Below are 72,089 nucleotides of genomic sequence, written 5' to 3'. Positions count from 1 at the left end.
CTGTTCCAAAAAATAGAAATGGAAGGAAACTTCCAAACTCATTTTATGAGGCCACCATTACCTTGATCCCAAAACCAGACAAAGACCCCATCAAAAAGGAGAATTCCAGACTAATATCCTTGATGAACATGGATGCAAAAATTCTCACCAAAATACTAGCCAATAGGATCCAACAGTACATTAAGAGGATTATTCACCATGACCAAGTGGGATTTATCCCTGAGCTGCAAGGTTGGTTCAACATCCGCAAATCAATCAACGTGATACAATACATTAACAAAAGAAAGAACAAGAATCATATGATCCCCTCAATAGATGCAGAGAAAGCATTTGACAAAGTACAGCATCCTTTCTTGATCAAAACTCTTCACAGTATAGGGATAGAGGGTACATACCTCAACATCATAAAAGCCATCTGTGAAAAACCTACATCGAATATCATTCTCAATGTGGAAAAGCTGAGAGCTTTTCCCCTAAGGTCAGGAACGCAGCAGGGATGTCCCCATCAAAATACCATCCACTCTTTTCAAAGAAATGGAACAAATAATCCTAAAATTTGTATGGAACCAGAAGAGACCCAGAATAGCCAGAGGAATATTGAAAAAGAAAAGCAAAGCTGGCGGCATCACAATTCCAGACTTCCAGCTCTTTTACAAAACTGTCATCATCAAGACAGTATGGTACTGGCACAGAAACAGACACATCGATCAATGGAACAGAATTGAGAGCCCAGAAATGGACCCTCAACTCTATGGTCAACTCATCTTTGACAAAGCAGGAAAGAATGTCCAATGGAAAAAAGACAATCTCTTCAACAAATGGTGTTGGGAAAATTGGACAGCCACATGCAGAAGAATGAAACTGGACAATTTCCTTACACCACACACAAAAATAGACACTAAATGGTTGAAAGACCTAAATGTGAGACAGGAGTCCATCAAAATACTAAAGGAGAACACAGGCAGCAACCTCTTCGACCTCAGCCACAGCAACTTCTTCCTAGAAACATCGCCAAAGGCAAGGGAAGCAAGGGCAAAAATAAACTATTGGGATTTCATCAAGATAAAAACCTTTTGCACAGCAAAAGAGACAGTCCACAAAACCAAAAGACAACCGACAGAATGGGAGAAAATATTTGCAAATGACATATCAGATAAAGGGCTAATATCCAAAATCTATGAAGAACTTATCAAAGTCAACACCCAAAGAACAAATAATCCAATCAAGAAATGGGCAGAAGACATGAACAGACATTTTTCCAAAGAAGACATCCAAATGGCCAACAGACCCATGAAAAAGTGCTTAACATCACTCGGCATCGGGAAATCCAAATTCAAACCTCAATGTGATACCACCTCACACCCGTCAGAATGGCTAAAATTAACAAGTCAGGAAACGACAGATGTTGGCGGGGATGCGGAGAAAGGGGAACCCTCGTACACTGTTGGTGGGAATGCAAGCTGGTGCAACCCCTCTGGAAAATGGTATGGAGGTTCCTCAAAAAGTTGAAAATAGAGCAACCATACGATCCAGGAATTGCACTATTGGGTATTTACCCCAAAGGGGTAAATAGGGATCCAAAAGGGTATGTGCACCCCAATGTTTATAGCAGCAATGTCCACAATAGCCAAACTGTGGAAAGAGCCAAGATGTCCATTGACAGATGAAAGGATAAAGAAAGTGTGGTATATATACACAATGGATTATGCAGCCATCAAAAGGAATGAGATCTTGCCATTTGCAATGACGTGGATGGAACTGGAGGGTGTTATGCTGAGTGAAATAAGTCAATCAGAGAAAGACATGTATCATATGACCTCACTGATATGAGGAATTCTTAATCTCAGGAAACAAACTGAGTGTTTCTGGAGTGGTGGGGGGTGGGAGGGATGGGGTGGCTGGGTGATAGACCGTGGGTAGGGTATGTGCTATGGTGAGCATTGTGAATTGTGCAAGACTGTTGAATCATAGATCTGTACTTCTGAAACAAATAATGCAACATATGTTTAGAAAAAAGAAAAAGAAGAAAATAGCAGGAGGGGAAGAAAAAAGGAGAGTAAGTCAGAGGGGGAGAAGAACCATGAGAGAAGATGGACTCTCAAAAACAAACTGAGGGTTCTAGAGGGGAAGAGGGTGGGGGAATGGTTTACCTTGGTGATGGGTATTAAAGAGGGCACATTCTGCGTGGAGCACTGGGTGTTATGCACAAACAATGAATCATGGAAGACTACATGAAAATCTAATGATGTAATGTATGGTGATTTACATAGCAATAAAAAAATACAAAAAAAGAGCATGTGCATTTTAAAATGGTTGAATCCTTACTTTCCACTTTACCAGTCAAATGATCTTGGGAAATTATTTAACTGTTTAGGTCTTGCTGTTAAGAACAGGCCTTATGATACTTCTAATCATAGGTTTTTATTTTTTATTTATTTTATTTTATCTTTTTATTTTCTTTAAAATTTTTATTGTTATGTTAATCACCATACATTACATCATTAGTTTTTGATGTAGCGTTCCATGATTCATTGTTTGTGCATAACACCCAGTGCTCCACGCAGAACATGCCCTCTTTAATACCCAACACCAGGCTAACCCATCCCCTCACCCCCTCCCCTCTAAAACCCCCAGTTTGTTTTTCAGAGTCCATCGTCTCTCATGGTTCATCTCCCCCTCTGATTTCCTCCCCTTCATTCTTCTCCTCCTGCTATCTTCTTTTTTTAATCATAGGTTTTTAAATAAAATCCCTCTCTAACTTTGTCTATGAATCTATTTGCATTTACTAATGTTTGGGCTTTTTTTTTTTCCTTTCCTAAAAGAATAGTTAGGACATGTTTTTGATTGGAACAGAGAGAGACGAGCTGCTTCCCAAAAGAAAAAAAGTGCCAAAATTATGCAATGATTAAAACATATAGATTTTATTCTTTACTCTGTTGAAGTCCAAACACATATTTCACATCAAAGGAAGCACCTCTCATCTTCTTGAGATAATTCAAGGATCCAGCCTGCTTCTTTCCTTTGATTGTACCAAATAGTGGTTCTCATAGTTGCCTAAGGTGCTAGTGTCTGACTGGAAGATGAGAGAAAAAAATGTGCAAAAGCCTTAACTTTGTTTCAACTGCCTCATCAAAAAGGTGATGAACAACATTTTTATTCACATACTATTTGTGAAAACTTCCATAGGCTCACTTAAAAGCAACTGGGGGGAGCACCTGGGTGGCTCAGTTGGTTAAGTGGCTGCCTTCAGCTCAGCTCATGATCCGGGGCCCTGGGATTGAGTCCTGCATGGGGCTCCCTGCATATCGGGGAGTCTGCTTCTCCCTCTCCTTCTTCCCCTCCATCCTGCTTGTGTGCTCGCTCTCTGTCTCTCAAATAAATAAATAAAATCTTAAAAAAAAAAAGCAACTGGGATTGGGTAATATAGTCCTTAGCTAGACAGCAACAACCCTACAACATAAAAAGCTATTTTTGATGGCCAAAAGCAATATTTGATTGCCAGCCATGCGTCTCTGACACAAGAAAATTCAAACAATGATGTCTGCTGCTTTATATCAGTACTTATGGATGGGAAACATATCTTAACTAATAAATAATATATTCTACATAATTCAATTTATATAAAATTTATACACAGACAAATTAATTTCTCATTATAGTAGTTTAGTGTAATGGTTTCTTTTGGGGCGGTAATATCTGAGCATGAAAGGAAACTTTTAGTGTCTCGGCAATATTCTTATTATTCTATTTTTTCAATCATGACATCGTTTAAATGTCTGTGATCTCTATAAAATTTATCTAGCTATATATTTCAGATTGTGTGTTTAATGTATAAGATCATCAACATATTTTATTTTAAGATTAAACACTTTTTTTATAAATTAAAAAAATATTGTAAGCATTCTAATCCTGATTACAGAACCAAAATACATACAGTGTTAACACATATTATCCAAGGCTTGGTAGGTCCAAGCTACTCACTCAAAGGCGTTTGCAATAGCATTTTTAGTTGAGTGGGAGAAGAATTCAAGTAGCTTGGAAAAGAAACATTCTAATCTGGAGCATGGTTAAGAGGGTCATTAATTAGTCCTGGGAAAGAATAAATTTTGAAAGAACGTTGAAAGCTAGTAAAATGAGAGGGGTTGATTAACTCTTAGTAGGAGAAAATATTTTTAGCGTGACCTCTGTCTTTAGCCTCATTTTTTTACTATATTTAATATATGCTATAAAGTTAAAACCTATAATTTAGTGAAATGATGTGCATGTCAGATGTCACAACACTATGTTGTCTATCTCATGTATTTGAATAGAAGAATTTCAATTTTTATTATATCTTTTGTAAATTCTTTTTTTTTTTACTTTATTTACTCATTTGAGAGAGAGAGAGCATGAGTGGGGAGAAGCAGAGGGAGAAAGAATCCAAAGCAGATGTCACGCTGAGAATGTAGCCCAACACAGGGCTCCATCCCACGACTAGCAGATCATGACCTGAGCGGAAACCAAGACTCAGACACTCAACGGACTGAGCCATCCAGGCACCTCAATTCTTAAACAGTTTTTATTCATAGGCATTATCAATTATGTGCTAGAAATAACACTTATTGGACAATAAAATTTTGATTTATAGTCCATAAATTTTATATTCACACTTATTGAGAAATACATTTTAAAAACCCAAATTTGGACAGAGTATGAACCTAAAATTATTTGGCCACATATTCCTTTTGAAAAGAAAGTTTTACATGGATGTTTATATTGATTTAGAATTCCAAACGATACGTCGTTTTTAATCCTTACAATTTTAAAATAAATAATTTATATTTTACCTTTCTCCCTAAGACAAAAATACATGCAAAGATGAATACATTGGAAATCAAGAAATCAAATGAGTGTTAGATAGGGTACCCAATTACATGTTAGCTGTTGAGTACTGAAGTAATAAACTTACGGTCACTAGAAACACTACAATAACAGATACACTTCTGCGCAATGTGAAATGTGAATAATGAGAAGTTAGTTTTGCTTCTAAGGACCTGTGTTTCCACTTTTCAAATGAAAATACCTATCTATTGGGGCACCTGGGTGGTCAGTCGTTAAGCATCTGCCTTAGGCTCAGGTCATGATCCCAGAGATCTGGGATCGAGCCACGCATCAGGCTCCCTGCTCAGCGGGAAGCCTACTTCTCCCTCTCCCACTCCCTCTGTGTCTCTCTCTGTCAAGTAAATAAATAAAATCTTAAAAAAAATACCTATCTATTTCCTACATATTCTTCCAGCAATACCTCATGTGTATATAAATGTACATTTATGTGGTAGGAGCTTACTTTACTCAACTGTTGTGCATCCCAATTTTTTCTGCTCTTTCTTGAATTTATTTCCCTATCTGGCTTAATACACTTTGAGATTCTTGCATTTGTGTTTTAAACTTCATTTAGTTAAGAAAAAATAAAAAACCTTTCTATTTTTATTTTTTATTTCTTCTTTGATCTATGGGCTATTTTGAAGTGTATTATTTAGTTTCCAAACATTGGGGGATTTTCTAGAGAGCTTTTTCTTGTTTCTAATTTAATTTCATTAGTGCTAAGAATATATTTTTTATGACTTTTAACTGCTTAAATTTATTGAATTATATTTTATGACCCAGAAATGTTCTGTATGCACCCAAGAAGGTATATTTTGCTATCAATAGGTGCAGTGGTCTATAAATGTCAATCAGGTCAAGTTGTTTGGTAGTGTTCTTCAAGATATCTATAACCTGCTGAATTTGTCTACCTGTTACATAAATTACTGAGACAGAGATTAAAATCTCCAAATATAATTGTTGAAAAGTCTATTTCTCCTTGCACTCTTGCCAGTTTTTGCTTCATGTATTTTGTAGCTTTTTTAGTAGGTACATTAATACTAATACAGTTATTGACTTTTTTTTTTACTAGTGTTAACATGGTATATATTTCCTCATCCTATCATTTTAACTTATTTGTGCCATTATACTTAACATATATATCTTGTGGCTGCACAATGTTGGGTTTTGCTCTTTGATCAAGATAAAACCTGTCTTTTAATTGTGGTGCTTAAACAATATGCATTTAAATTGATAACTAACTTTACCTTTAAATCTATCATTTGGTGTTTGTTTTCTTTTTGTCCCATCTGTTTTTTTATTTCCTTTTCTTTTTTTCTACCTTCTTTTAGATTTATTGAGTAATTTTTTAACGGTTCCATCTTGTCTATCAACTTTTTGGTTATAACACTGTTTTACTACTTCAGTAGTTGTGTTAGATTTTATAGTATAAAGTTTTGCCTTATTTATTTAAAAATCTGCCTCAAGCAATTTTATACCACTTCAGATATAGAATAAGACTCTTGCAATGGACCTCCATTTCTTGTTTCCTAGTCTTTATGGTTTCATACCTTTTACTTTTACATATGTTATAAACCCACAGTGCATTGTTTAATAGTTTATTATTGCTTAAACCATAAATTACCTTTTTCATAAGATTTTTTGAGATAAAAATCACATAAAATATAATCTATCTAAAACATTCAATTCAGTATTTTTGGGGTAACCACAAGTTTGTACAACCATAACTACAATCTAATTTTATAATATTTTTGATACCCCCGAAAAGAAACTCCATACCTAAGTAGTTATTCCTCACTTCCTACCCCCTACCTACTATTTCTTTGGATTCTAGACATTTCATATAGGTGGAATAGTATATATTCTAGAAGGTTCATATAAATGAAATTATATAATATATGGTATATTGTGAGTGGCCTTTTTCACTTATCATAACAAATGCTTTTTCTGCATCTATTGAAACGATCACATGTTTTTTGTCCTTTCTCTTGTTGATGTAATGTATTGTTGATTGATTTGTGAAAATTGAACCACCTTGCATCCCCTGAATAAATCCCACTTAATCATGGTGAATGATTTTTTTCAATGTATTTTTGGATTTGGTTTGCTAATATTTTGTTGAGGATTTTTGCATCTATGTTTATCAGAGGTATTGGCTTATAATCCTCTTTTTTGTAGTCTTGGTCTGGTTTTGGCATGAGGGTGATACTGGGTAATGAATTTGGAAGCTTTACTTCCTCTTCTATTTTTTTTTTTTTTGGAATAGTTAGAGAAGAATAGATATTAGCTCTCCTGTAAATGGTTGATAGAATTCACCTGTGAAGCTGTGTGATCTTAAACTTTTGTTTGTTGGGAGTTTTTTGATTACTGACTCAATTTCTCTGCTAGCAATCAGTGTGTTCAAATTTTCTCTCTTCCTGGTTCAGTTTTGGGAGGTTATGTGTTTCTGGGAATTTATCCATTTCTTCTAGATTGTATAATTTGCTGCCATATAATTTTTCATATTTTCTTATTTTTTTAAGATTTTATTTATTTGACAGAAAGAAAGAGCATGCACACAAGCAGGGAGAGCAGCAAAGGGAGAGGGAGAGGCAGGCTCTTCCCTCTAAGCAGAGAGCCTGATTTGGGGCTCGATCCCAGGACACTGGGATCGGACCTGAGCCAAAGGCAGTCCTTTAATGACTGAGCCACCCAGGCAACCCCCATAATATTTTGTTATAATCCTTTGCATTTTTATGGTGTCAGTTGTTATTTCTCCTCATTTTATTTGACTTGCATCGTCTCATTTTCTCTCTCCTTTTTTATTTTTTGGTTTTTTTTTTGGTATGAGTCTAGCTAAAGATTTATCAATTGTATTGATCTTTTCAAAGAACCAGCTCCTGGTTTCATTTAATCTGTTCTATTGCTCTTTTTAGTTTCAATTTGATTATTTTTCTCCAATCTTTATTTCCTTTCTTCTACATTTTGGATTATGTTCATTCTTCTTTATCTAGCTCCTGTAGGTGTAAGGTTAGGTTGTTTATTTGAGATTTTTATTGCTTTTTGAGGTAAACTTGTACTGCTTTAAACTTTCCTTTTAGACCAGCTTTTGTGGTATTTCAAAGTTGCACTGTTGTGTTTTCATTTTCATTTGTCTCCACGTATTTTGTTTGTTTTTTTCTTTGATTTCTTGATTGACCCATTCATTGTTGAATAGAATATTATTTAACCTCCATGTATTTGTGTTCTTTTCAGATTTTTTTCTTGTGGTTCATTTCTAGTTTCATAGCATTGTGATTGAAAGAGATGCATGGCATGACTTCAGTCTTTTTGAATTTGTTGAGATGAGTCTTGTGGCCTAGTATGTGATCTATTCTGGAGAATGTTCCAAGTGCCCTTGAAAAGAATGTGTATTCTGTTGTTTTAGGCTGTTAAGGGTGTAAAATTCCCTACTATTATTGTATTACTATCGATTAGTTCTTTTATGTTTGTTACTAGTTGCTTTATATATTTGGGTGCTCCAGTGTTGGATACATACATATTTACAATTATTATATGTTCCTAAAAGAACATATAATGCTCTTTATTATTATATAGGGTCCTTCTTTGTCTCTTGTAATCTTTATTTTAAAGTCTATTTTATCTGATATAAGTATTTTTTACCCCAGGTTTCTTTTCACTTCCATTTGTGTGACAGATGCTTCTCCATCCTTCATTTTCAATCTGCATGTGCCTTTAGGTCTGAAATGAGTCTCTTACAGCATTACAGATGGCTCTTGCTTTTTTATCCATTCCATTACTATATGTCTTTTGATTGGAGTCCATTTACATTCAAAGTAATTATTGATAGATATGTATGTACTTATTGCCATTTTGTTACTTGCTTTATGGTTGTTTTTGTAGTTCTTCTCTGTTCTTTCTTTTCTTGCTCTCTACTCTCAGTTTTCTTGCTTTCTTTAGTGATATACTTGAATTTTTTTCTCTTTATTTTTTGCATATCTATTACTAAGGTTTTGATTTGTAGTTACCATTAGGTTTGTATATAATGTCTTATACATACAGCAGTCTATATTAATTTGATGGTCACTTAGTTTGAACCTATTCTTTACTCCTCTTCCAACTCCATCTCTACATTTTAGGTATATGGTGTCATATTTTACATTCTTTTATTTTGTGAATCCCTTGACCAATTTTTATAGATATAGTTATTTTTTACTGCTTTTGTGCATCCTACATTTTTTTTTTTTTTACTTTTACTTATGGGTCATTCCGTTCCACCCAGAGAGTCCAGTTTAACATTTCTTGTAGGACTAGTTTAGTGGTCACGAATTTCTTTAATTTTTGTTTGAATGAGAAACTTTCTCTTTCCTTCTATTCTGAATGATAGCTTTGCTGGATAGAGTATTCTTGACTGTGGGTCTTTTTCTCTTTCAGCACTTTTAATATATCATGCTACCCTCTCTGGCCTGCAAAAGTTCTGCTGGAAAATCCTCTAATAGTCTTCTGGGGATTCCTTTGTATGTAATCATTTTCTTTTCTCTTGCAACCTTTAAAATTCTCTCTTTATTACTACTTTTTTGCCTTTGTAATTACTGTGTGTCTTAGTGTGGACTTTCTTGGGTTGATTATGTTGGGGGCTCTATGTGCCTCCTGGATCTAGATTTTTGTCTCTTTCCCCAGCTATTATTTTTTTCAAATAAATTTTCTACTCCCTTTTCTCTTTTTTCTCCTTTTAGGATCCCTATAATGCAAATGTTATCACAGGTGATGGAGTCATTGAGTTCCCTTAACATATTCTCATTTTTTAAATTATTTTTCTCTCTCCTGTTCAGCTTGATTACTTTCCATTATTCTGTCCTTCATGTCACTGATCTGTTTTTCTGCTTCCTCTAGTCTATTATTTATTCTCTTTCATGTACTTTTAATTTCAGTTATTGGGTTTTTCATCTCTGATAGCTGCTTTTTTGTGTTTTCTATCACTTTGTTGAGGGTCTTCCTGAGGTCCTCCATTCTTTTCTCATCTTCTGTGAGTATCTTTATTACCTTACTGTAAATTTTCTATCAGATATATTATCTACCTCTGTTTCATTTAAGTCTCTTGCTGATTTTGTCCCATTCTTTCATTTGGGACATATTCCTCTGTCCTCTCATTTTGTCTAACTCCCTTTTCCTATTTTTATGTGATAGGAAACTCAGCCATGTTTCCTGTTCTTGAAAGTAGTGGCTTTATGAAGAAGAGGTCCTGTGGTACCCTGGGCAGGATTTGGTCCCTGTGTTGTTAGTTAGCTACTCTGGGGCCAGCTTGAGTTGAGTCAGACCAGGCATTTGCCAGAGATACAGTAGCACTGAACTGCAGGGCACTTTCTCTGTGTTGTGCCTTAAGAAGCTTTCTCTGGTGGGTGGGGTCTACAGTCAGACCAGATGTCTGCCTTCAGCCTTTTGCTGGGACTGCAGTTGGACTGGTGTATGTAGTTATTTTCCTCTCTCCCTGGGATAAGAGTCATTTTGGAGTGGTGCTGGCCCCTGTTGGGGCTATTTTCACAGTGCCAAGCTTGTGACACCATTTTGGATGGCTCTGGCTAAGGTCATATTGGAGGGGACAAGTCCGCTGGAAACCGTGGGGGCGAGGCATGTGGTGTTAGCAAGGTTTGTTCAGGTCAGCTGTGGTAGGGGACCTGGACCCATTTTTGAAAACTCTTGCTGCAGGGTTGGAGGGGGTGGATCCACTAGAGCATGTGGACATAGGGCCACAAGAGAATGCAGGAGTGGGGTGCTCAGTGCCAGCAAGGTCCACACTAGTCAGCTGTTTGAGGGGACTTGCTGTCACACAAAACTCCTGCTAAGGTCATCTGGGTTGGAGGAGTTTGATCTGCCAAAGTGTGTGGAGGTGGAGTGCACCATTAACAAGTTTTATAGCCAGTGTTAGTACTGGACTGGTTCCTGTGGGTATCTCTGTGTCTGGGCTGGGGGCTGGGGAAGGGAAGTTGTCCCCATCAGCTCCTTTTTTCCTGGAGATGTTTCCCAATGAACCCTGCCCATCCAGCACATGCATTGAGATTAGTAGACACCTCCTGTAAACCCCAGGTGTTTTTCACACTGCTGCTTCTCTGCTGTATCTATGTGGGGTTTGTGTGTGTGTGTGTGTGTGTGTGTGCGCATCTCTTTAAGGTTGGGGACTCAGTTTCCTCTCACTTTCCTGGCTTTCCCAGATTTGAGCCCACTGATTTTTAAAATTCCAAGCGTTAAGCCCCATTGATTGTAAGAACTCTTGAAATTATGCCCTTCTGGTTTTGATGTGAGTTCCCTGTGCCTGGAATGCTTGGTGTGAGGGTCTGGGCCTCTCCCCTTTCCATGCCCACAGTGTCTTTCTTTCCCACAGACAGTTCTGTAAGTCTGTTTTGCTCCCATCCACATCTCTACCATTCCTATTCTCTTCAGTGTGTCCTCTTCTCTAAATTTCTCTGTGAAGAGTCTGTTTTGACAAACTTTGAATCATTTTCTGAGTTATTTATACTGATGTGGATGTCAGAGGAAAAGCTAACAGGGACAAGGGGCCCTCACCCTAAGAGGAAATGAACCTTAAATGTATTTTACACCATATTAGAAGGAGCCTTCCATCCTTTCCCACGCAATAAGTAGATGACAAAACCTGATTGGGTGACAGGCACATGGAGGGTTAATCAGATTAAAAAAGCCCACCAAACCCATAAAAATGCCTAAACTTAGAAACTCCAGTGGCAACCCTCTCAGGTTCCCTCTGTCTTTGGGCGATTTGTACTATCACTCGATCAACTTTGCTTTGCTGCCTACCACTCTTTGTCTGGTCTACCTCTTCATTCTTCAAAATGGTGTGACCAAGAATCTTGGGCACTAAAGAAAAAGAAATTCTGTAACTCTCTCATTACATGTATACTGGTCTTTTAATGGTACCCTAAATTTCTCTGAGTCTTTGTTAATTTTTCATTTTCTCCCCTCTGTTCTTTGACTTGCATAATCTCTATCCATGTATCCTCAAGTTCCTAATTTTTTTCTTCTGCCAGTTCAAATCTACTGTTGAGCCTCTCTAATGAATTTTTGTTTACTTTTCAACTCCACAATTTCCTTTTGAATCTTTTTTATAACTTCTATCTTGTATTGATATTCTCTATTTGAAGCACTGTTGCTATCATACCTTCCTTTATTTTCTATGCATGCTTTCCTTCTGTGTCATGAACATATTCATAATGGCTACTTTGAGATCTTTTTCTGTTAAATCTGACATTTGCTCATTCTCACAGGCAGTTTCTTTTGAATCTTGTTTTTTTTTTCTATTGTATGGTTCATACTTTTTTTTCATATCCCTTAATTTTGTTATTGAAAACTAAACATTTTATCTAATATATTATAGCAACTCTTGGTTATTCTCCCATCTATGGGGCTTGCTATTGTTTTCTTTTTATATCTGTTTGTTCTGTTTTGGTTGCTTATTTGTTTAATGCATGACTGGACTATGTTATTGAAGTCTATCTTTCATCCGCAACCGAGTTAAATCTGTTGTTATTCTGGGAGGAGCAGTCTTAGGTATGTCATGGTTACTTTGGGATGAGTGTGATACTGATTAGGGGTATTTTCCACTGTTTCTCTGATCATGTCCAGCTGTTAAACTCCACTAATTACCAGCAGACTGCTCTATTATTTTCAACAAGGTCTACAAACTAATTCAATCAAAGTGTGTATTCTCTGAAGGAATAGTTTCTGAGGTCATTGTTTGATGTTTGTTCTGATGCCAGGAAGTTTTCTCCCAGCTATCTTATTTTCAGCTGTCTCCTACAAACTATCCATCCTATACTCTAAGCTCTGTCTTTATTAGAGCTGCGGATCTTTTCCCAATTACTTTTCACCACAGTCTCCACTGTTCTTGAGAATACCCTTAGGGTTAAACATATCCAAGCTCTACTACAAATAAAATCGGTTCCTTTGGAATGAGATTAAGAGCTTCCTGTTTCATGACCTGCTTCTCTCTTGCCCTCTTCCTGCACCCAAAATTTCTGAGTCAGAGATTAAGAGCTGAAGGTGGGGATAATGGCATACTTCTCTTCAGTGACTTGTGGAGCTGAATACTTGGTGGAGGGTCAAAAGACCTTGTTTCCCCTGGCATTGAACCACCCCCTCCTGAGTCAAGCAAGTGTTATTGGGACCCCAGTATTCTGTGTGTTATGTTCAAGGTAGAGACATTGTTCTAAGAGTGAGGTTTAATTAGAAGGAAGCCCTTACCTCTTAGTTGTACTTGTCAGGAACATAGACTCAGCAACAGGCCAATGAGGCCCTAATGAAAAGTGCTGAAATCTTGTTCCCCTGAGGAAGAAAGCCCAAGGAGAGAACTGAGGGGAAAAGACTAGGTGTATTTTTACTGGCAGCATTTGGAGTGGAGTCTCCAACTCAATGAACTGAGAGGATGAGAGGGAGCAGTATTGGTTCAGTACCACAGATTTGCGTCTCTTACTGAATTTTTATAGATTTTCTTACATATATATTCCTTCATTTACTAATTGCCCTTCGGAACATTTGCAGAGGCTTTGAATTTCCTTTTTTTTTAAAATCATTTTCACTAATTTCCCTGGGAAGCAGGTCAGCAGAAGTCCTCATACTGTTATTCCTGAAATGAATCTCTAGTAATGATCATTTCCTAACAATATTTAACACAATTAAATATTTATGTTGTCCTTCAATATACATTTTATAGTTACAAAATAGAAAAACTAGTCTTAAAAATAAGAATAAAATTACTAGATACAGTATATTATACATTTGCAACTTATTTTTTATTCTTAAATTATCACATCATAGATGTGCTATCAAAATATTATCCTTTAAAAATGTTTGAAGTAATTGTGAATTTAGGCCTTCAAATTGATATGCGGTTAAATTTGCTTCATTTAATGAATTTTTTCTTTTAGTGCTATTTTGTATTATAATTTTTGTTCTTTAATTATGTAAAATATTTACAAAAGCCAAAAATTTAAGTTATATAAAAATGCACATTCACATTATTTTGATTCCTGCCTCTTTTTTCTTAAGCACTTATTTATATTATAAATGTGTATTTTTTAGTTTTGAATTTAAATATATGCATATATGTTCATATTCTTTGTCCTTCATGTCACATAAGAAAATAGGAGATAAATACTCTTTGAACACAGCTTCTTTTTTTTTAATTCAACAATATACAAAGGTCACTTGTTATAAAGATTTTTTTTTAAATTCACAAAAGATTGTTTTTATTTCTTTTTATAATGCTATATCACAGTGTTAGAAATACTATAACATTTTCAAACAGTACTCTATTTATGTATATTTATGAATATTTGGGTCATAATAGTCTTAAATGTTATAAATAATACTACAGTGAATAGCCATGTGCCTATAGTATTTCCTTTTTTACTTCCTTTCCTTTTTTCTTTCATTTTCCTTCTTTCCTTCTTTCCTTCTTTCTTTCTTTCTTTCTTTCTTTCTTTCTTTCTTTCTCTTTCTTCTTTCTTTCTTTCTTTCTTTCTTCTTTTTCTTTCTTTTCTTTCTTTCTTTCTTTCTTCTTCTTTCTTTTCTTCCTTCTTCTTTCTTTCTTTCTTCTTTCTCTTCCTTCCTTCCTTCTTTCTCTTTTCTTGTCTTCCTTTGTGCCTTTTTTTCTCTCTTTATCTTCATTCCTCCTACCCTTCTTCCCCATTTCTCTCTTCCCTTCCCCCCGTTTTTTGTAATATCAAAGTCAGATATCATTCCTAGTTCCTTAAAATATAATCTAAAACAATGTTAGCTCTCCCAAAGTGCTCACTTTGAAGTACTTATCTTTGGTCTTGAATTTTGACAGATTGTTAAAGGTAAGTGATTATTTTGATATACCACTAGAGGATGTTAGGGTAAATGAAATGTCAGGACAAGAAAGACAAATACCATATGATTTCACTCAAATGTGGAATCTAAAAAAAAAAAGTGAATAAACAAATGAACAACAACAACAAAAAAAACCAGAATCAGGCCTATAAGTACAAAGAACAAACTGATGGTTGCCAGAGGGGCGGGAGTTTGGGGGGAATGAGTAAAATGGGTGAAGGAGAGTAGTAGATACAGGCTTCTAGTTAGGCAATGAATAAGTTATGGGAATAAAATGCACAGCATAAAGAAATTAGTCAATGATAGTGTTACGTGCTGTGTGACACAGCTCCACTTATGACAAACATAGTATAATGTATAAACCTGTGGAATCACTATGTTGTACACCTGAAACTAATGTAACATTGTGCATCAACTATGCTTAAATAAATAAATAAATAAGTAAATATTTGAACTTAAAGGTTGCATTGCCTATACTAGCAAAGGGCAGACTGCATAAGTGGTAATTACCAGGTGACAGGAGAAAAAAGGAATTGTTAAAATATTAAATTTAAAAAATATCAGGATTAAGAAGGCTGTGAGAAAGCAAGAAGGAACCAGATAACAAGAACAACAAAAATTTGGAAAGAAGAGAACCACGTGGATAAAAGCCCAAATTATGTAACCAGTGGTATGCAAAATATTTTGAGCAGTGGGCTGAATAATCAAAGATCTGGTTACCTTATCTCAGTCTCTTTTTTTTATATTGTGATGTTTAAAAAATATTTTTGTGTTTCTGCTTTCTTGACTGAATTTATGTTGGGCCAGACACCCTACACTCTGGAGCCACCCAAATTTTCCATGGCAGATCCCAGGGATTTTTTTTTTTTTTGTAATGTTCATGATATTAGATAGGTAGACTATGAAAATTATATATTTATATATATTTAATATTTTATATATACATATATATTTTTACTTTGAAACTTGGAAAATATATTAAATTGAGATGATTGGTCACCTGTATCCATTTGAAGGAGAGGTTCTATCCAACATACCATTAAGGGCTACTTGTATTTTCCTTCACAGTCTATTCATCTTACTTCCAAATATGTGGAAGGGTATCATGGAGATTTTTTTTTTCTGATTGCATTTATATACTTTTCTGTGTCCTTACAATTTCCTAGCTATACTTTGTATTCACTTTCTTTGTAGAATTTCTTTCTTCTTTTATTCTTAAAATTTAGCAATATATAGGTTGAATATATAGTTAGTTGGAGTGGAGTGTTCTGGGTACTAATTTTCATCCTTGGGTGTGTTATTTCTGTGGAATATTCCCAGAGGTGCATTATGGTTCTTTACAAAACATTTCCCTGCTTGTTACCTTTTTTCAACAACCTCATCTCAGCTATGCAACTGTGGGAACATATGGGCTTCAATGCTCTTTTCTTATATCAAATAGAGTAAAAAGTGACTGAAAAAATCATTCTGAACAGACAAGCACACAATGCGCTGGGTTAAATGAGTTTAGTGATTTTTAATGCCATTTCTATTATATCGAAATAGGCTTGGCACCAGGGACATTCTTTGCTTAGAAAAGCCTGAAAGAATGGGGATTTCTGTGCATTTTCATCTGAGCTGAAGGAGCCATGCTGAATGCAGAACAGAGTCAGAGGGAACTGTTAACTGGAGATTAAGCTCTGACAATCAAGCTGCTTGCCAATAAATTTCAAACCCATCTATGCAAGTCATTCAATAACAGCAGACTTGCAAAGCAATTAAAGTCAGCCCTTCCTGTTTAATTTCTGCAAAATGGGGCTGGACTGCCTGAGCTTTCATTTGCTGTGGAATAGTAAATGAAATGAGCCAGGAACATACTGAAGTCCTGATGAACACCTGGTGCCCTCACACAGATTCTCTTTCTTTCTTTCTTTCTTTCTTTCTTTCTTTCTTTCTTTCTTTCTTTCTTTCTTTCTTTCTTTCTTTCTTTCTTTTTAATTAAAGGTGGGAGTGGACAAAATCTTACCATCAGAAAAATTAAGACAAGAGAAACTAACTAAGCAGAGTCACTGTTTCAAACCAAATTAAATATTTGTTGTATTGTTTATGGTCACTTCCTTTTTAGCAATTTTTTATTTTACTGATTCCAAAGCAACCTTATAGACATATTCATATGTAGTAGAGTGAATAAATAAACTATTTGTCGGACATAATCTAAGTTCACCTATATAACCCCCCATCCTCCCCTTGCCCAACCCTGACTTTTCTATAGCTGTGTCTAATACTTCTTGACACTATTAACTTTCTTGGGAAATGAGGTTGAAATGGGTGTGAGATATGGTAAACTGTATTTAAGACTGTAATTCCAGATTTTGCACTAGTGTGTAGAGATCATTTTAGCAGGTAAATTATTCCATCAATAAAGATATTTTTATGTATTCTCTGAGGTTTACTTTTTACATTCCATACTCAATGTACATACCTGTTATCAGGTTGTGAAAAATATGAACTTTCTCATTAAATCAATTTTAATTTCAGTATCAACTGTACCACTAACTGGGCAATCTTGTGATTTTCTGCATGAAACTTAGTCTTTGAGAGTCATCGTGTCTATCTGCAAATTGTAATAACATTGATATCATAAGTTAATAAGATGATGCTTATAAAGTTCTTAATTCAATATCAGTTGCAGAGTTACTCCTAAGTGTATATTATTTGTGTTTAACCTCTACATTTATACACCTACAAAGTTTATAAACCTGGAGTCATGCTATGTATACTGTTTTATAATCTGCTGTTTTCACTTAATATACTATAGATCTTTTTGAATAATGTTAACATACAGTGCACAGGATAATGAATTTTATTATTCACCATAACTTTTAGTGTCTATCTAGTATTTCATGTACAAATGCACCCTAAATTATTTAACAACCAACTGCCTTTGATATTTCCATTTCTTACTATATTAAAATGTTTCAGTGAATGAACTTTAACCTAAATCTTTGCAATTTTTCCTTTATTTTCTAAGTATAAAATGATTAAAGAATAATGTTGAGATAAAAGTTTCTATTCAAAAGTTAAAAGTTTTGTACACATTTTCGAATTACCCATCAAAATAGTTACATAAATTTCCATTTAATAAAGAGTTAATCTTGATATAAAGTCCAAAGTTAGTTTTGTAATTGTATCTGTAATGCTAAGAAATATTAACTATATTTTGAACAAAATCTGCCCTACATTTCTGACCCTGAAACTACAGTTATGTAAACAAATTCTTTTTTTTACCTTTAAATTTTTTATTGTTATGTTAATCACCATACATTACATCATTAGTTTTTGATGTAGTGTTCCATGATTCATTGTTTGTGCATAACACCCAGTGCTCCACGCAGAATGTGCCCTCTTTAATACCCAACACCAGGCTAACCCATCCCCCCACCCCTCTCCCCTCTAGAACCCTCAGTTTGTTTTTCAGAGTCCATCATCTCTCATGGTTCGTCTCCCCCTCTGATTTACTCCCCTTCATTCCTCCCCTCCTGCTATCTTCTTCCTTTTTTTTTTTCTTAACATATATTGCATTATTTGTATCAGAGGTACAGATCTGTGATTCAACAGTCTTGCAGAATTCACGGCGCTCACCATAGTACATACCCTCCCCAATGTCTATCACCCAGCCACCCCATCCCTCCCACCCCCCAACACTCCAGCAACCCTCAGTTTGTTTCCTGAGATTAAGAATTCCTCATATCAGTGAGGTCATATGATACATGTCTTTCTCTGATTAAGTTATTTTGCTCAGCATAACACCTTCCACTTCCATCCACGCCATTGCAAATGGCAAGATTCATTCCTTTTGATGACTGCAAAATATTCCATTGTTTGTATATATATATACCACAACTTCTTTATCCATTCATCTGTCGATGGACATCTGGGCTCTTTCCACAGTTTGGCTATTGTGGACATTGCTGCTATAAACATTGGGGTGCACGTACCCCTTCGGATCCCTACATTTGTATCTTTGGGGTACATACCCAGTAGTGCAATAGCTGGATCATATGGTAGCTCTATTTTCAACTTTTTGAGGAAACTCCATACTGTTTTCCAGAATGGTTGCACCAGCTTGCATTCCCACCAACAGTGTAAGAGGGTTCCCCTTTCTCCACATCCCCGCCACCCTCTGTTGTTTCCTGACTTGTTAATTTTAGCCATTCTGACTGGTGTGAGGTGGTATCTCATTGAGGTTTGGATTTGGATTTCCCTGATGCCGAGTGATGTTGAGCACTTTTTCATGGGTCTGTTGGCCATTTGGATGTCTTCTTTGGAAAAATGTCTGTGCATGTCTTCTGCCCATTTCTTGATTGGATTATTTGTTCTTTGGGTGTTGACTTTGATAAGTTCTTCATAGAGTTTGGATACTAGCCCTTTATCTGATATGTCATTTGCAAATATTTTCTCCCATTCTGATGGTTGACTTTTGGTTTTGTGGACTGTTTCTTTTGCTGTGCAAAAGCTTTTTATCTTGATGAAATCCCAATAGTTCATTTTTGCCCTTGCTTCCCTTGCCTTTGGCGATGTTTCTAGGAAGAAGTTGCTGCGGCTGAGGTCAAAGAGGTTGCTGCCTGTGTTCTCCTTTAGGATTTTGATGGACTCCTGTCTCACATTTAGGTCTTTCAACCATTTGGAGTTTATTTTTGTGTGTGTGTAAGGAAATGGTCCAGTTTCATTCTTCTGCATGTGGCTCTCCAATTTTCCTGACACCATTTGTTGAAGAGACTGTCTTTTTTCCACTGGACATTCTTTCCTCCTTTGTCAAAGATGAGTTGACCATAGAGTTGAGGGTCCATTTCTGGGCTCTCTCTTTGGTTCCATTGATCTATGTGTCTGTTTTTGTGCCAGGACCATACTGTCTTGATGATGACAGCTTTGTAATAGAGCTGGAAGGCCGGGAATTGTGATGCCGTCAGCTTTGCTTTTCTTATTCAACATTCCTTTGGCTATTCAGGGTCTCTTCTGGTTCCATACAAATTTTAGGATTATTTGCTCCATTTCTTTGAAAAAAGTGGATGGTATTTTGATGGGGATCGCATTGAATGTGTAGATTGCTCTAGGTAGCATTGACATCTTCACAATGTTTGTTCTTCCAATCCATGCGCATGGAAAGTTTTTCCATTTCTTTGTGTCTTCTTCAATTTCTTTCATGAGTATTTTATAGTTTTCTGAGTACAGATCCTTTGCCTCTTTGGTTAAATTTATTCTTAGGTATCTTATGGCTTTGGGTGCAATTGTAAATGGGATCGACTCCTTGATTTGTCTCTCTTCTGTCCTGTTGTTGGTGTATAGGAATGCCACTGATTTCTGTGCATTGATTTTATATCCTGCCACTTTACTGAATTCCTGTATGAGTTCTAGCATTTTTGGGGTGGAGTCTTTTGGTTTTTCCACATAAAGTATCAGATCATCTGCAAAGAGTGAGAGTTTGACTTCCTCTTTGCCGATTTGGATGCCTTTGATTTCTTTTTGTTGTCTGATTGGTGTGGCTAGGACTTCTAATACTATGTTGAATAGCAGTGGTGATAGTGGACATCCCTGCCACATTCCTCTCCTTAGACACATGAAAGAGTGCTCAACATCGTTCAGCATCAGGGAAATCCAAATCAAAACCTCAATGATATATCACCTTACACCAGTCAGAATGGCTAAAATTAACAAGTCAGGAAACAAGAGATGTTGGCAGGGATGTAGAGAAAGGGGAACCCTCCTAAACTGTTGGTGGGAATGCAAGCTGGTGCAACCACTCTGGAAAACAGTATGGAGTTTCCTCAAAAAGTTGAAAATAGAGCTCCCTTATGACCTAGCAATCGCACTACAGGGTACTTACCCCAAAGATACAAATATAGGGATCCGAAGGGGTACGTGCACCCAATGTTTGTAGCAGCAATGTTCACAGTAGCCAAACTATGGAAAAAACTATGGAAAGAGCCAAGATGTCCATTGACAGATGAATGGATAAAGAAGAAGTGGTATATATATATATATATATATATATATATATATATATATATATATATATATATATCATGGAATATTATGCAGCCATCAAAAGGAATGAAATCTTGCCATTTGCAATGACGTGGACAATCTTGGTGGGTGGCTTCTGTAGAAGCCATCTGTAGACTATCCCTTAACCCTAATTGTCCAAAATAAAGCCCCTACCCTTATGATTATATTATAAGAATCAAGAAGAAAAAACAAGAGGAATTTTAAAATGCAAGCATCAGGTGATCTTTAAGTCTAAAAAAGGGAACAAACAAAACCAAAAAACTACATTACTGTCACATAGATATCTTTGCTTAATATAAAACCTGGCACTTAGTCAAGATAGTCACATGGCTACAGTCATAGGTAAATGGATAAACTTCTGTTCTGTAAACAGATTAATTTTCTTTAATATGGAAGACATAAGAAACAGGTATAACAATACAATTTTTTTTTTACAGAATCCTCGTTTTAGGCTATGCCAATATTTGTGTGCAGCATGTTTGCACACTATAGCATATACTCAGTACTTTAAGTGGAAAGAAATACCAATAAAATCTCACCCAGTTTCTGCATCTAGCTAAATGCTCAGAGTCTTGGGGTACCAGAGATTTCTTTCTATCAATGTGAATGTGGTTTCTCATGGTCCAGAGAGCTCTAAAGGGCAAGAAATTTGCTTTCTATTACACCAATCCCACCAAGTATGTGATGGGTGATGTAGCATGAGAATAGGATAACTGCAATTAAAACCTCCACCTGGAAAGAGGATAAGTAACTGGCATTCATTGTCTCCAAAAATGATTACATCTTTCTGGGCACAAATAGAAATATCTATTTTTGTAGTAATACATTTTATTCTGTTGAGTCCATCCAGAAGCTCTGGTCCTATTCTGTGGGGGAAAATAATTCTGCTCATTTTCTGCTATAATTTGGGGCTCTCATTTCTGGGTAGTCTCTCCACATCTTTGACCTCTACAGGCAAAAGTGAATATTAACTTTTGCCATCACAATGACTTTAACTGGCTCCTTTCTGCTGGTGTAAATTGAGGCTGCAGGGTTTGCATTAGAGGTTTAAATCCAAACTTATTTTGATCAGGACTATGGTATCTTTGGCAACATAATCCCACCCCTTCCCCATACTTTAGTAGATATTTGCAGGTAACCACAGTCAAAGGTCTTGCTTAGACCTCGTTTTAAGCTTTACATTTCTTATTGTTTTCCTTTTGACATCAGGTGATAAGGTAGCAACTTTAAACCTATCTTTACTACTGCACTCATGTCTCTCTGTTTGAGAGAGATATTAGTGAAAACTTCTTGAAAAAAAATCGGGGCAGTAGTCATGTCCGGCTAAGGATTCCTCTTCTTTGTCATTGTTTTTGTGTGTGCTTCAATTTGCTACCCAGGTACAAAGATTCTTTTAAATTCTCTAAGATTCCAAAGTACTTGTACCCTCCAGCAGCTTAGATTTCAGGCAGTAGACAGACAGATTCTTCCTTGGCAAAATTATACCCCCTTCCACTTCTGTTTTCAGATGAATTGGTTCTAGCCTGAGTTTTCCTTTATTTGTGGGACTTTGTTATAAGCCAAAAAAAAAAAAATCACCATTTCCAGGTACTCAATTCTGATTCAGTTAGAATAATATTCAATTCAAATGATGAAAAGAAAGGTGTTTGAAACAAGATATAAATACTTTTTCTCTCTTTCGTAAACACATTATTATAGTTAAGTGATCAGAGTAAAGATGGAGACTGGACTCCATAGAGTCCTCAAAAATCCAGACTTCATGCAGCTTTTTAGGAATAAGTTAATCCTGGTTCTCACCACCCATTAAGAATACCTTGTATTATACACCCATGATTCAAGCAGTAAGATGTAAGAAACAGGGTTAAAATGTGAGCAAAAAGCATGTTGCAAATGTCCAAATAAGTTTCCAATGAACTTATATTTTGTGTCTCTGAGAATGTTCCATTGGCCAGAAACATAGTCATGTAATCCCAAATAAATGTGATGCAAGTTGGTAAATATAGCCTTTGCTCTCACAGAGTACATTCAGGTTAAATGCTCTTATCATTGTGGGGAAAAAAATGAAACAATGAATACTGTAAAAGAAAGCATTCTCTGCCATATTATATAAACCACCAATGCCATCAGTTTTCTTCTGATTGTCAAGTATTTCTTCAATTATCCAGGATATTCTGAACTGTGAGACTTAATTATTCAATCATGGGAAAAATTGTGCATCATCAGTGATAATTTCATTTTTAAGCCAGTATCTTACTCTTATAAGTATCAGTTGCTCTATCTTCTGAAAAACAAGGCCAATAAAAACCAAAAGTATGTTTTTCTTCTCAGTGAAATAACACAATTTCTTTATTTCGTCTATACTTAGACAAGAAGACTAATGGAAATCAGCCTGAAGCGTTTCGACTTTCATATGATTGATCAACTCCCATTTCATATTTTTCCTAACACTGCCCTTAAACCCTGATGCATTTCATCATCCTGTACACCACCTAGTACTACCCATCATCTCACTTTCTGACTGATAATACTCAACAGGAAAGATTCCCTGCTGTTATCTTTTTACAGGAACACCTATTACTGTGCTAGAAAGGGCAGAATGTACAAATCTTATTTTCTTTACTTTCACTTCCGAACAGGTTAGAAAATCTCATTGAACAATTTCTAATATAAAGAACACTTGACATTTTCTTCAATTTTAAACTGGCCATCATTTATAATATTTCCACCATGAGTTTAGACCTGTCAGAAGGCCTAAAATGTCAGAGACTTTTGCAAAGTTTATTAGAAAAAAAATAAAGTTAGAGAACTGTTGTTTAGTGCTTCCAAAGTCATGTAGTATAATAGGATAAAATTAAACTAAGCAACTTTTCACTATAAGGGTTAAGTAGAAATAACTAACACCAAGCATAAACTGAAAAATTAAGGGGTCTATATTCTAAGTCATTCATCCGACAGACAATCTGTCTGGAACGAGAAAAATTGTCCCCATACTCAGATCAGTGTTTGGAACATATTTAACCACATTTTACTCAAATGACGGAAATTTATTTTTAGCCTGACTGTTTCTAAAGCTACTAGGTGTCACAAAAAGTACTACAGTGAGATTTTTGGTTTCACGGATATGCTGTATCTCCTTCCATCTTGATAAGTCGTAGAAACTATGTGCTCTCAGAGACAGTAAAAAGAAACACTAGTGAATGAATAATTGTTAAAATAATTTATTTTTCTGCTTTAAAATTATCCTTATGTCTTTCCTGATTAAAAGGGAGACTTTCCTTTCATGAAATGTTTGAAATATATTTTCCCAATAATTTCCTGTTATTTCAAACTTTGAACTTTTACAATATTAACATACCTTACATTGCCATTGGACATTGTTTTCTGAAGACCAGGAATATTTACTTTGTACATAAGGATGTTAAAGTAATCAGAAATGCATATTTAGTACCTTAATCTGTCATTCTCTGGAATAAATGTCCCACAGTATTGACATAATTTAGATAACTTTATTTTTATTTGATATCTCCAATATACCCTATAATATTATTATAATAACAAGACCTGATGTTTGAATGTTTTATGGTAATTAAATTAATTTCAGCCTTGGTCTTCATCATACTTCTAACATTTGGACTGAAATCATTTATTTTCAACTCCCCATTTATTCTTACCTGGATAGCTATTTTTTTCTGTATGACTATTTCCCCAGGAAAATTACATTAAAAAAAGGTCTTAAGGAAATATAAATGTCAGTATGCAAACCTGTAACTGTTTTTCTTGTTGCTACCATTATATGTTTTCTGTTATGCTTTTCCTATCTCTTTATATCCTACACATTTATCTCTACTAATTCAAGAAATTTGTAAAATTTTTTAACTCAGACACATTATACTTTGTATAGTCTATTAATATACATAAGGATTAATTTGCTCAATGACACAATAAGCAATATATTTCACTGTCTTGAATTTTTTTATATTCCCTTCTATAATCATTTTTTTCAAAGTTCTTTTCCTCCCTGGTTATGAGTATCTCATGGCAGCTCTAAAACCACCTGGCTCATTGGTAATTCTTAAAACTAGCCAAGTGACCATAGGACCAAAGACCTCACTGGTGTCTTTCTTATAGTTTTGCTTGCCACCTTGCTTGTACTATGCAATAGTAACATACAAGCAAAATAAGCCTTCAAGAACAAGACTAACCTCATTCCCCTATCATATCCTTTTCTCTGTTAAAATCCTTGGGTCTATGTTACTCTCTTTATTTCTTTTTCAAATACAGGGAAGATTTATTTAATTTGTTTTAAGAGAAATAATATATTCTCAGTTAAGTTCTATTAGAAAAACTCTTCTGATTGCAAACAGTAGACTTTTCAATTTCCCGTCTCCTTTCATAGCCTGTGAAAATTGTTTGAATTCATGTTCAAAAGTTAATGCTTACTATTCCAATAGCAAAACACTTTTCCTAATCTTCATCAAAATGTCAATCAATGCAGTGGGAAAATAGTGTAGTTGTGTTGATTAAGTGAAAGGAAATACTATGTGTATAATATATATAGTAAGTATGCATAAAGTTATATTCAATAAAATGGCAGCTATTATTTACAAGTAGATCACAGGAACTTCTAATAAAAAACAAATATTGTCAAGCATAGATTCACATGATTATCTACATATACTTTTTTTTTACACATCTGTGCAAATGTGTTGTGTGTTGGTTGATAGTTGTAAATAGCAGGAAGATATTTCAGTTAATACTAATATACTTTGTATTCAGATAAACCACTCTCATGTTTAAGGATAGGACATTGATAAGCCATTAATTGTTGCTGCAGGGAATTTTCTTCTCATGTCAAAAGTTTTGTTCTTGCATTTGTCAAGATTCCACTGAAGTAAAAGCTAATTTATGTTCTTGACATTTCCACTTCTCTTTAAATACTCCTGTGACTAGTTAGTCACATACAGGATTTTAACTCCTAATTTTGTGCTGCTTAAGTGATTTTATAGTTTGACACTTTTCAATACATGGCAACAGTACACCGGAAAGATATTATAAACCACTGATACAGAATCCTTAAATGATCTAAGGAGTTCTTTTCTACTCTGGAAGAGCAAACTCATTTCACCTATGACATTCTTTTCTCCTTTTTGTTCCCTTGATCTTCTATTCATATGCCTTTGAGGCAAAATGTATAACATCATTACTTTTATTACCAATAAAACTTGGTTTAATCCTCCAATTTTTAAAGTTTGCCCAGGGAGTGCTACATGCACATGGTCACTGTTCTTCCTAAAGATTTTGCTTAAGTTGACTTTGGGGCTATATTGAAATTCTCCCTTCTATTTAACCTACATTTTTATTTATCACCAAGCTCTATGTCTCTGCCTTTTGAAACTAACTTTGATTCTCATCTTTCATACTTTCCATTTGTGAAATATTTGGATTAATGACTCAATCACTTTGTACCACCACATAAAGCAAAAACTTGCAAAATTCTGCTCACTTAACTCATATTCTCCTTGATGACCTCACATGTTTCTCTAACATGAGTTTTTCTAAACCTATCTTTCATAATTACCATTGCCTTTCTAATAAACTAAAAGGGTACCACACTGTTTATTCCATATATTCTGAAGGCTTCTGTTGGGGTGTCAGAGCACTGAATCATTTTATTTACAAATCGCTTCTTTCCGTATCTATACCCATTCTAATAAAGTGGACTTTTTTAGTCATTCACATAGGCTTGTGGCAAACATCCCCTAATATTTCCAATCCTGTTTACTTTTCCTGAGTACACATAAAGTTATTTCCCAGGCCACGTATGCAGTCAGGTCCAGGTCAGGCAAAGGCATTTAGTTAACTGATGTAACTAAATGTGACATATACTAATTTGAGTTTTGGCCATTATCATTTCCCAAGAGATGTTGGCTAATCCTCTTTCTCACACTAATGCTGCTGGAAATGAAGAATTCTGAGAGGTGGTGTGCCATAATAGAGAAATTTTATGCTTTCCATTAACTGAAGAGAGACATCCAAAAATATTCATCTGATATATATAAGATTGTGACTGGAATGAGAAATAAATTTTTATTGAGAAAAACCTCTGTTTTCTTTTGTTGTTGTTGTTTTTGTTGCTGTTAGAGCTGCCAGACTGTTATTCTTACCAATGAAATGTCAAATCCATTTCTTGGCTCTTATTGGTCCCTTGAGGAAATTGTCTGCTTTGATGGATTCTTTAATGTATTTATTTATTTGTCTGCCTTTGCTTTTGGACTATGAACAATCTGAGAGCAATGTTTGTGTTTTAACTCAGATAAATATAAATTTATATATACATATAAATATATTATATGTATATATATAATAGTTTCTTTTTCATACACACACACACTGATTAATTAACTTTGAATGTACAGACCAAAACAGGGTTTTTTTGGAAGATAATAGGAGGATTTTTTTTGAGAGTAGGAGGATCCTAGGTTTGCATGACCCCACAAATCCAACTAGGTAACTATTAAATCATCTTAAATACCCCAGAAGTTGACCAGAAGACAGGCAGAAAAACTCCACAGCTAAAGGAAGAGAAGAGGCCACATGGAAGAATGTAGGAAGTGTGGAGACATGTTTGGGAGAGAAATGGATCATGGTCCCCACAATGGGGAGGGAGCCATGGTCCTGGAGAAGGTAAGAGACAGACTAGCACACAGGGGAGCCCACACAGGGAAGATGAATCCCCATAGAAATTGGCTTGGAAAGCAGAGCGGCCATATATCTTGAGTTCTGGCACCAGCAGTGCTTAAAATCTGGAGTTTCAAAGGTCAGTGGGCTTGGCTCAGGGAGAACCTGGAGGCATTTGGCCTGCTCTTGGAGAGTAGACAGGGCAAACAGCCTGTGGACATACAGCATGGAAACAGTGATCTGAAAAATTCAAGGGGCACACAGTGGGAGGTTATTTGTTCATCTCTGAGCTTGTTGCAGACAGGTAGCATTCATGGAGAGATCCCTCTGGGAACAAAGGAACTGAAAGGTGCCATTTCTCTCCCCTGCTTCTCAGCATAAACACAGCGTCACCTGTAGGAGCCAGCAGAGCAACAACACTCACTACCTAACTTGCTTACACCAAGCTCTGTTCCCCACCCTCGGGTGAAACCACCCTTCCCAGTTATGCTTGCCTCAGTCCCAGCACTGTGGATCCCCTTTCTCAGAAGACAGGCCCAAACCTGTGCCCACATCCTATCTCTTAACCCAAAAGGTTTGTTGGGCCTCTGTTCCAGTGGTGGTGGAGACAGGTCTCATTTCAAAAGCAGAGCACAGCACATCTAGTTAAAATGTACCAGTTCAGGCCAGGGACAAAACACTGCCCACAAGAGGCAAATAGAGCTTCTAGAGATGACTTTCCTGAAAGATAAAGTGCCCAGGACACAACCGTAGAGGTCCTGTGGAGTAGGGGTCACTATGCTGCAGGGCACTACAGGACCTCTTCTTCATAAGACCATTACTCCAAAGAACAGGAGACATAGCTGACTTTCCTAACAGAGAAACTGGAACAGAGACAGACAAAATGAGAAGACAGCAGAAATTGTCTCAAATGAAAGAACGGGACAAGAACTTGGCCAGGGATCTAAGCAAAAGAGATAAACGTAACATGTTTGATGGAGAATTTAAAGTAATGATCACAAAGATATGCACTGGACTTGAGAAAAAAAAGTGGAAGGCATGAACGAGATCCTTAACACAGAGATAACATATAACATAGCAGAGATAAAGGGCTCGGTAAATAAAATGAGAAATATGCTTGATGAAATGAACAGCAAGCTTGAAGAAGCAGAAGAATGAAATAATGACCTAGAAGATAGAGTAATGGAAAGTAATCAAGCTGAACAAAAGAGAGAAAAAAGAATTATGCAAAATAAGAATAGACAGGGCACTCATGGACTCCATCAAATGTAATAACATTTCCATTATTGGAGTCTCAGGAGAAGGAGAGAGAGAGCAAAGGGGGCAGAAAATTTATTTAAATAGATAATAGCTGAAAACTTCCTTAATTTGGGGAAGGAAACAGATATCCAGATCCAGGAGGCACAGAGAAACCCCAACAAAATCAACAAAAGCAGTGCGCCTGGGTGGCTCAGTTGGTTAAGTGACTGCCTTCGGCTCGGGTCATGATCCTGGAGTCCCGGGATCGAGTCCCACATCGGTCTCCCTGCTCAGCAGGAGTCTGCTTCTCCCTCTGACCCTCTTCCCTCTTGTGCTCTCTATCTCTCATTCTCTCTCTCTCAAATAAATAAATAAAATCTTTAAAAAAAAATCAACAAAAGCAGATCCACACCAAGATGTATTATTAAAATGATGAAATATAGCAGGAACGAAAATAAATAAATAAATAAATAAATAAATAAATAAATAGCAGTAACACAAAGAAGACGGTAACATGCATGGGAAACCCCATAAGGCTATCAGGCGATTTTTCAGCAGAAATTTTCTAAGTCAGAAGAAAGTGGCATGATATATTCAAAATGCTGAAAGTGAAAAATCTGCAGCAAAGAACTCTATCCAACAAGTCATCATTCAAAATATAAAGATAAGAGAGAGAGAAACAAAAACCAAGAGTTCATGACCACTAAACCAACCCTGCAGGAAATATTAAAGGGGACATATTGGGTGGAAAGGAAAGGCCAATAGTGACAGTATGAAAGTAAGAAACACAAAAGCAGTAAAAATGAATATTTTCAAAAAATATCAGTCAAAAAACTCACAAAATAAAAAGATGTAAAATATGGCACATATACCTAAAACATGAGGAGAAGAGGAGAAAAGAATGGGTTCAAATTTAAATGACTATCAACGTAATATAGGCTGTTATATGCAGATGTTATATACAAACCAAATGGTAACCACAAATCAAAGACCACTCATAAATATGTGAAGAATAAGGAGAAGGAAATGCAAATATATCACTAACTAAATGAGCAACAATGAAAGAGAGAAAGAAAAGAGAGAATCAGGTAAAATCTTCTGAAACAATGACAAACCAAGTAATAAGATGGCAATAAATACATATCTATCAATAATTACTTTGAATGTAATGGACTAAATGCTCCAATCAAAAGACAGGGTGACAAAATGGATAAAAAAATCAAGACCCATCTATATGCTGCCTACAAGAGATTTATTTTAGACCTAAGGACACTTGTAGAATGAAAGTGAGGGGATTGGGGAACATTAATCATATAATTGGATGTCAAAAGAAAGTTGGAGCAGAAATACTTATATTGGAAAATATAAAACAAATAAAACTTTAAAACAAATACTGTCACAAGAGACAAAGAAGGACACTATAGAATAATAAAGAGGACATTCCAACAAGAAGATATAATAATTCTAAATATTTATGCACCCAACATGGGAGCACCCAAATACATAGAACAGTTAATAACAAACATAAAATAACTAATCAATAATAATACAATAAATAGTAGGGAACTTCAACATCCCACTTACATCAAAGCACAGATTGTCTAAGCAGAAAATCAACAAGGAAACAATGCCTTTGAATGACATACTGGACCAGATGGATTTAACACATATAGTCAGAACATTCTATCCTAAAGCAGCAGAATGCACATTCTTTTCAAGTGCACATGGAACATTCTCCAAAATAGATCATGTATTAGCCCACAAAACAAATCACAACAAATTAAAAATGACTGAGGTCATACCACGTATATTTTCTGACCACAGTGCTATGAAACTAGAAGTTGAATTGACCACAAGAAAAAATCTGGAAAGACTATAAATAGATGGAGGTTAAATACCACGCTACTAAATAATGAATGGGTCAACCAGGAAATAAAAGAAGAAGTTAAAAATAATACATGGAAACAAATGAAAATGAAAACAATGGTTCAAAAGCTTTGGGATGCAGGAAAAGTGGTCCTAAGAGGGAAGTTTATAGCAATATATACCTACTTCAAGAAGCAAGAAAAATCTCAAATAAACAACCTAACCTTACACTTAAAGGAGCTAGACGAAAAAACAAAAATAAACAAACAAACCTAAAAACAGCAGAAGGAAGAAAATAATAAAGATTAGTGCAGAAATAAATGACTAAGAAAATAAAAAAACAATACAACAGATCAATAAAACCAGGAGTTGGTTCTTTGAAAAAATCTATATAACTGATAAACCTCTAGTCAGACTTAAGAAGAAAAAAAGAGAAAGGACAAAAATAAATATAATTGCAAATGAGAGAGAAGAAATAATGGACACCATGGAAATACAAACAATCATAAAATAATATTATGAAAAACTATATGGATAACAAATTGGAAAACCTAGAATAAAAGGTAAATTCCTACAAAATATAACCCACCAAAACTGAAACAGGAAGAAATAGAAAATTTGAACAGACCAATTACCAGCAAAGTAACTGAACTAGTAATCAAAAAATCCCAACAAAAAAAAATCAGGGCCAGATGGCTTCACAAGCAAATTCTACCAAACATTTAAAGAAGAGTTAATAACAATTCTTCTCAAACTGTTCCAAAAATTAGAAGACTCTAAATTCATCCTATGAAGCCAGCATTACTCTGATAACCAAAACCAGATAATGACACTACTAGAAAAGAGAACTACAGGTCAATATCTCTGATGAACACAGATGCAAAAATCTTCAACAAAAGAAGAGCAATATATCCAACAATACATGAAAAAAAATCATTCACCATGATCAAGCCGGATTTACTCCCCAAAAACAAGGGTGATTCAAAATTCACAAATCAATCACCCTAAAACACCACATCAACAGGAGAAAGGATAGGACCATATGATTATTTCAATAGATGCAGAAAAAGCATTTGACAAAGTGAAACATGCATTCATGATAAAAACCTTCAACAAAGTAAGTTCAGTGGAAACATACCTCAACATAAGAAAGGCTACATATGGAAAACTCACAAGTAACATCCTCATTGGAGAAAAGCTGAGAGCTTTTCTGGGATGCCTGGGTGGCTCAGTCAGTGAAGTGTCTGCCTCCGGCTCAGGTCATGATCCCAGGGTCCTGGGATTGAGTCCCACATTGGGCTCCTTGCTCAGCGGGGAGCCTGCTTCTCCCTCTGCCTGCTGCTCACCTGTTCATCCTCTCTCTCTATCTCTCTGACAAATAAATAAATAAATCTTAAAAAAACAAAAACAAAAACGAAGAGTTCTCCCCTCAGGTCAGAAAAAAGACAAAGATGGCCCCTCTCACCACTTTTATTCAACATAGTACTGCAGGTCCTAGCCACAAGAATTAGACAACAAAAGAAATAAAAGGCATCTAAATTGGGAAGGAAGAAGTAAATAAAACTTTCACTATTCACAGATGGTATGATACTCTATACAGAAAATCCGAAAAACTCCACCAAAAATTACTAGAACTGATAAATTGATTCAGTAATGTTGTAGAATATAAAATCAATGTACAGATACCTGTTTCATTTCTATACAACAAAACTGAGTCAGCAGAAAGATACATTAAGAAAACTATCCCATTTTCAGTTGTACCAAAAATAATAAGATGCTAGGACTAAACCTAACCAAAGAGGTGAATGACTTATACTCTGAAAACTATAAAACATTGATGAAAGAAATTGAAGATGACATAAAGGAATGGAAAGACATTCCATGTTCATGGATTGGAAGAAAAAATATTGTTAAACTGTCTATACCACTCAAAGCAATCTACACATTTAAAGCAATCCCTATCAAAATACCAGCAACACTTTTCACAGAATAAGAACAAACAATCCTAAAATTTTCATATAACCACAAAAGACCATGAATAACAAAAGCACTCCTGAAAAAGAAAAGAAAAGCAAGGAGGCATAATAATTCTGGACTTCAAGTTCTGGACTGTAGTAATCAAAACAGTATAGTCCTGGCACAAAAATAGACACACAGATTAATAGAAAAAAATAGAAAATCCAGAAATGAAGCTACAACTATATGCAAGCCCATGCAAAAGAATGAAACTGGGCCACTTTATTACACCATACACAAAAATAAATTCAAAATGTATTGAAGACCTAAATCTGAGACTTGGAACCGTAAAAATCCTAAAAGAGAGCACAGACAATACTTTCTCTGACATGAGCCATAGCAACCATTTTCTAGAAAGGTCCCCCGAGGCGAGAGAAACAAAAGGCAAAATTAAACCATTGGGATTACATCAAAATAAAAAGCTTCTGCACAGGAAAGGAAACAGTCATTTAAACTGAAAGACTACCTATGGAATGGGAGAAGATATTTGCAAATGAAATATCCAATAAAGGGTTAGCATCCAAAATATATAAAGAACTTATACAACTTAATATCCAAAAAGCTGACAAAGGGAGGCAAAAGACATGAACAGACATTTCTCCAAAGAAGACACCCAGATAGCCAATAGAGACATAAAAAGATGCTCATCATCACTTATCCTCAGGGAAATTCAAATCAAAACTACAATGAGATATCACCTCACACCTGACAGAATGATTGAAAGCAACAACACAGGAAACAACAGGTGTTGGCGAAGATGCAGAGAAAGGGGAACCCTCTTACACTGTTGGTGGGAATGCAAAGTGGTGCAGTCACTCTGGAAAACAGTTTGGAAGTTCCTCAAAAAGTTGAAAATAGAGCTAACCTCTGATCCAGCAATTGCACTACTGGGTATTTACCCAAAGAATACAAAAATACTAATCTAAAGTGTTATAGACACTGCTATGCTTATAGCAGCATTATTCATAATAGCAAAATTATGGAAGCAGTCCAAGTGTCCATGGAGTGATGAATGGATAAAGAAGTGGTATATACAGATAACAGAATATCATTGAGCCATAAAAAATGAAATCTTGACATTTGTAATGACATGGATAGAACTGTAGTGTGTAATGTTAAGCAAAATAAGTCAGCCAGAGAAAGACAAATATTATATGATTTCATTCATATTTGGAATTTAAGAAACAAAACAAATGAGCAAAGAATGGAAAACATGAAACAGAGTCTTCTCTATAGGGAACAAACTGCTGTTACCTGAGGGGAGGTGGATCAGGGGAATGGGTGCAATAGGTGATAGGGATGAAGGAGAGAACTTGTGATGAGCACAGGGTGATGTATGGAAGTGTTGAATCATTATATTGCACACCTGAAACTAAAATAACACTGCATGTTAACTAACTTGAATTAAAATAAAAACTTAAAAAATACATCTGAAGCTCTTATACAGAAAATATTCCAGTACTTCCAATTCAGGCCAGTCTTGATACAACAGCTTAAGAAATAGGGAAATATATAGAAGAACTGCTTTCACAGTTTGGACAACAGGTAACACAGGACAGTGATTTCTGAGGGGGAAACAAATGAGAAATATCCTCTGATTGCCCTAGTTTAGTACTTGTAGTACTTGGAGAATTTTCAGGTTGCAGTGCAGAGAGTAAATCATCAGGCAGTGCCTCATCATCTTCTTGATTTGAGGAAACACAGCTGGGATTTCGAGATAACAAAGCAGTTGAGTTTGCATGGCATGGCAGAGGACGAGAAAGAAGAGACCTATACAGGAGAATGAGGGAGTGGGAGTTCTCTAGAGAGTACTTTTGAGTTTTCAGAGCAGTGGTGACAAATACATACATGTATGTAGAGAAACTATCCAAGGCTGAATAAAAAAAAAAAAAAAAAAAAAAAAACATCTGAAAGAAGTGGATAGAACAATCCTTATGGCTCAAATAGAGAAGCAAGAATTCTTGTTCCTCTCTATCAAAGTGGAAAGACTTGTAAACACAGGTTATCAGACTATACAGAAGGCTATTGTCTCAATAGTGAATAAAATTAGCCCTAGAATAAACGTTGTTTTGGTCTTGTCTTAAATACTCCATGGAAATATCTCAAAAGATCAAACTCTTTCCAAGTAACTTAAATGCATCCAAGGAAAAAAAAATCTGAAAAATATTTAAATTAATATGAGAATATCCATTATCCATAAGGATAAAATTTTCAATTGTTATCATGTAAAAAAAAATTAACCACTCACACAAAGAAGTAGGTAACTACAACTTAAAAAAAGAAAAAAAAACTATTGAAACTGACACATAAATATTTGATTATAGAATAAATATTTAAGATGATAAGTAAAACATCAACATTAACTATAATTATGTTCTAGGTATTCAAGAAGATGCAGGAAAACTGGAGTGTATAAAATGGAGATATGAAAGATACTTGCAAAAAAGTTTAATTCAGAATTTTATAAAATTTTAGAAAACATCTGAAACTTTTAAAACCACTGACTTGGGCGCCTGGGTGGCTCAGTTGGTTAAGCGACTGCCTTCGGCTCAGGTCATGATCCTGGAGTCCCGGGATCGAGTCCCACATCGGGCTCCCTGCTCAGCAGGGAGTCTCCTTCTCCCTCTGGCCCTCTTCCCTCTCGTGCTCTCTATCTCTCATTCTCTCTCTCTCAAATAAATAAATAAAATCTTTAAAAAAAATAAAAAATAAAAAATAAAAAAAATAAAACCACTGACTTGTGGTTAAAAAAATCAGATCAGACATAGTAGAAAAAAAGATTAATGATCTTTAAAATATAGAAGTAGAAATTATTTAAGATATAACACAGAGGAATAAAAACTCAGCAACATTGATACAGTTTCAATAGGATCTGGACCTAATATATGTATAATTGTAGTACTTGAAAGAAGGAAAGAGAAGGATAGAAAAATTATTTTAAGAAATATCATCTGAAAATATTTAAAACAATGAAAAATATAAACTTGCAAGTCCAAAAAGCTTAATAAGCCCTAAGCAAAAGAGACATTAAGAATATTAAATTGATGCACATCATAATCAAATTGCTTTAAACCAATAATAAAAAGAAAATTAGAAATAGCTATTTAAGGGGTGCCTGGGTGGCTCAGTCTGTTAAGTGGCTGCCTTCGGCTCAGGTCATGATCCCAGGGTCCTGGGATCGAGCCCCGCATCGGGCTCCCTGCTCGGCGGAGAGCCTGCTTCTCCCTCTCCCTCTGTCTGCCGCTCTGCCTACTTGTGCTCTCTCTCTCTCTCTATCTCTGTTAAGTAAATAAATAAATAAATCTTAAAAATAAATAAATAGCTATTTAAAAATGACATGCTGTATATGAAGGTGCAAAAACCAGAATAGAAGCAGATGCCTTGTTAGAACCATAAAGCTTAAGATAGTAAAAGAACATATTTAAAGTATTGAGAGGGAAAAAATATCTAGGAACATAGAATTTTAATGTGTGTGTGTGTGTGTGTGTGTGTGTGTGTGTGTATACATATATATAATATATATTTAAATGAAGGCAAAATAAATAACTTTTCAGAAATACAGAAGCAGAAATAATTCCATCACAGTATACTTGTACCAAAATTCCATTACATATATAATAATGAAAAGGTATAATTGGAGAATGAAGCAAGATAAAGTAGATATTTTATTTCTTAAATTTCTTAAAATTTTCCTACACAATATGTTATGATTTTCTCCTCATAAACAGGATAAAAAAGAAATGGCATCCTAACTATATTAAGATATAGCATATATGTTATTTTAAAATTTATCATGACTTGAAGATAGATTTGTATTCTTTAACATACCCTGGCTAGCGTAAAAGTCAGTTTTCTTCTAGTAGCTAATTATGTGTATCTTTTAGTAAAATGTTGTGTTCAGTATATTGAACTGTTGGGAGCCAACCTTTCTGATGGGTGAGAGGATTGATGGAATGAAAGCACTGTAATAGAGCACACATCTGGATGGTAGACATCTGGCTTTTTTCAGATGATGCCTTAGAACTCTATCAGGACCCTGGTCATTTTCTCAAAAGGAACAACCAAAAAATGCAGCCCACTGCAAAAAAAAAAATTCATTTTCTAAGGTGGATTATTAATATCACACCTAATTCCAATAGTATCCATACAAGAAAAAAAAAATCCCAGAGACGGGAAAGAATGCAAGAGCGAGGGTGCCTGTGTGACTCAGTTGGTTAAGTGTCTGCCTTTGGCTTGGGTCATGATCTCAGGGTCCTGGGATCAAACCCACTTTGGGATCCCTGCTCAGAGGGGAGCCTGCTTCTCCCTCTCCTCCCCACTTGTACTCGCTAGCTCATCTCTCTTATGCTCTCTGTCACTATCTTTGTCTCTCTCTCTCTCAAATGAATAAAATCTTTTAAAAAAAAAAGTGCAAGAGTGAGGCTGTAGGATAAGGGACATATATAGAGAAAGATATATATTTATATCTGTAATATATATCTCATATATTAATTTAACATATACTACATTTTATATTATACATTATACTCAAAAACATCTGTTTTAGATGACTTGTGTGCTTAAAACATTCTTAAATTTCAGAATGATGATTAGTAAAGAAGAATTGAAATAGATGCTCTAAAAATTACTCAATATTATCTAAAACTACTATACCTATAGAACACTTTTCAATTCACCACTGATCTCTAATTTTTCTACTTTTAATTTTTTTTTCATTTTCTTCAAAGGAAGAAATCATACATTATGTATGATAAACACCTTGTTAGGTATATAATGATATAATGATATTTAAATTATAATAAAGTAAACACAATCAATAGAAGTCAAAAAACATAAGAATGAAAGCATGCACTTATGCCACTTTGAAATACAGAATAACATTAATTAAGGATTAGAAAAATAGTACTTAATTTATATCATGACTAAAAAAATATAACAGTAACACAATTAGGTAGATAGAGCATGAAATGAAACAATAGCCAGTCTAGCTTTTCTGTTGCTTTCTTAGGAAAAATTCAGTTCAGTGCTTAGGACTCAAAATCTGATGAAGACAAATGATCTTATAGTCTTGAATTGGACAACATAAAAGTGTGATATAGCTTTCAATTTTACTCAAAGTAATGAGAAACACAGTGTGATAATCATCTTAATAGATGGGCTTGATGAAGGCCAGTAGAGACAGGGACTTCAGGAGAATCAGGCAGATGTAGATGTTAAAGGCCTCTAGAAAAAATATTTTTAAAAAAAGGAGATGAAAATCTTGGTTTCAAAGTGAAGTAAGAATGTCAAAATGTCTGGTTTTGATTCCAGGCTCTCCGTTTATAAGACTAGTGAAATTTACTTAACCTCTGATTATTATCTGTATAAACAGATTTAAGTAGACTTAAAATATAACTTCTTTAATGGTATTAGGATGATTAAATGAGTTATTATGCATAAAGTATTTAGAGCCCTGCTCTGCACTGCAAGGAATTCCATAAGTGTTTGTCATTGTTAATATTGAGTAGATGATCAGAACTAGAAGTAGAGATTGGTAAAGCAGTTGTAACCATTTGTCAAACGATATTTAATTGGAAATGGCTTTCTGGAGTGCTGTATTGAGAAGGATGATGTATTTAAGTCTGAGGAGGAAGGACTATAGTTATGTATATGATACATACGAAGATATTGTGGGGAACAGTGATGGTGCATGTACCTTGTATTTGCCTATCTAGTTCTAAGACAGTGCTGGCAAAAGCCTAGAATAAAAACCAGTGAGTAGATGCAAATGCAGAATATGTAATAAAGGAGTGAAATCCAGTTTTGGACAAATGCTTGGAAAATCCATAATTATAAAGGTATTTTAGATTGCTATTTTTTAATATTTTTGATTTGTGATAAAAACAATGGTGACTATCACATATCAACTTGTATATATAGTACAACTAGTTCAAGAACATACTTGTTCAAGAAAACTGATTATTCTCATTTCCTCCAAACCATACCATTCAGTGATGTCACATGAGTGGCTTGAAATCATCCATAGTTGGTGTATTTATACCACAGAACTTGTCAATGTTAAAAATTAAGGCTTTCTTATTTTTGGAGAGTGCGTTAAATATTTGCCAGCACACCACTAGTTCTGTGGCTCACTGATGTGAATGGGCATAATTACACCTGTTAATCAATGCAAAGAAAGATCTCAGAAATTATGTCCCTGCATTTATTATATAATGACATATTTTTTATTTAGAAAACTTGAAATGGTGATTAATATGTGCCATGCGATGTTCTAAGTATGAAATAAGTAATAGAGGTAGAAATGTCAAATATTAGTAATTGTGGTTAATTTTACACATGGAACTTAAAATACCATCACAGAAAAACGCTATAAAAAAAACGTGTTGTTTTTCATCTTCTTATAAACCTTGAAATTATTGGGGTTCTGCAGTCGCAGGCCGCCTTGTCTTCAGGTCTGGAGGCCTGCCCCTCCTGTGCCTGCCACCGTCACCTGGGAAACCAGCTGCAATAGATCGCTGACCCTCAAGCTGGTTTCATGGCAGCCACGAAGAAAAGTTTTGGGACTATTGGTGGGGGGCAGTGACCAGAGCACCACTCAACACGCTTTTTGGTGTTCAATTCAAAAACAGCCGAACTACTTAGTCATCATCAAGTGGAAATAAGACAAGAGCTTCCACCCAAGATGGATGGAACAAGACCCTAAGGAAATTCTGCAGTCTGTCTATGAGTGTATAGAGAAAACATGTGAGAAACTTGGACAGCTCAATATTGATATTTCCAACATAAAGGCTACTGGTGTCAGTAATCAGAGGGAAACCACTGCAGTCTGGGACAAGTTAACTGGAGAACCTCTCTACATTGCTGTGGTGTGGCTTGATCTAAGAACCCAGCAAACCATTGAGAATCTTAGTAAAAGAATTCCAGGAAATAATAACTTTGTCAAGTCCAAGACAGGCCTTCCATTTAACACTTACTTCAGTGCAGTGAAACTTTGTTGGCTCCTTGACAATCGAGAAAATTTCAAAAAGCTGTTGAAGAAGATAGAGCTCTCTCAGGGACTATTGATTCATGGCTTATTTGGAGTTTGACAGGAGAGGCCAATGGAGGTGTTCATTGCACAGATATAACAAATGCAAGTAGGACAATGCTTTTCGACATTCATTCTCTAGAATAGTATAAAAAGCTTTGAGAATTTTTTTGAAATTCCAATGAAAACTCTTCCAAATGTCTGGAGTTCTTCTGAGATCTATGGCCTAATGAAAGCTGGGGCCTTAGAAGGTGTGCCAATATCTGGGTGTTTGGGGGACCAGTCTGCTGCATTGGTGGGACAAATGTGCTTCCAGGATGGACAAGCCAAAAATATGTATGGAGTAGGCTGTTTCTTATTATGTAATAACAGTGGCAAGTATGTATTTCTGAACATGGCCTTCTGACCACAGTGGCTACAAGCTCAGCAGAGACAAATCAGTGTATTATGCATTGGAAAAACTCTGTAGCCATAGCTGGGTGCTGTTATTCTCTGGCTAAGAGACAATCTTGGAATTACAAAGACCTCAGAGGAAATGGAAAAACTTCTTATAGCTAAGGAGAAGTTTTGGTTCTTATGGTTGCTATTTCGTCCCCGCGTTTTCAGCGTTATACACACCTTACTGGGAGCCTAGCATGAGAGGGATCATCTGTGGGCTCGCTCAGTTCACCAATAAATGCCATATTGTTTTTGCTGCTTTAGAAGCTGTTTGTTTCCAAACCCAGGAGATTTTGGATGTCCGCGACTGTGGAATTCCTCTTAGTCATTTGCAGGTAAACAGAGGAATGACAGCCAACAAAATCCTTCTGCAGCTACAATGAGACATTCTGTATATCCCGGTAGTGAAGCCCTTGATGCCCAAAATAACTGCCCTGGGAGCTGCCACGGTGGCAGGGGCTGCAGAAGGAGCTGAAGTTTGGAGTCTTCAATCTGAGGATCTGTCAGTGGTCACAATGGAGTGGTTTGAACCCGAGATCAGTGCTGAGGGAAGTGAAACTCATCACATACATGGAAGAAAGCTGTGATGAAGTCAGTGGGTCAGGTTACAACTCAGTCTTAGGAAAGTGGTGACCCTGGTTATCCTCTGTAGTTTACCCTTTTTTTGTAGTGAGTAGCATGGTAATGTTAATTGGAAAAAGGTACATCTCAGGTATCCCATACATGGTAGCAACTCATGGATACCAAAGATGTGAGCTCTTTCCCTAATGAGACAATCCAGCGATTGTCTCTTAATGTGATGACACTATTCAGAGACTCTGATTTTATTAGCCACTTGCTGCATAACCCTCCAAGTAGATCTGTGGCTTGAAATAAAGGAAATGCAGCAGAAAGAATGCAATAGAAACATTTGGTGTGTTTTTTAACATCGAGCATTAAGATTGGACCAGCCACCTTGGGGGCTGACCCCTCCTTTGCCATCCCCTTGTGCCCAATTCCTTCTGAGATGGAGGAAGAATTCAGGTCCTTCATTGGAATCTTTCATCAAACACACTTAAATGCTGATGGTCTAGGATTTGATTCTCTGCACTACACACACTTGACTAAGGGGTAATTACCAACCAGCGAAAAATGAGTGGCTACTAAATTCTTAAGATGGAAATGTAGTGCTCTCATAGCTTAGATATTTTTCAGAAAGGTATTTGCCAAAACTACAGTTCTTCAGACATTTTACATGGTCTCAATAATTCACTGAATTGCTGTCGGGGTCTTCTAGGGAAGGGTACTTTTTCTTTTCTTTTTTCATCTCTCCTTTTTATATTTTTCACTTTGTAAAACATACATGCCTATATATTTTATTACTGTGGGCAGCCCATTTATAAATAAGAGTACATTTTACATGATCTCACTAATTACACTGAATTTCTGTCTGAATCTTACAGGATAGAACACTTTTTTTTGCTTTTCATCTCACCTTTTTATATTTCTTACTTTGTACATAGAACATACATGCCTATATGTTTTATATACAGAGGGTAGCCCATTTATAAATTCAGAGGACATCAAGTCAATCAGAGAAAGACATGTATCATATGACCTCACTGATATGAGGAATTCATAATCTCAGGAAACAAACTGAGGGTTGCTGGAGTGGTGGGGGTTGGGAGGGATGGGGTGGCTGGGTGATAGACATTGGGAGGGTATGTGCTATGGTGAGCGCTGTGAATTGTGCAAGACTGTTGAATCACAGATCTATACCTCTAAAACATATAATACATTATATGTTAAAAAAAAAAGAAGAAGAAGATTGCAGGAGGGGAAGAATGAAGGGGGGGGAAATCGGAGAGGGAGACAAACCATGGGAGACTATGGACTCTGAAAAACAAACTGAGGGTTCTAGAGGGGAGGGGGTGGGGGGATGGGTTAGCCTGGTGATGGGTATTAAAGAGGGCACGTTCTGCATGGAGCACTGGGTGTTATACGCAAACAATGAATCATGGAACCCTACATCAAAAACTAATGATGTAATGTATGGTGATTAACATAATAATACAAAAATAAAATAAAGTAAATAAATTCAGAGCACATCATATATATATATATATATATATTCAGTAGGTTTTAATGGGGCTGGTCTTAAGTGGACCACTATATGTATAAATATTTTGGGAAAAACACTGTATACATTTTTGGGCAACAGTTATGCATATTTACAAGGAGAAACTTTTTCATAAAGAGTCAGCACTTAAAGTTTAAGTATATGTTCTATGACAATAAAAGAAAATATACTTTATTGAGACTTCAACTATTTTTCTTATACCTTACCTTTTTATTTAATTGTTTCAGCTGGATATATGTTTCTTAAAAAAAGGAAAAGACAAAAAGGCTGTGGAATATTAACACTAGCCCACATAAAGTTATCTTCCTTTGACATAATTTTAGACATATTTGGGATTCTTTTGAGGAGATAGCAAAAAAGCTTAAACACTTAAGTAGAAGAAAACCTTAGGAATAAAGCTAAGAGTATCTTTCTATCTAAATATGTTATTAATTGCTGGTAAGTAAGTATAATTTCTATTTGGGATCACAGAGAATTATCTCCACTGTCAGAGTACAACTGAAGAAACGTTTGCAATTAGAAATGGCTTCCAGTGAAACCAAGAATTTCTCAAAATATTCAGTAGTACATGTTATAAAAACCTACCTAGTCTAGTGTCTTAATGTCAATTTTTTAAAATCTTAAAATTAATTTCTGTTTATTACAAGTAAGAAAATACTGCCTCCTGGGTCTCCTGGTGGCTCAGTCTGTTAAGCATCTGCCTTAAGCTCAGATCATGATCAAGCCCCTCGACGAGCTCCCTGCTCAGCGGGGAGTCTGCTTATCCATCTGCCTCCCCCCACCTCCTGGCTTGTGCTCTGTCTCACTCACTCCCTCTCTCTCAAATAAATAAATAAATAAATAATCTTAAAAAAAAGAAGGAAAATACTGTCACCTAATATTTTCTTCAGCCAGTGCTGAAAATGGGTAAAATATTTATATATTAGTACAAAAGGTTTTGTTTTGTTTGGAATTAATGGTAGCTTGCATTTGCAGTTCTGATGGTGCTGTTTCTAAATTATGGAATCTACTTGGCTTTTATTGATGTAGTGGCCCCTTGAGTGACAAAAATATTATAGAAAGGTACTGTGAAATTATTTCTTTGTAATGGGGGTACTTTTAATCATAATTTTGTTTCTACAAAGGTAAGTTGAGTTAATTATAAATAATAGTTAAATTACTTCAAATAATTCTAAGATCACATTAATTTTCTATAAATACAATATTTATAAGTGTTTGAAACTGTGCACATTGCTATTTAATGATAAATTGACTCCTCATTCTTAAAAAACAAAACAAAACAAAACAAAACAAAAAAAACCTTGAAATTATTGGAATGGGATGTATAGGATAAAATGTGAATTTCCTAGCCCTGGAGAGAATCAGGGTTGCTTTGCCATGGCATTTCACCAATCATGAAAAATTGTTACTGTTATTTATTATTTTCTATTTTTTTTTCCAGTAGTAAGATACTGATTTAGCTGGCAGAGTTTCCTTCCTCTCTTATTCAGAAAGAACAGAATCTTTACGTGAACTGTATGGTTTATAGAAAAAGATAACACAGAGGGTCAAAAAGCTTCCTTCAATTGGAGTGCTAAGGTGTTTGTGTTGCAGATTAACCTGGTTAATGCTCAAAATGCAGTGTCCCTGCTGAGTTTCACATGCTGATATCAGTATGAGCTACAGGCCAAAAGCTGCCTTTCATATTATGGCCTTTGCCATTATATACCTGATCTGGAAAAAATAAGTGTCTTTGCAATTATTTTCAAATTTGATTTCTTTCCCCAAGGTATGGATCTCTTTCATTTAATATGTGTTTGTGAATATGTTTTATCCACTAAATAGTGTGTTGGGAAAAATCTCTCTCTTTTTTTTAAAGGGTTTATTTATTTATTTGAGAGAGAGAGAATGAGAGATAGAGAGCACGAGAGGGAAGAGGGTCAGAGGGAGAAGCAGACTCCCTGCCGAGCAGGGAGCCCGATGCAGGACTCGATCCCAGGACTCCAGGATCATGACCTGAGCAGAAGGCAGTCGCTTAACGACTGAGCCACCCAGGCGCCCCATGGGAAAAATCTCTTAATATAAAAATGTTTTAACCAGTGTTTAGGTCTCAAAGCCAATTCAGAGTTTAGAGAGGAAGAGTGTAGAATAAAGAAACTGTTAAGGATTATTAGAGATAATAATGAGAGCTCAGTTAATATGATACAGGCATACACAAAGAGCATCCTGGGCATTGAACTGCAAGTTATTAATTAGCATCTACTGGCACTTGTCATAAAGGATATAAGGAACTTACACTAAAGATGAATAATAAGACTGGCCTCTGGCTTTGAGAAATCTAAATATTGCCATGTCTATTAAATTGAAGTTAATGTCTCTAAAATATTTCTTCCCTTCCTGATAATACCTATGCTATTATACCTGTGGGGGGGTTGTCAACCATGATGTATTCTCTGAAACAGATAAAAAGCGTTCATAATCACCAGCAAGAGCTCTTTCTCTTGCCCTAGTATAATGGGATTGTACCTAGACCTCCTAGGCAAAGAAATGGGTATTTCACCCTGAGCCTGAATTTGTGAATCATTTCAGTCCTGCTAATCATGCTCCTTTCTCTATTTTCCCATCCATCCAGATACCCAGATCAAAACTTAAAAATTATCTTGTATTGCCCTCTTGCCTTCAGTATTCTAGTAACAGAATTTGTTAGTTATGACCTCAAAATGAATCTTGAATTCATCTGAGTCACCATCTCCGCTTCTCATCCCCCGGTAGACACCACCAGTGTGGCATGTCTTCAGTGGGCTGCTAGAAGGGCCACCTGACTGGTTGCTCTAGTTTTGCTCTTGGCCCTCTCCCTCAGAAATTAATTTTCCACATGATGTTCAGAACAATATTCTTTCTTTCTTTCTTTCTTCATTTCTTTCTTTCTTTCTTTCTTTCTTTCTTTCTTTCTTTCTTTCTTTCTTTCTTTCTTTCTTTCTTTCTTTCTTTCTTTCTTTCTTTCTTCCTTCCTTCCTTCCTTCCTTCCTTCCTTCCTTCCTCTTTCTTTCAGAGTGTGTGGGCTAAAGGCAGTGAGGGAAGGAGAGAGAGAATCTTTTTCTTTTTTAAAGATTTTATTTATTTGACAGAGAGAGACACAGCGAGAGAGGGAACACAAGCAGGGGGAGCAGGAGAGGGAGAAGCAGGCTTCCCACTGAGCAGGGAGCCCAATGCGGGGCTCGATCCCAGGACCCTGGGATCATGATCTAAGCCGAAGGCAGACGCTTAATGTCTGAGCCACCCAGGTGCCCCTAGGAGAGAGAGAATCTTAAGCAGTCTCCAGGCAGCCTGGAGACTGACATGGGGATTGATCTTATGACTCTGAGATCATGACCTGAGCCAAAATCAAGAGTCGGATGCTTAACCAACTGAGCCTTCCAGGCACTTCCAGAGCAATATTTTTTAACAGGTATTTAAAATATTTAATATTACCCAATATATTTATCATGACCAATAAGACCCTACATGAGCTGTCCTCTACTCACCTGTCCCTCCTTATCTGTAACCATTCACCTTTCTCCAGCCTTGTAAGGTCCAGTCACATTCCTTGGCTGGCATGTCAATCTTGTTCTTCCATTAAGGTTTTGCTTCAATTATCTCTGGATGGCTCTTTTCCACTCAAGCTTCTACTCGTGGCCTCCTCCATAAAACTTCCCTGATCATACAACTCTTATCCCTCTACCTGCTTGTTTTCCTCATAACACTTATTGCTCTCTGATTTTTTTTAATTGTCTTTTTTATATTATCATATTTGTCATTTTAAAGCAGGCATTTTATTGGTCTTATATGCTGCTATATCACCAGTACCTAAAAAAAAGTGCCTGGCCGATATCAAGCTTCCATAATATGTCAAAGATTGAAAAAAACAAATAAATAGGAAAAAAGAAAAATAAGCCACTGACTCACTTGGGGAGTTGTAGTATGTTGTAATCAATGAGAGAAAGACAGTTAGACTTAAACTTTAGGGCAGGGGGCACCTGGGTGTATCAGTCAGTTAAGCGTCTGCCTTTAGGTCATGATCTCAGGGTCCTGGGATCAAGCCCCGCTCCTTCTCAGTGGGGAGCTTGCTTCTCCCTCTGCTTCATCCCCCAGCTCATGCTCTCTCTCCATCTCTCTCTATTTCTCAAATAAATTTTAAAAAAACCTTTTAAACTTTAGGGCAAAAATTCAAGGTATTTCTAATTTTTTCACAATGTATTCTATTGTATTCTAAATGTGAAAGGAAGAAAACACTGAATCTAATGTTCCACTTTCACATCATTAGTGTTAGTTTTAATTTCTATATGAGTGGTCCCCCCTTAAAAAGAAAACCAATCTTGTAAACTAAAGATACCAGATTTAATAAATATAAATACAGACACAAAGTAAAATTTGAATTCAGATAAAAAAGATAGTTTTTCATATAAGTATGTACCAAATATTTCATAGGCTATATTTGCACTAAAACATTATTCATTAATTATTATAAACAATCTGTATTTATGAAATTCCATAACTAAGAAATCCCTGGGCTAGCAAACATATGGTAAAAGCACAATCTTTGCAGTTAAGGACCTCACATGCTAGTCAGGAATAATCACAAAATGGCAGGATAATTCTAATATTCTATGCCTTTCAAATATCCTAAATACCTTGCAAAAAAAATAGTCTGGTTTTATTTTTAATGTAACTTTCAAGAATTAATACCATGAACATGTTGAAAAATCAGTACATCTTTGATTGAACTTGAAAATGCATTTTGAAATAATGAACTTAATTTGATAAAGATGAGAGTGGCATTTTTAGTCACAATATTTATATAGGAGTATTACATGTAGTATATTGTAAAATAGTTTTTGTTTGATTTTAGAAAAGAGAGTTGATAAAGAAGTTGTGAAACACTGGGGAGTAACTTGTGGAAATATTAGTTTGAACCAAATTGTGGAGCCTCTTAATCACAGGCTTAGAAGTGTGAGATTTAGCATCAGGACAGTTAACATCTATGAGAAGTTTTCTGAAAATGGAAAGCAAATGATGATACATTGTTTTAAAAAGTTCATTCTGGTAACAGTGTTGAGAGATGGGTTGTAGAGTAGGAAAATGTTAAACAAGCTTCTTCAATAACTGTGGCCTGAGAGAAATGGAGGGTGACAGTGGGAGGTTTATATTGTATGATGCAACAGAGCTGGAGGCTGGTTCTACCTGAGAATTGAGAGAGAAGGATAAGGAAGACTTATTTCCAAAGCTTTGTGCCCTAGTGGATCAAAAGAATTATAGTGTCACTGACAGACTAAATGAAGAATCTAATTTTAGAGAAAAGATAGCGAGTCAAATTTTAGTTAATTCGAATTTGATAAGGATGCCTTTTAGGTAAATGGTGATATTTGAGCTCTAAGCCAAAAATTTTGAGGTCTTCTTTGGTTCACACGTAGCCAAAGTTGTAAAATGAAAAAGGTCCTCTAACACAGACAGTATAGAGTCCAAAACTGAGTTCAATGTAATACCCAGCAAGAGAGAAGAAAAAAGGAAATGAAGCCAGTAGAAGATGTAGTATCTATTTGAACATGGAATAAAAGGAATAAATGAATATATGAGAAATAAGAGCAATGATCCTTAAAACTTTTAGAGTGTCAGCTTCCTCTTAAGGAAACTGATAAAAGCTATGAAACTCTTCCCAAAAGAAATGTGTAAATGTTTACGCATGAAAAACATGTACTAAATTTTGTGAGTCTATCAATTTTCTCTTCAATGAAGGGTCATTGGATCACAGATGAAGATTTCCTACTCCAGAAAGGGCTAAGTGAAAGTGATAGAGTAAGATTTCTATCTATGTAACAATGGGCCAAACAGGGCCAAGAGTAACAATGGGGAAAAACATCACACCCTTAAGAAATGGGTTGAAGCATGGTGTGGACCTACGGCTACAATTTAGGATCAGAAGAAACAACGGACTATAGAAATGGAATGACAGATATACAAATAAATAGATAAACAAACATGTAAAAAGAAACCACAAAAACAAATATTCAGATCATGAGAACCAAAATGAAGTTAGTCAGGGATCAAGTAAGGCAGTTGGCTGATATAAGGCAAAGATTCACAAGTCTAAAAGAAACCAAATCTTGAGCTTTAGAAGAGGCTGTAACTCAGGGCCAAGTGTGCAACCAGACAAATAAAAGCAGGTGTTACATGCCTAAAATGGATTTGAGATGGAGTTTACTGGAGAGGAGAAGTCTTTAGGTGAAGTCTTTTATAGTGGTAGAATCCATGTGCTGACTTCCAGAGGTAAATAAAAGTGGTGCTCTAGCACAGAGAAAATTAAACCAAAACTAAATTTTAATCCTCAAAGACCCTGCAAATATGTCAATTTAAAATGTGATTTCATGTAGATATATTTGATTCTTGGAAAATAATATAAATGAGATTATTTCATTTCACATATAATATAAAGATAAAAACAGGTTGTAACAGGTTTCCTCTGGGATTACATGAAGTAGATCTGAAGATAATTAGGTTATTTCTTCTTGTGTGAATTGCACAATTTAGCTGTTTTATAGATTATTGCATTTTATAATATATGTATAAAGAATCTTTTAAAAATTATCCTTATATAACCTAGAAGAATCATGTACATATAATAAAATATAGTCAAATATTGAATAATTAACCTAATTGAATATGAAAAGTAAATTATCATTTTAGTTATTCATTAACTATAATCTAGATTGTTATAATTTTACAAACTGATGATTTGAAATATTTTCAGGAACAAATTCAAATAAGTAGGATTTAAGAAGAAAAATCCATCGTTAAAGTGTACTTTCAAAATGAAAATTAAAAAATAGTTTTGTAAAGCTTCAAAATATAGGAAGTTTTTTTAAAACAAATCTTATAGCTAAACATGTTTAATGTGCTATATTTGTGTTTAAATCAAATATCATAGCAAAACATGGTTTCTATTAATTCTATTACAAGCAGAAAAAATATCATGTATTCTATAATATCAAACTATAATATGCTCAGAATTTTTGGTTGTTGACAAAATTACACTGTTTTTAAAATTGTGTGTGTGTGTGTGTTGCTGATCTGAGATGAAAAATTGTTTCTTATAGACATAGCATAATTATGCTACTGAAAAAAAAGCAATTAGTCTCCAGAATTCCTATGACTTTTGGATGTGGAAATCACATTGCATGTGCTCATGTGGGGAAAATAATTATTTTCCTTACAGAGAATACTTCATGACTGAAAAGTATTCAATCTCTTAAATTAGACTTTCTTTTAAAATTGCTAAGGCCCCTAAAGAAAGGGTCTCAGTCTCAGTCAAAAGCAGTGTTTCAGCTAACATTCAGTAGTTTTAACTTTGCTTATACTTCACTACCCTCATTATTTGCCTAAGGTGATAAGAAGTAAATGACTAAAGTAATGGGTTAACTCTCACTTTCCTGAAACCAGGCATTTGTAGTTTAAGCAGGCTACCTAGTATCCATATGGAATTGTCTGTCAAATACTTTGTGTGTCAAAGCCAGCACAAAACTTTTCTGATGTTAGTTGCTATGGTGATTGCCTTTTTTTTAAAAAGTGAATAGCAGATTAAATAGCTTCATAAAACAGACATACATGGTTAGCACATAAACTACAGGTGCCCCACAGCTATATAGTAATTTAAACACCACTTTCTGAAACTTTTAAAAACTTCACTTCTGAAAAGCACATCTAATAATAAACCCATAGTTGCCCCCTCCCAGTCTCTTAAGGTCAATGTATTTCCCTCAGGGGAGAATCATCCTTGCCAGGTTCCAAAGGAAATTACAGTCAGAAAACAAGAAAACCTGCACAGAAAGAGTTGTCATGTCCTTTTTAGCCTCTGTGAGCTCCCTACTTTCCACTATCTCCCCAGGGCAGTAGAAGAACATTGTCCCTTCCATTTCCAGGTGCCACTTAGAAATATAAAACCATTTTTTTTTTCTTTTTAAGAGAGGGAGATAGAGGTTGGGGGAGTTGGGGCAGAGGGACAAAGAGAGAGAAAGAATCTTAAGCAGGCTCCCTGCCTAACATGGATCCCAAGGTGGGGCTCCATCTCACAGCCCTGAGATCATGACCTGAGCCTAAATCAAGAATCAGACACTAAACCAACTGAGCCACCCAGGTGCCCCTATAAAAGCATTTCTATATTTCCCCGAATCAAACACTTGGACTGATTGATATGCAAAAATTATGTGTTATTCTCGGAAGTACATATATCCCACATTATTGCTTGAATCTTCATAAACAGTTTTAATTGTTAATTAGTAACAAACATTCCAGGATTAAGAATGGCAGAATTCTTCGGAAATGGCAGCTAATAATTTGTTATAATACTAATAGAGCTTCAGGAACATCTTAATTGTATTGATCTTTTTGCATTAGAGGTCTAAAATTTGTGACAGCTTTCTTTTTGTCCATTGGTTGTTGATATATATATCTCAACTAATATATATATATACATATATATATTAGTTGGAAGGATTATATATTTTAACTTTCTTTTATGGCTATATATTGAGTTTTGAATCCTTTTGCCTCTTATTTTGTGTATTCCTCTGTCTGTATTCACCAACTCTCACACAAAAGTATACACATCATTCTCCTAGCCTAACTCAGCAAAATGTTCTATTACTTAACCGAACCCTATTGCATGTCTTAATACGTAGACATTCTTCCACAGGAAAATTACTCAGCTGATTTTTCTAGTGAGTTGTGTTGTCTCTGCCAAGCCTCACTCTATTCACATTTTCTAAGGTGAAAATGAATATTTTAAAATCTTGAGACATCAGCTGCTAAGAGTTGGCAGTCTCACTCATAATATTGTTGCTCTTACATGTGCATCTAAAATCCTATAACTTCAACTTATCAAACATGAATCAAACTAAAAAATATCTACTAGTTACTTCATTTTTAAATGTAGTCAATAACAGCCTTTATTATCTAATATAAGTATCGACTGTCTATATTTCATACCTCCCTGATTGCTCCAAACTTTGCCCCAAGTCTACCTTATAAGATCATTGTAAAGATTAAATGTGATTATATATGTGAGGGATATTCTGCAACTTGTAGCTTATTTAAAATTGGTAGCCACATGCTATTACATGGTGCAGATAAAATGCTAGAGAAATGGGGTGTATGTGGAAATTCCATGCCTAGATCATCCTTAAAAGAATGTGCTGCCTATCTACAGCACACTGCTGCCATTACTAATGTCATTTCAATAGTCAATGACCTATGATATTACATAATTCAAAGAGAAATGACAGGGCACCTGGGTGGCTCAGTCAGTTAAGCGTCTGCCTTTGGCTTAGGTCATGATTCCAGGGTCATGGGATCGAGTCCTGCATCGGGCTCCCTGCTCCGTGGGGAGCCTGCTTCTCCCTCTCCCTCTGCCTGCCACTCCCCTTGCTTGTGTTCTCTCTCTCTCTTTCTCTCTGTCAAATAAATAAATAAAATTCTTAAAAAGAGAGAGAGAAGAGACTATTTGCACTTTCATATGCTAAAATGTAATGACTTTTCTCTTAAGACAAGAACACACATGTTCTATGAAAGGACATTTGAAGTGTAAGTTATGAAATCTGGCTTGTTCTGTAGTAAGGATTATTTCAAGTTCATCACCTTGCATATACTGCTATAATTAACACACTGATGAAGATGTCCAGTCTTTAAGTGGATCTTTTGGAGCACAATGATCTTTTTATGTGAATTCAGATGTAGCAAACCTTTAAAAATGTTAACATGTTGCAAGCATTTTGAAATCCCCAGATGAAAGTAGCAAACCATACGTTTGTGTCCCAAATTTATTTTAATTATAAACACAGCTTTATAGAAACTAAGAAAATGATTTCCTTAATGGCCACCGTTAGTATAGATTTGATATATACCAATATTTCTGATGTTCAATCAGCTGTGAAAATGGAGTAGTAGCCCTTTGGGTTTTTCAAATACCTATGTCTGTGTCTTTTTTTTTTTTTTTTTGAGAGAGAGGAATCATTTATGAGATTTTGGGGTTGTTTACATAACTTTACAAAAGAAAACAAAAGGTATACTATTCACAGTTCCCTTTTTTCATTCATTCCTATTCCCAGAATGAGCCATCAAAGCAAAAAGTTGGCAGTTCAATGTTATTTTGCTTCCTATTTTTGTATGCCCTGTTAAAAACAAATGTCCTTAATTGACTTGTGAGAGTAGCAAATCCATTCTAGAATGTCAGGAATGTCTGAGAACAGATGGCTGTGTGGACCCCATTCCTCGTAGGACCTACTCAGAGTTACAGCTGTCCAGGGTTACATGTTATGTTTCCAGCTCTATTTTCTGTTAGCTGGCTATTTTGATGATGAATGTGTGCAGATAACCCTTCTCCTTTGAGAATTCAGTCCCTTTTGCATGTCTTCTATTTCGAATGCACAGTGCCCTCTATATTCACAGAATACTAATAGGTTTTATTTAAAAGGTGACCCCATGAAAGAATTCAAAATGTCTCAGTTGATGATTGCTCTCTTTTTGTCTGACTTGGATCTGATGTGTAGAGCTGGAGATGGTAAAATAGCATATAGTGAATAAAAACAACATCATACACTCCCAAGTCGATTTTACTCTCTTGCTTTTCAAAATAATGTATGAAACTTCTAGCAGCCCTTGAAGAATGGGAGAACAATTTTACACAAACAATAAAAGTATAGTGAATAAAAGTCTTGGTGGCAATTCTTTTGAGAAAATAATGCAATTATATAAAAATATTGAGATTTTTTTCTCTTCTATAAATATGAGATCTATGAAATAAAAAAGATGAAATTTAAATGTTATTAATGACATAATACTGATGATAGCTTAAAATTGGCCAAATTACATGTAATTATAAAAATTATATAGTTTTCTATATAAGATATGACTGAATAATCTTGTCGTATGGCAATACATTATATGTATACAAAATTTCTATTATAAGTATACAACATAAATATATATAAAGTAGAATCAGTCAGAGAAAATGCCCTGGGCCTTTTTCTCACAGCTTTAGATTCTTTTCACTTGAACTTCATATACAGATATCTCTGATTAAAATTTTGAAAAACTCCTAATTTGCATATTTGACCTGTACTGAATTTTTACTCAGTTGCCTAATCAACATATTTATCCTACCAAAATCTCATAAAGTCAACCTCATTCTATCCCTTACCTTGTTTAAAATCAACCTCATTCTATTCCCTTATCTTGTTTATTCTAGGATTCTAAGAAACTTGTCAGTGAAAGAAAATACATCTTTATTTTTATAAAGAAATTCATTTCTGTTAGATGGATTCTTCCTTAAAACAATATATTAGCTTTCATTTTTTACTTTTTGAAGCCACAATTTTTTGAAGTGGCAATTTACATAATTAACTTAGCATGCGTAGGGCTTTTAGAATTTCAACCGCACAAAGTGGGATTTTTTTTTTCCTTTTTCATTCCTAATTTCTAACTTAGGCACTTGTGAAGTGAAAACAGCTCAGGCCATGACTTTCAGGGACACAGAACCATGAATTTCATTAGGAGGTAAATTAACTGTGCCTAATAAGTAAACTTAAAGCTCCTACCACAATGGATACCTAATTGGAAACTATTAACTTTTCATACTGAAAAAGTTTTGTTAAAAATATGAATATTTTGGGGCACCTGGGTGGCTCAGTCATTAAGAGTCTGCCTTCAGCTCAGGTCATGATCCCAAGGTCCTGGGATCAAGCCCCGCATCAAGCTCCCTGCTCATCAGAGACCCTGCTTCTCCCTCCTCCTCTGCCTGCCACTCTGCCTACTTGTGCTCTCTCTCTATCTCGCTGTCAAATAAATAAATAAAATCTAAAAAAAAAGATATATGAATATTTTGACAAACATTTGAATTTGAATATTCATGGAAAAATTTTGGAGGTGGGATATCAACTATGGTCTCCCTAGAAAATAGTGTGAATTGTACATATCTCTAGGCAAACATAATATTTAGCATTTAACATCTCCTGTCTAGAAACAATCTGCACATATAGTTTGAGAAGAAATGTGAGTTGAATTAAATTCATGAACTGAACATGGGCATACTTGCTCCCCTCATGGAGGGAACTCAAATTGTGAGACTATAGATTAGGGACACAAGCCTTGGGAGACATTAACTGTGCTACTAAATTGTGGTTGCCGATTGAACTGTTGGGGAAACTCACACAGATGCCCACAGAGAGAGCCTGTTCACTGATGAGACCGACTGGCACAAAGCTCTTGACAGTGCTCACACTACCTGGACTATCAGATCACCACATATATTCACCACATTGGCCATGGCAATATGCCCACCATCATAGACTAGGCACTAAACAAACAAACAAACACTGTTTCTGATGTAGAGGGTATCACTGCATGCCAAATTTGTGATCCCACCAGAAGCTACAAGATGAGGGAGGCAACATCACATGGAATGTGGCATTCTGCCCATTTCTGTCAGATTGACCACATCTGGCTATTGGCAAGCATTGGTGCTATCTGCGGCATTTCCGGTGTTGATTTTTTTCCCATTTTTCTTTTTTCAGCTCAGTTAATTTCAGCTATACTGATAGGGCCATTGCAATTAACATGTATCATGTGTTCAGCTTTCTACACCCATCGCAGTTTGTCAATCTGACTTTTATGGCAGACACTACTCAATTAGCTGGTAGTCTAACTATTCTCTCATCTTCTCTTGGTCCATACAACTTAATAAAGAAGTTTGGTCATTAAATACAGCTGTTCTCTTTTGAGAAAAAAAAAAAAAGAAAAAGAAGAAGATAGCAGGAGAGGAAGAATGAAGGGGAGTAAGTCAGAGGGGGAGACGAACCAGGAGAGATGATGGACTCTGAAAAACAAACTGAGGTTTCTAGAGGGGAGGAGGGTAGGGGGATGGGGTAGCCTGGTGATGGGTATTAAAGAGGGCACATTCTGCATGGAGCACTGGGTGTTATGAACAAACAATGAATCATGGAACACTACACCAAAACAAATTATGTAATATATGGTGATTAACATAACAATAAAAAAATTAAAAAAAAATACAACTGTTCTCAGAGAAGGATCATCTCCTCTCAGCTACTTTTTAAGTACTGCGATGGACAAAGTGGGGTGGCAGGGATTTCTATACAGACTTCTTTTGAATATTCAGGATTCTAACCTGACCATTCCTGGTTTTCAGGCTTCCTTTTTTCCCTAGCTGAAATCCCAGGTATGTTGGTCTGGTATATTCTCTGGATGGTAGCCAGACTTAAAGAAGCTTAAGGATTCAGACTTAATTCTGATCTATGCACTTGAGTTCTTATTGGATCAACATGATTTTAGATCATAAGGTTAAAGTCTACTGCCTTGAGTACACTTCCTATTGACTGAGCAACAGACGATTGCTCACCCAGTGGGCCATTCAGTAACAACAATAGTAGGGGCACCTGGGCAGTTCAGTCATTGAGTGACCAGCTCTTGGTTTCGTGTTAGGTCTTGGTCTCAGGGTTGTGGGATTCCCTCCCTGCATCAGGCTCCACAGTCAGCGGGGAGTCTGCTTGAGATTCTCTCCCTCTCCATTTGCCCCTCTTCCTGCTTACACACACTCTCTCTTTCTTTCAAATAAATAATAAATAAATAAATAAATATCTTTAAAACAAATAACAAAAGTGAATGAGGTTGTGATATCTTCACCCTTATTAAGACTGGAGTATTCCCAGAAGAGGGTAGTTAAGTGAACTCTGAAATCAAGGGGAAATTTATCCTTTCTGTTTGCACATCTGAATTTTAAACAGGCGATTTTAACAGAAAATAACTAAGGATAGCTGCTAAGAGGTTTTGTCCTATTTTACACTCCATATCCATCCATGTTCAACTGTCAATGCATATATTTGAATTTATTTTAGTAATCAATTCATCCTATTTTTCTAACCAAGCTTTAGAAATTCTATGTCTCATGAGGATGTAACTAATTCATAGAGATAGAATTCTGAGCTTTAATTTCTTAGAGCAATCCTAAATTTTTTAGTGAACCTTTGTTTTTTCATATGAGGGTTTGAAAAGTCCTTGGCTAGCTTTTGCAAATTAGATCTTCACCAAGTTTCTTAACTTTAGGACTAATAGGACTAGTCATTTTCTCTACCCAAGATAGACCTTAGGGGAGGACATCACTTAGTGAGAGGGGAGTGTTTAGAAAAGGGCAGCCAAGGAAAACGTAAAACAGTTTAGAAAAGGTACAGAATGAGGAGCAGAGCAAGAGGAAAGAGGAAGTCAAAGTACAAGGGTCCAGGAGGGAGGCCATTTTACAGTTGGTTGTGAGAAGGAGAGGAGATTAATTTCATGTTTTTATTAGCTTTTTCTAAGAAAGCATTGATGGAAATAATTTTAGAGTTTTCACGTATTTTTGAGGCCTCTTCATATGAATTAAAAGAAGCTGACCATTGAATACTTAGAATCCTTTTATTCTAACACAAAGGGTTATTGTATACGAAGTTTATTCAGACATCAAGTTCCCCAGAATGGCTTTTGAAGTTCTAAATTGTTCTTGGTAAAGTTTTGCAGAGCTTCATATATTAGTGTGGTTGGTATCATAATGTTTTTACATACAAGAAGATAGGCAACAATTGGAGTCACATTGAATAACAGATATTGCTCATATTCAAATGACAAGAATGAACAATAGACAGATAATTACATATAGAGAGTCTTGTCACTCCGCTCCTATCTTATCCATTAGACTCCTGAGTAGTAAAACAAATCAAATCAAAGATTATGCCAAGGACACTTAAGACAGAAAAAGAAAAGTTTATGTGGTGCTTCACTGAAAAAAGAGTGGAGCATTAGTTTGTCAGAAGCAGAATTTACTCAGGTTTCTAGTCATTGGGATTCTGAGGAGGAGGGGCCATCAGTGGTTACTTGGTATGATCACTCTTGAAATGACCTGGGCTGAGCAGCAAGGGTTCACTCCTGACTGAGGGGACAACACCAAACACTGTGGAAGGAAATCAAGTAGAGCACTGCTAAACATAAAATTTATTTGGAAATCTTGGGCAGGAGAAGACTCTGGAAGAATGTTTTGTTTTGAGGGAAAAAGGGTTTTATCAAGAAAAATGAGTTGAAAATACAGCTTTTCTGGAATAGAGAGTTAAAAAAATGTATTCTGAACAGGAAGAACATCTTGAGTTTTAGTTGGGAAATTTGGGCTTATTAGTATGGGTAGGGGAGAATATTCTGGGGAGATTAAGATTTTAGGGCCTCTTCAATATATACAAATTTATAGTAAAGGCATAAGAATTAGAACCAGTCTTAAGGAATTGAATCTAGTTTAAATAAAAATATTCCTAATGTCCTTGGATAAATCAAAATGAATCAATATTTTATTATTTTTATTTTTTTAAGTTTTTTAATTTATTCATTTGAGACACAGAGCGAGAGAGAGAGAGAGAGAGGGAGAGCATGAGCAGGGAGAGAGGCAGAGGGAGAGGGAGAACCAGGCTCCTCACTGAGCAGGAGCCCAATGTGGGGCTCTATCCCAGGACCCTGGGTTCATGACCTGAGCTGAAGGCAGATGCTTAACCGTCTGAGCCACCCAGGTGCCCCTAAAATAAATCATTATTTTTTATTCATTTTCTTTTCTTTTTTTTAAATTTTATTATGTTATGTTAGTCACCATACAATACATCATTAGTTTTTTTTTAATAATTTTTTATTATTATGTTAATCACCATATATTACGTCATTAGTTTTTGATGTAGTGTTCCATGATTCATTGTTTGGCATAACACCCAGTGCTCCATGCAGAATGTGCCCTCTTTAATACCCATCACCAGGCTAACCCATCTCCCCACACTCCTCCCCTCTAGAACCCTCAGTTTGTTTTTCAGAGTCCATTGTCTCTCATTGTTCGTCTCCCCCTCTGACTTAGTCCCCTTCATTCTTCCCCTCCTGCTATCTTCTTCTTTATTTTTTTCTTAACATATATTGCATTATTTGTTTCAGAAGTACAGATCTGTGATTCAACAGTCTTGTACAATTCACAGTGCTCAAAATAGTACATACCTTCCCCAATGTCTATCACCCAGCCACCGAATCCCTCCCACCCCCACCACTACAGAAACACTCAGTCTGTTTCCTGAGATTAAGAATTCCTCATATCAGTGACGTCATATGATACATGTCTTTCTCTGATTGACTTATTTCACTCAGCATTAACACCCTCCAGTTCCATCCACTTGTTGCAAATGGCAAGATTTCATTCCTTTTGATGGCCGCATAATATTCCATTGTGTATATATACCACTTCTTCTTTATCCATTCATCTGTTGATGGACATCTTGGCTCTTTCCACAGTCTGGCTATTGTGGACATTGCTGCTATAAACATTGGGGTGCACGTACCCCTTCGGATCCCTACATTTGTATCTTTGTGGGAAATACCCAGTAGTACAATTGCTGGATCATATGGTAGCTCTATTTTCAACTGTTTGAGGAACCCCCATACTGTTTTCCAGAGTGGTTGCACCAGCTTGCATTCCCACCAACAGTATAGGAGGGTTCTCCTTTCTCCACATCCCCACCAACATCTGTCGTTTCCTAACTTGTTAATTTTAGCCATTCTGACTGGTGTGAGGTGATATCTCATTGAGGTTTTAATTTGGATTTCCCTGATACTGAGGGATGTTGAGCACTTTTTCATGTGTCTGTTGGCCATTTGGATGTCTTCTTTGGAAAAATGTCTGTTCATGTCTTCTGCCCGTTTCTTTTGGATTATTTGTTCTTTGGGTGTTGAGTTTGATAAGTTCTTCATAGATTTTGGATACTAGCCCTTTATCTGATATGTCATTTGCAAATATTTTCTCCCATTCTGTCGGTTGTCTTTTGGTTTTGTGGACTGTTTCTTTTGCTGTGCAAAAGGTTTTTATCTTGATGAAATCCCAATAGTTCATTTTTACCCTTGCTTCCCTTGGCTTTGGCGATGTTTCTAGGAAGAAGTTGCTGTGGCTGAGGTCGAAGAGGTTGCTGCCTGTGTTCTCCTTTAGGATTTTGATGGACTCCTGTCTCACGTTTAGGTCTTTCAACTATTTGGAGTTTATTTTTGTGTGTGGTGTAAGGAAATGGTCCAGTTTCATTCTTCTGCATGTAGCTGTCCAATTTTCCCAACACCATTTGTTGAAGAGACTGTCTTTTTGCCATGGACATTCTTTCCTGCTTTGTCAAAGATGAGTTGACCATAGAGTTGAGGGTCCATTTCTGGGCTCTCGATTCTGTTCCATTGATCTATGTGTCTGTTTTTGTGCCAGTACCACACTGTCTTGATGATGACAGCTTTGTAATAGAGCTGGAAGTCCGGAATTGTGATGCCGCCAGCTTTGTTTTTCTTATTCAATATTCCTCTGGCTATTCAGGGTCTCTTCTGGTTCCATACAAATTTTAGGATTATTTGTTCCATTTCTTTGAAAAAGGTGGATGGTATTTTGATGGGGATTGCATTGAATGTGTAGATTGCTCTAGGGAGCACTGACATCTTCACAATGTTTGTTCTTCCAATCCATGAGCATGGAACGTTTTTCCATTTCTTTGTGTTTTCTTCAATTTCTTTCATGAGTATTTTAGAGTTTTTAGAGTACAGATCCTTTGCCTCCTTGATTAAATTTATTCCTAGGTATCTTATGGTTTTGGGTGCAATTGTAAATGGGATCGACTCCTTGATTTGTCTCTCTTCTGTCTTGTTGTTGGTGTATAGGAATGCCCCTGATTTCTGTGCATTGAGTTTATATCCTGCTACTTGACTGAATTCCTGTATGAGTTCTAGCAGTTTTGGGGTGGAGTCTTTTGGGTTCTCCACATACAATATCATATCATCTGCAAAGAGTGAGAGTTTGACTTCCTCTTTGCCGATTTGGATGCCTTTGATTTTTTTTTTTTAAAGATTTTATTTATTTATTTGAGAGAGAGAATGAGATAGAGACAGAGAGAGAGCACGAGAGGGAAGAGGGTCAGAGGGAGAAGCAGACTCCCTGCTGAGCAGGGAGCCCGATGCGGGACTCGATCCTGGAGTCCCAGGATCATGACCTGAGCCGAAGGCAGTCGCCTAACCAACTGAGCCACCCAGGCACCCTGATTTTTTTGTTGTCTGATTGCTGTGGCTAGGACTTCTAATACTATGTTGAATAGCAGTGGTGAGAGTGGACATCCCTGCCGCATTCCTGACCTTAGGGGGAAGATCTCAGCTTTTCTCCATTGAGAATGATATTCGCTGTAGGTTTTTCATAGATGGCTTTTATGATATTGAGGTATGTACCCTCTATCCCTATACTCTGAAGAGTTTTGATCAAGAAAGGATGCTGTACTTTGTCAAATGCTTTTTCTGGATCTATTGAGGGGATCATATGATTCTTGTTCTTTCTTTTGTTAATGTATTGTATCACGTTGATTGATTTGCGGATGTTGAACCAGCCTTGCAGCCCAGGGATAAATCCCACTTGGTCGTGGTGAATAATCCTTTTAATGTACTGTTGGATCCTATTGCCTAGTATTCTGGTGAGAATTTTTGCATCCATGTTCATCAAGGATATTGGTCTGGAATTCTCCTTTTTGATGGGGTCTTTGTCTGGTTTTGGGATCAAGGTAATGGTGGCCTCATAAAATGAGTTTGGGAGTTTCCTTCCATTTCTATTTTTTGGAACAGTTTCAGGGGAATAGGTATTAATTCTTCTTTAAATGTCTGATAGAATTCCCCTGGGAAGCCATCTGGCCCTGGACTTCTGTTTGTTGGGAGATTTTTGTTGACTGCTTCAATTTCCTTAGTGGTTATAGGTCTGTTCAGGTTTTCTATTTCTTCCCGGTTCAATTTTGGTAGTTGATACATCTCTAGGAATGCACCCATTTCTTCCACGTTATCTAATTTGCTGGCATAGAGTTGCTCACAATATATTCTTATAATTGTTTGTATTTCTTTGGTGTTGTTTGTGATCTCTTCTCTTTCATTCATGATTTTGTTGAATCGGGTCATTTCTCTTTTGTTTTAATAAGTCTGGCCAGGGGTTTATCAATCTTGTTAATTCTTTCAAAGAACCAGCTCCTAGTTTCATTGATCTGTTCTACTGTTCTTTTGGTTTCTAATTCATTGATTTCTGCTCTGATCTTTATTATTTCTCTTCTCCTGCTGGGTTTAGGATTCATTTGCTGTTCTTTCTCTAGCTCCTTTACGTGTAGGGTTAGGTTGTATATTTGAGACCTTTCTTGTTTCTTGAGAAAGGCTTGTATTGCTATCTACTTTCCTCTCAGGACTGCCTTTGCTGTATCCCAAAGATTTTGACAGTTGTGTTTTCATTTTCATTGGTTTCCATGAATGTTTTTAATTCTTTAATTTCCTGGTTGACCCATTCATTCCTTAGTAGGATGCTCTTTAACTTCCATGTTTTTGAGTTCTTTCTGACTTTCCTCTTGTGATTGAGTTCTAGTTTCAAAACACTGTGTTCTGAAAATATGCAGGGAATAATCCCAATCTTTTGGTACCGGTGAGACCTGATTTGTGTCCTAGGATGTGATCAATTCTGGAGAATATTCCATGGGCACTAGAGAAGAATGTGTATTCTGTTGCTTTGGGATGGAATGTTCTGAATATGTCTATAAAGTCCATTTGGTCTAGTGTTTCATTTAAAGTCTTTATTTCCTTGTTGATCTTTTGCTTAGATGATCTGTCCATTTCAGTCAGGGGGGCGTTAAAGTCCTCCACTATTATTGTATTGTTGTCAATGTGTTTCTTTGCTTTTGTTATTAATTGCTTTATAAAATTGGCTGCTCCCACGTTAGGGGCATAGATATTTACAATTCGTAGATCTTCTTGTTGGATAGACCCTTTAAGTAGGATATAGTGTCCTTCTTCATCTCTTATTAGAGTCTTTGTTTTAAAATCTAATTTGTCTGATATAAGGATTGCCACCCCAGCTTTCTTTTGGTGTCCATTAGCATGGTAAATGGTTTTCCACCCTCTCACTTTCAATCTGGGGGTGTCTTTGGGTCTAAAATGAGTCTCTTGCAGACAGCATATTGATGGGTCTTGTTTTTTAATCCAATCTGATAGCCTGTGTCTTTTGATTGGGGCATTTAGCCTATTTACATTCAGGGTAACTGTTGAAAGGTATGATTTTAGTGCCATTGTATTGCCTATAAGGTGATTGTTACTGTATATTGTCTGTGTTCCTTTCTGTTCTGTGCTGTTTTTAGGCTCTCTTTTTACTTAGAGGACCTCTTTCAATATTTCTTGTAGGGCTGGTTTTGTGTTTGCAAATTCCTTTAGTTTGTGTTTGTCCTGGAAACTTTTTATGTCTCCTTCAATTTTCAATGACAGCCTAGCTGGATATAGTATTCTTGGTTGCTTATTTTTCTCGTTTAGTGCTCTGAAGATCTCATGCCAGTCCTTTCTGGCCTGCCAGGTCTCTGTGGATAGGTCTGTTGCCAAGCTAATGTTTCTACCATTGTAGGTTACATATCTCTTCTCCCGAGCTGCTTTCAGGATTTTGTCTTTGTCTCTGAGACTCGTAAGTTTTACTATTAGATATCGAGGTGTTGACCTGTTTTTATTGATTTTGAGAGAGGTTTAATGTGCCTCCTGGATTTTGATGCCTGTTTCCTTCCCCACATTAGGGAAGTTCTCTGCTATTATTTGCTCCAATATACCTTCTGCCCCTCTCTCTCTTTCTTCTTCTTCTGGGATCCCAATTATTCTAATGTTGTTTTGTCTTATCGTATCGCTTATCTCTCGAATTCTGCCCTCGTGATCCTCTAGTTGTTTCTCTCTCTTTTTCTCAGCCTCTTTATTTTCCATCATTTGGTCTTCTATACAGCTGATTCTCTCTTCTGCCTCCTTTATCCTAGCAGTTATTGTCCCCATTTTTGAGTGCACCTCATTAATAACCTTTTTGATTTTGACTTGGTTAGATTTTAGTTCTTTTATTTCTCCAGAAAGGGTTTCTCTAATAACTTCCACACATTTTTCAAGCCCAGCTAGTTTCTTTCAATTCATGATTCTGAACCCTAGGTCTGACATCGTACTAATGTCAGTATTGAGCAGGTCCCTGGCAGACGGTACTACCTCTTGTTCTTTTTGCTGAGGTGATTTTTTTCGTCTTGTCATTTTGTCCAGAGGAGAACAGATGAATGAGAGAACAGAATGCTAACAGGTTAACAACGTCTCCAGCAAATATACTCTATACAAATCAGAAAAGACCTGAAACCAGGGGATAGGAAAGGGAAAGAAAGAAAAGAGAAAAAAAAAAGGAAAAAGAAAAAGATAAAAACAAACAAAAACAGAACAAAACAAATAAAAACAGAATATGATCAAATATGATCAGGCTAGTGCATAGATCAGTGTCACACACTAGCTTTTGGGCATATTTTGGTCTGTTAGAAGAAAGTGCCTGCTAAAATTTTAAAGGAAGAAAGACATATATGTACAAAATAAGGGTTGATACAATGAAGGGATGGAAGATGACTGTAAAGATGAAAATTATAAAAGATTTTATAAAAGGAATTGATAAGATAATAATTTTTTTTAAAAAAGAAAGAAGAAGATTTAAAAAGAAAAAAGAAAAAAAAAGGAAAGAATGTGATCAGGCAGGAGAATAGAAGAAAGCCATACACTAGTGATTTAGGGTATATTTTGATCTGTTAGAAGAAATTGTATCTCAAAATTTTAAAGAGAGAAAAACTTATTTATATATGCCAAAAATAAGGGTAACTACTATGAAGGGATAAAAATATGACTCTAAACATGAAAAATAAAAAATGTTTTTTTAAAAGGATTGATAAGATGTTGTTTGAAAAAGGGAAAAAGAAAAATTAAAAAAACAGTTAAAAAAATTAACTTTGAAAAACTAATGAATTATGGTAAAAAAGCCATGAATTCTATGTGCCGTATTCCCCTAGCACTGGAGTTCTCCCGTTCTCTTTGATTGGTAAACTTGGTCTTGGCTTGCTGACTGTTCGTGCAGTTCTTCTGGGGGAGGGCCCTGTTGCTGTGGTTCCCAAATGTCTTTGCCGGAGGCGGAATTGCCCCGCCCTTGTGAGTCCAGCCTAAGCAAGCTGCTCGGGTTTGCTCTCAGGAGCTTTTGTTCCCTGCAAGCTCTCGGTAGAGCTTTGGAGGACCAGGGTGAAAATGGTGGCCTCCCAATCTCCGCCTGGAGGAGCTGAGAACTCGGGGCCCCGCTCCTCAGTGTGCCCCCAGAGAAAAGCTGTCAATCACTCCCGGCTCCCCGGTCTCCAACCGCACTCTGTGCTCACCTGGTCTGTGATCGAGCGTTTCTATCTCTGGCACCCGACCCCGTGTGGTCTCCAAACCCAGCAGATCCCTGCGGTGCACTTCCGCGCCACTCCTCCTGGGAGAGGGAGAGGAGTCTCCCCAAGCTCTGCCGCTTATTGGGTCCCTGCTGGCGGAGCAGTAGCCTGACTGGGCCAGGGATCACAGTTTATGGCAACCCCCAGCTGAGAGCCCGCGCCTCGGCTCCGTCTCTGCAGCCGGCTTCCCCGCTCGATACTTGAGAGCTCTGCTGCACTCAGGCACCCTCGGTCTTTCTGTGGCCCCGGGGGTCCTGAGACCACACTGTCCCGCGAGGGTTCCACCCCCCGCTTAGCACTGGAGCGACGTCCCTCAGTGGAGCTGACTTCTAAAAGTTCTGATTTTGTGCTCCGCGGCTCTATCACTTGCCAGAAGCGGCCGACGGAGGCCCCCTCCCCTGCCGTCTGTCCTCCCGAATATCGTCTCAGGTTCACTTCTCCGCACGTCCTACCTTCCAGTAAGTGGTCGCTTTTCTGTTCAGAGTGTTGTTACTATTCTTATCTTCGATCTCCTGTTGAGTTCGTAGGTGTTCAGAATGGTTTGATCCCTATTCAGCTGAATTCCTGAGACCAGACGAAATCCAGGTCTCCTACTCCTCCGCCATCTTGCTCCGCCCCCCATAAATCATTATTTTTAAAGCATTAATTCATTCTAACAATGAAATCTTTTTAGAAAATATTAGACCTGCATTTTCTTTCTTGTTATTGATTTATGGTTTTTTTTCTTCTATTTCTCTAGAACTCATTCTATAATAGTAATGTCTTCCTAGGTCCCATATTATTATTATTTTTTAATTTACTTTCTCTGTGATCCCAGCTACTTCCAACACTTCTATTACAATTTTTAAAGTCAAATCTAAGTCACTTTGAATTCTTCATGCCTGGAATATATTTGTTCTCTTTTCCACCAGCAAATTCATACTCACGCCTCAACATCCTGAGTATAATTCTTTATAGTGTTAAGCATGCTAAATTATGCTAATCTGTTTACATGTTAACTTCCACTTTACTGTCAGCTCTTTGAGAATATCATTCATATTTTATCTCAGGGTTCCCAGTTTATAGCATATATCTGAAACATAGAACATATTTAACAAATATTGGTGATGTTTATCTTTTAAAACCTCAATTAAATCTCATTTTCTCTATGAAATTTTCAACTTACAGTTCTTTTAGGAAGGATTTGTTTAGTAACAATGAACAGAAAGATAATTTGATATAACTCAGATCAAAAGAGAAACTGAACGACAGTCATTAAAGGAGGATGAATGAACTTCAAGTAGAGGTGGAATCAAAAATTTACCCTTTGTAAATTTTAACTATATCCTTTTTCTGTAATAAACTATAACCGTGAATATAACAAATTTACTGAGCTCTGTCAATACTTCTAGAAAATCACTGATCTTAAGAGTAATCTTTGGGAGCCCCAATACAATTATAACCCTTTTTCAGGTAGAGGTTTGAAGTTACCTCTGGCTCTACATTTCACAGCTCTTTTCTTCCTGGCAACTTCAGTTTTTTGCATGGCTACCCCTCATAGCTTGATATACAAAGTATATCACAACTTCCAATTCTCAACTTCATAGAAGTAAGGGATTTAAATTCATTCTCAGTGATTCCAAATGAGAAAAAAAAAATCTAAAGAGGAGGGTTAATTAGCCTATCTCCATCAGGTGTCTACTTGAGCAGCTGTGTTTAGCTAGTTGGGCTCTGCATGGAAACTCCCATTCAAACCACAAAGAAAAGGTCATTTAAAAAAACAGTGGTGCTGTACTGGGAAGATCAAACAAACAAACAAAGAGTGGTTTTGTCAGCTTAATTTCTCAAATATAATAGTTTCTTTCTTTTGGTGTTCATGTGGCAATTCCATTTTCCTTTATTAAATCACTAATTATTTTGCATTGTAAGTTTTTCTTACATGAATATCTTGCCTATAATTTTATACTCTGTAGGGTCAAGTATATATGCCATGAAATTAATTTTTTTCATTATATTATATTCCTGAGATCTTCAAGGAATATAATGAACCTGATTATTATTGTGCAAGGAAGAGTTAATTCGGCAGGCCTGGGCTACTCCAGTCAGGTTTGTCCTTCAGGAATACTGGCCCTTCAGTAGATCTGAGCTGTGGAATATACTCATATTCATATATCAGTTTGACCCCTGGGGTGCTGAAGATGGACTAGTTAAATCCAGTCAAGCTGGTGATGCATGCCTGTGTGACTAATCTCCTGTAAAAACTCTCCCAAAACTACGTGATCTTCCCTGTTTGGCAATACTTCACATGAACTGTCAGGAGAATTAAGTACATCTCCATGCCATACTACTGGAAGGGAATACCTGGAAGGTTGTGCTTGATTTCTCTTGAACTTTGTCCATGTATCCTTACCCTTTGTAAATTTTAACTATATCCTTTTTCTGTAATAAACTATAACCATGAATATAACAAATTTACTGAGCTCTGTCAATACTTCTAGAAAATCACTGATCTTAAGAGTAATCTTTGGGAGCCCCAATACAATTATAACCCTTTTTCAGGTAAAGCTTGCTCATTAATTAACCTATGCATGGCCTAATTTTGTTTCTTTGTTTCTTTTTATTTGGGTCCTCCATTAGTAATTTTTACAATTTTTTTTACTAATAAAATTTTATACTTAAAATAATTTTAGAATCACAAAAATATTGCAAAGATAATGAATAGAATTCCTGTATATCCCTTAATCACCTTTCCCTTTTGTTAACGCCTTATATCACCATGTATGTTTGTCATAAGACAAAACAAACATTGGTGCATTATTATTAATTAAACTGAATACTATATTTAGAATCCACAAGTTTTCCCCAGTGTTCCTTTTCTGTTTCAGGATCTCATCCATGGTGCCACATTACATTTAGCCACTATTCTCTCTAACTTCCTCTGATGTGATAGTTTCTCAGACTTCCTTTATCCTTGATGACCTTGTTTTGAGGATCACAGTTTAATATTCCAATAACATTCTTCAATGTTATGAATTGAATTGTGCCCTCCCCCGACCCAGATTCACACTTTGAAGCTTTAACCTCCAAAGGGACTGCATATGGAGATAGGGCCTTGGCTTATATGATTAAAGTTAAATTAGGTCATAAAGGTGAGGCCTTAATCCAATCAGACTGGTGTCCTAATAAGAGGATGTGTGCATACACAGAAGAAAGGTCATGTGAGCATACAGTGAGAAGGAGGCCATCTGCAAGCCAGGAAGAAAAGTTTCACCAGAAACCAACCCTATAGGCACCCAAATATTGGACTTCCAACCTCCAGAAATGTGAGAAAATAAATGTCTATTGTTTAAGTCTCTGAGCCTGTAGCATTTTGGTATGGTGGCCTGAGCAGACTAATAGATTCAGTTTGGGTTTGTCTGTTGTTTTTCTCATGGTTTATTTTTGAGCTCATTGGTTTTTGAGAGGAAAACCACAGAGGTAAAAAGTCATTTTCATCACATATCTAAAATACATACTGTCAATGTGACTTATTACTGATTATGTTAACCTTGATCACCTGGCTGAGGTAGTATTTGCCAGGTTTCTTCACTATAAGGTTATTTTTTCCCTCCCCCCTCTTCTATTCCTTACTCTTTGGCAACAAGTAACTAAGCACATCCTACACTTAAGATGGGAGGAGAGGGGGGTTAGCTCCCTCCTTTCGGGAGGAATAATAGCTACATAAATTATTGGGAATTCTTCTGAATGGGAGATAAATATATCTTTTCCCATTTATTTAATTATTAGCCATTTCTTTAGATACACAAGGATTTAATTCCTCCTTTAGGTTATAATCTATTACTATGTTATTTATTTTAATACTCAAATTTTAGCTTTGGCCATTGAGAGTACTCAAAATCCAGCACTCATCTTAAAATACAGGATCAATAATAATGTATATCTAACCTTGCAGTGCCTCCCACCAATCCATCCTCCTGCCTTTCACCAATGTAACCACCATCTTGCATCCTGTTTTCATCATTCTTTTGTTTTCTTTTTATATGTCTTTCATTTGATCTATATGTATTCTTAAAATGATTATTTCTTTTGTTTGTTTGAAAGATATACAATATATGTAAACATTTGGTAGTATTTCGCCCTTATTGTTATGTTGATAGATTAATTCATATTATAACATGCTACTATAGTTTATGAATTTTAATTAATATTCTCTTAGTGAATATGATAATATATGAGTTAGAGTATGACATATTGAGGATCAAATTATATTTTCATGAATCATTTAAGCCAAATGAGAACTTTTTCGATGTCTAAGAATATCAAATGGGAAACACCTGGGGGAAATTATAGTTAAAGCTTATATGAGATAAATCAACACATGTTTTTAAACACAAAGTCATCTGTACTGTTACTATATTATTCCTTCAAATGGAATATCAGGAAATAAAAGAGACTTTTTTTTTATTATTCTTCTGTTGTCTCTTGACCTTAGCATTCAAAATAAGCATTTGTTTGGTTAATCTGTATTATCTTGTCTCCCTGTCAGCAGAATTGAATAACTTAAAATTCCCTTCTATGTCATAGGCTTTTAAGAAATTCTGCATTCATATTTTTTTTCAAATTAGAGCACAATAGTTGTCGGCAAAATTCAAGAAGAATGCCATGACTAAAGCATGCCCGTGACAGAATTTTAACTGTTCATTTTTAAATGTATTATGTATAAGGAAAGGATGAAGAGTCTTCACTATAAATGTAGAGGTCACTTTCTTCTCTTCCCTCTGTGGCTGGCTAGCCAGTGTATAGGCACCTTGCTCTCTCTCATTTTCATACACAGGCCTGTTCAAAAGTGTGAATGTAGCAGGGTGCAAAACCATAACTTTTATGTGACTTGAGTAGACACCTTCACAAGAATGAACAGAAGACTGCATCACCCCCTTAGACATTATTATAGCTTTGTTCTCTGCTGCAGTCTGAAGAGGCTTATTTATTGGCTAATCAGAACTCTTGATATAATAAAACTATATGAATTAAGATAAATACCATCATATGACTATTGATTTCCATGAGAATTTTGAGCAGTTGGGATTAGCTGCATTACAATATAAAAAGTTGATTGGTGTGACAAATTTGAATGGAATCAAATAGGTGGGGAAAGATGTGGAATCAGGTACCAATGGTTGACAATAAGAAGAAGGTATATCAGGATGGTAGAATACAGTAACTCGAAGTTATATCATTAGATAATATATACTATTTCCTTCTTTTAAACTGATGAGGAAAGATGATTTTAGGATATTATGTTACAATTTATCTTTTCCAGAGTATTAAATTGGTAGAGATCAGTATATAACTTCAGAATAATAAAATATTTATTTTTAAAAATACACATAAGCATTAGACTCTATTCAATACATCATTTATATACTATTAAGTGGACTCATTCTAGAAGACAAAGAACAAGAGACAGGTCTATGTGTTCATCAAACAACTCATCAGTATCTGTGTGTGTGTGTGTGTGTGTGTGTGTGTTCTGTGTGTATTTGATAGACAAGGAGGATACTGACATTTGTCAAAAAAGTAGTGATATTTACACACACAAAAATAGGCTCTTTTAATATCATCCTTTTTTATCCTAGCATTTCTATTAGGTGCTATTATGCCCATTTAAAGATAAAGAAACTGAGGCTTAGGTAGATGACTTTAAATTGGAAGAGAGTAGAATAAAGATGTAAATTCAGGTTAATCATATTTCAAAGCCCATACCATTCCCAACATCCTCTCTTTTTTTAGTACTTTTTTCATTTTTGAAATAAAATAATCTCCCCTGATTTAAAAATATTATGATTTATGGACTTTTATGACTAGAATGAGCAGTTATTTCTATTGTAACAGATTCTAATTAGGATGACTTCCCTCTCAAATTTTGAAAGTCATACTTTGACCATTATCTTATTTTAACAAGTTACTTCCTTGGCAGAAATTAATATTTTTTTCACTACAACTGAGCTTCGGCTGTTTTACACTCATGTGGTTAATACAGCTCAAAATTCCAATGCTTTATCTGCCTAGTTCATCTCCAAATACGGATTTGAAGAGAGTCCAAATAATTTCATCACAGTGACTATTCATAATAAAATTTTCAATTACCAAATTGTTACTATTTATCAGTTATCAAATTGTTACTATGTATCAGGTACTCTGCTCAATGTTGCACATGCATTATTAATTTAATTCTCAAAGAAAACCTATGAGGCAGATGAGACTGACACTTGGAAAATAGCCTACAAAGTACCACAGAATCTTTAAGTGTTAAAAAGCAAGATTTGAACCCAGATCTTCCTTAGTGGATACTGAAAAGTCATACTGCAGATGGGATAAAATGGTGACATTAGGAAAAATCTGTATAGGATCTGATAACAAGGAAAAATAAAACCCAGAGCTTGAATAAGGAAAAAAGGCAGGGGGAAGACAAGAGCATGGTGCATTGCAGCTACTCCCAAGCTTCATATTAGAACATACTACTGCATATAATGTGTGCTCTACTGGATGAGAGAACACCTACCAACCAACCCTTTTCATAATTAGGAAGCAAAACCCTTTTATAGTGTTTACATGGTGGCATATTTGGATAGAAAGAACATTATATGTTATCATTTCAATTTTATTCAAAATAAGTATTTTCTACATGCAAAAAATCCAGATAGTTAGAAAGAAACAGAAATGTATATTTCAGAACTTATATTGACAGAATATTCAGGCCTGAAAGGGTGACAGACATTCTGTATAAATTATAATCTGAGATATAATGTGATTCAATATAAAAAGACTAGTGAGGATAACAGAGTACAGAAAGTTTTATTGTTATTCTGTAAGTAAGGGAGCCTTCTTGGATTTTGGCCATTTTAACCATGGGAGCGGCTTTGGTAAGTAGAGATGGAATAGAGGACTTTCCAAGAAGAGAGAACAGGACAAGCAGAACTGGAAAAAGGAAGAATGTGTTTGCGGAAGAAAAAAATGTTATCCCTCTGCTATTGTACTGATGTGTGTGTGTGTGTGTGTGTGTGTGTGTGTGTGTGTGTGTGTGTGTGTGTGTGATTACAAATGTACTACATGGAAAGGGTAATAAGGCAAGATGATGAAAGCACTGAGATTTTGTCTTAAGCAATTTATATATACTTTATTCTGTACATCCTGGAGGAGCAAATAACTAACTCATTTTTTCTGTCTTTATTAAGGAATGGATGTCCCTTACTCCACATTATATGATTTCTTTCAGGGACTGCAACACATTTATTCAATCTCTCTCATTTCCTGAGCTAAATAGCAGCAGTTTTTTTCATATTTTCCTTTTATGCTTAATTTTACAATTCTTTATTTGTACTTGCAATTCTTCTCTAGGGTATTCATACATCACTAAACTTATTTTAGCCTCCCAAACAAGGTTTGTCCATTGGTGAGGAGAGAAAATGATGTATATTTTTATTGGTTTTTTACTTGGTCCTCAATAAAATACAGCAACTTCTTTGTGACAATTTTATAAATAACTAGAAAGCCTACAACATTGTTGTTTTTCTCAAAGGTGATACAGAGTTGTAGCGAATTATTAATGGTCATTGAATTAGTTTTAAAG

General features: G+C 35.9%; 1 pseudogene; it reads left to right on the top strand.

The window, feature by feature from the left end:
* The first annotated feature begins 28,309 nt into the window (after positions 1-28,309).
* Positions 28,310-40,780, top strand: LOC113913712 (annotated as a pseudogene).
* The last annotated feature ends 31,309 nt before the right edge of the window (positions 40,781-72,089 follow it).

The sequence above is a fragment of the Zalophus californianus genome, chromosome 11 (assembly GCF_009762305.2).
Source record: "Zalophus californianus isolate mZalCal1 chromosome 11, mZalCal1.pri.v2, whole genome shotgun sequence".
In the NCBI taxonomy this organism is placed as follows: Eukaryota; Metazoa; Chordata; class Mammalia; order Carnivora; family Otariidae; genus Zalophus; species Zalophus californianus.
The sequence above is the reverse complement of the archived record's forward strand: the minus strand, read 5'-3'. Positions and strand labels throughout refer to the sequence as shown.